The sequence below is a fragment of the Primulina eburnea genome, chromosome 4, assembly GCF_022965805.1.
Source record: "Primulina eburnea isolate SZY01 chromosome 4, ASM2296580v1, whole genome shotgun sequence".
Taxonomy (NCBI): Eukaryota; Viridiplantae; Streptophyta; class Magnoliopsida; order Lamiales; family Gesneriaceae; genus Primulina; species Primulina eburnea.
In genome coordinates, this window is record NC_133104.1 from 24,761,358 (window position 1) to 24,833,446 (window position 72,089).

At 37.7% G+C, this 72,089-nt stretch overlaps 2 protein-coding genes, 1 non-coding gene and 1 pseudogene across 4 annotated transcripts; 3 read left to right on the top strand and 1 right to left on the bottom strand.

Annotated features, from left to right (window-relative positions):
• Window positions 1–4,912: 4,912 nt before the first annotated feature.
• Window positions 4,913–5,021, top strand: LOC140831296 (small nucleolar RNA R71). Its single transcript, XR_012117865.1, has one exon. It is a non-coding gene; the product is annotated as a small nucleolar RNA R71 (small nucleolar RNA).
• A 9,640-nt stretch (window positions 5,022–14,661) lies between these two features.
• Window positions 14,662–18,331, top strand: LOC140830917 (uncharacterized). Its single transcript, XM_073194496.1, has 9 exons — window positions 14,662–14,872; window positions 15,109–15,190; window positions 15,324–15,403; window positions 15,907–16,009; window positions 16,123–16,279; window positions 16,815–16,943; window positions 17,059–17,145; window positions 17,449–17,493; window positions 17,933–18,331. Exons 1-9 carry the CDS (start codon window positions 14,758–14,760, stop codon window positions 18,131–18,133), a joined length of 999 nt encoding a protein of 332 aa, XP_073050597.1. The 5' UTR covers window positions 14,662–14,757; the 3' UTR covers window positions 18,134–18,331.
• Window positions 18,332–23,587: 5,256 nt separating this feature from the next.
• On the top strand, window positions 23,588–32,801 carry LOC140830141 (uncharacterized; annotated as a pseudogene).
• A 2,196-nt stretch (window positions 32,802–34,997) lies between these two features.
• On the bottom strand, window positions 34,998–39,080 carry LOC140830918 (deoxyhypusine synthase-like). Of its 2 annotated transcripts, none has more exons than XM_073194497.1 (7): window positions 38,816–39,080; window positions 38,560–38,727; window positions 37,821–38,039; window positions 36,828–36,914; window positions 35,994–36,102; window positions 35,684–35,919; window positions 34,998–35,527 (listed from the first exon to the last, which is right to left on the bottom strand). In XM_073194497.1, exons 1-7 carry the CDS (start codon window positions 38,993–38,995, stop codon window positions 35,435–35,437), a joined length of 1,092 nt encoding a protein of 363 aa, XP_073050598.1. In that variant the 5' UTR covers window positions 38,996–39,080; the 3' UTR covers window positions 34,998–35,434. The 2 variants fall into 2 exon arrangements, with proteins under 2 accessions (XP_073050598.1, XP_073050599.1); XM_073194498.1 differs by having other exon boundaries at window positions 38,560–38,723; window positions 38,816–39,036.
• Between the last annotated feature and the right edge of the window lie 33,009 nt (window positions 39,081–72,089).

Genomic DNA, 72,089 nt, shown 5'->3' on the forward strand with positions numbered 1-72,089 from the left:
TTTTTGAGAGAATTTCATCCATTTTGAAAAGAAATGATTTTTTTTTATTTTTGTATCAGCAATTGTGGGAAACTGATTTAACCGACTATGAGAGTCACGGAGTACCGTTATCCGCCATTTAACCGGGAAAATAAAAAGATTAAGGAAACCTGAAATAAAAACAAACAAAATTAAATGCAACATAAAAATTTAAGGATCAGAAAGGGAAATAAACTCTTCTTGAAAGATTTCATTTTCCAAAAATGGTTTAAGCCTTTGTCCATTCACTTTAAAAACATCACCATTTTTAGGATTTTCAATATCCACAGCTCCATAAGGATACACATGCTTTACAACATATGGGCATGTCCATCTTGATCGTAATTTTCCTGGGAATATGTGAAGTCGAGAATTATAAAGCAAAACTTTTTTACCAATCTCAAAAGATTTTCTAAGAATTGTTTTATCATGAAATAATTTGATTTTTGCTTTATAAATCCTTGAATTCTCATACGCAGCATTTCTGAGTTCATCAAGTTCATTAAGTTGCAATTTACGCAATTTGTTGGCATCATCCATGCTTGAATTTAAAGTTTTGATCGCCCAATAAGCTTTATGTTCCAATTCTACAGGCAAATGACAATGTTTTCCATAAACCAACCTATAGGGAGACATATTCAATGATGTTTTAAAAGCTGTTCGATATGCCCAAAGTGCATCATTAAGTCGCAGAGACCAATCTTTTCTATTTGAGTTAACAGTTTTTTCCAAAATTTGCTTTATCTCCCTATTAGCTAATTCAACTTGTCCATTTGTTTGAGGATGATAAGGAGTAGTTACTTTGTGAGTAATACCATATTTTTTCATTAATGAAGCAAATGGTTTATTAACAAAGTGAGTTCCCCCATCACTTATCATAGCTCGAGGAATTCCGAATCTACTAAAAATATTTTCTTTCAAAAATTTGATGACGATTTTATGATCATTTGTTCGACATGGAATTGCCTCTATCCATTTGGAAACATAATCAACTGCAACTAAAATATACAAGTATCCAAACGACGGTGGAAAAGGTCCCATAAAATCAATTCCCCAACAGTCAAAGATTTCAATTGCAATGATAGGATTCAAAGGCATCATGTTTCTTTTTGAAATTGCACCCAATTTTTGACAATTTTCACATATCTTGCAGATTTCGTGGGTGTCTTTAAACAAAGTGGGCCAATAAAATCCACACTGCAAAATTTTTGCAGCCGTTTTCTTTGAAGAAAAATGTCCTCCGCATGCTTCTGAATGACAAAATTTAATGACACTACTTACCTCATTGTCAGGTATGCAACGTCGAAAAATTTGATCTGGACAGTACTTGAACAGATACGGATCATCCCAATAAAAGTTTTTTACCTCATTCAAAAATTTTCTCTTATCTTGGGAACTCCATTGCGGTGGCATTTTTCCTGTCACAAGAAAATTTACTATGTTAGCAAACCAAGGTGTAGTAGTAACTGAAAATAGATGTTCATCAGGAAAATTATCGTTAATTGGTGTCATTTCAAAAGATGATCCTGTTACTAGTCTCGATAAATGATCGGCGACGACATTCTCGGTTCCTTTTTTATCTTTGATCACAATGTCAAATTCTTGAAGTAACAAAATCCATCGTATCAGTCGTGGCTTTGCATCCTGTTTCGTCAACAAATATCTAATAGCAGAATGATCAGTAAACACAATAGTCGTTGATCCAATCAAATAAGAACGAAATTTATCTAATGCAAATATTACAGCAAGTAGTTCTTTTTCAGTTGTGGAGTAATTCATTTGAGCATTGTTTAAAGTTCTACTTGCATAATATATCACATAAGGCTTACCGTTTCTTCTTTGACCCAGTACTGCACCGACTGCATAATCACTCGCGTCGCACATGATTTCAAATGGTAAAGACCAATCAGGAGGTTGCATGATAGGAGCTGATGTTAAATGTCGAATGATTTTATCAAAAGCATTTTGACATTCTTGAGTCCACTCAAATGCAGTGTCTTTTGTTAAGAGGTTACAAATGGGTTTAGAGATTAAACTAAAGTCCTTTATAAACCTCCTATAAAATCCAGCATGTCCCAAAAATGAGCGAATTTCTTTAATGGTTTTTGGAGGGGGTAAATTGGCAATGACATCAACTTTTGCTTTATCAACTTCTATTCCATGAGATGACACGACATGTCCCAAAACAATTCCAGAAGTAATCATGTAATGACATTTTTCCCAATTTAAAATAAGACCTTTTTCATCGCATCTTTTTAAAACTTTTTCCAAATTTTCAAGACAATTATCAAATGTATTCCCAAAGACAGTTAAATGATCCATGAAAATTTCCAAACAATTTTCAACCATGTCGCAAAAAATGCTTAGCATACATCTTTGAAATGTTGCTGGGGCATTGCATAATCCAAATGGCATCCTTCTAAATGCAAATGTTCCAAAAGGACATGTGAATGTAGTTTTATCTTGATCTTCGAGTGCAATGGGAATTTGATAATAGCCTGAATATCCGTCAAGAAAACAGTAGTAGGGATGACCAGCTACTCTTTCTAAAATTTGATCCAAAAATGGTAATGGAAAATGATCTTTTCTAGTGACATCATTTAATTTTCTATAGTCAATACACATCCGCCAACTAGATGGGACTCGACTTGTTAACAATTCACCTTTTTCATTTTTTATCACTGTGATGCCAGATTTTTTTGGAACTACTTGTGTTGGGCTTACCCACTTACTATCAGAAATAGGGTATATAATCCCAACATCAAGTAGTTTGAGAACTTCAGTTTTCACAACATCTTTCATGTGTGGATTTAATCTCCTTTGTGGTTGTTGAGATGTTTTTGCATTTTCTTCTAAGTGAATTTTGTGTGTGCAAATTAGTGGATTAATGCCCTTGAGATCTTTTAGTGTCCAACCAATTGCATTTTTTTATGTCTTTTAAGCATATCAACTAATTTACCTTCTTGATCACTTTCCAGTTTGGAAGAAATTACCACTGGATATGTTTCATCTTCTCCAAGAAATGCATACTTCAATTCTTCTGGCAAGGGTTTTAACTCCAATATTGGTGGTTCGTCTTTGTTCTCATATTTTGCATCAAATTCTTTCTCTGATCCTGTTAACGAGTGATACCTGATAAAATCATCAAGATCAATTTCAATATTTTCTTTAACAGTTTCAATTGAACAAATATCTAATTGATCACGAGTACTCCCTTCTTGAATGTTTTCTTCCACAAGAGTTTCAATAAGATTTTCATCTTCACTTTCATCTCCTTTGTCATGTGGTTGCTTACAAAGATTAAAAACATTGAGCTCCAAAGTCATGTTACCAAATGACAACTTCATTATTCCATTCCTGCAATTTATAAGAGCATTAGAAGTTGCTAAAAATAGACGACCCAAAATTACAGGAATTGCATTACAAGCTTCGATAGGTTGTGTATCTAAAACTATGAAATCGGCAGGATATACAAAGTTATCAACTTGGACCAACACGTCTTCTACCATACCTCTTGGCACTTTAACAGATCTATCGGCAAGTAAAAGTGTTACCGAAGTAGGTTTTAACTCGCCTAGATTGAGTTCTTGATAAACTGAATATGGAAGTAAATTCACACTAGCTCCAAGATCAAGCAAGGCTTTTTTAATCTTTCGTTCTCCAATAATACATGAAATAGTAGGACAACCAGGGTCTTTGTATTTCAAAGTATTATTATTTTGAATGATTGCACTTACTTGTTCGGCTAAAAATGCTTTCTTTTTCACATTCAATTTTATTTTCACAGTGCACAAGTCTTTCAAAAATTTAGCATATGATGGTACCTGTTTTATTGCATCTAATAAAGGAATATTAACTTTTACTTGTTTAAAAATATCATATATATCAGAATTCAAATTTGATTTTTTTTGTATTTTTCAATGCATGAGGGAATGGTGGTGACACTGTCTGTTGAACCTCCTCTTCGAAAGTTATGGGTTCCACTTCCTTACCCTTTGAAGTTGATTTATCATCATCTTCACAAGGTTCAAGAATGGATTTTTCCACAACCTTACCACTTCGAAGGGTAATAACAGATTTTACCTGATCCATCGGTTGAGTTCCAGAAATTCCAATTTGTGAATGATGATCCTTGGGATTAGGCAAAGGTTGTGAAGGAAATTTACCTTTCTCATGAACATTAAGTGCATATGCAAATTTAGCAAGAGTATCTTTCAAATCTGTCATGGTTTGAGCAGTTTGAGTATTGATAGACTCTTGCTTTGCAATGAAAGAATTCAATGTATCTTCCAAATTTCTTTTCGGTGGAGGAACATAAGGTGCATAATTTTGAAAATTTTGTTGATTTTGAAAATGTGGTTGCGGAAATTGTGCAGCATTATCATTCCTCCAACTAAAATTTGGATGGTTTCGCCAACCTGGATTGTAATTTTGAGAAAATGGTTCAAAATTTGGCCTTTTGAAATTGTTCAAAACATTGGCTTGTTCATGGAGACATTCTTTAAAAGAGGGCAAAGTGGGACAATCTTTTGTAAAATGATCACTTGTATCACAAATGTGACACGCAATTTCTTGAACATATTTTAATTGACCATTCTTTTTCAATTCAAGTGCTTCAACTTTTCTTGCCAAAGAAGTAAATCTAGCTTGAAGATCATGTTCATCTTTGAGAGTGTACATACCTCCACCAGATGTAGGAGATTGAATCTTGTTTGATGGTTCGATTGTACCTATAGTGTCCCAATTTTGAGCATTTTCAGCTAATGAATCGAGATACTCAATTGCCTCGTTTGGATCTTTATCTTCAAATGTTCCATTACACATAAATTCAACCATTTGCCTATCTTTAGGTGTTAAGCCTTCATAAAATTGAGAAACAACTCTCCAAATTTCAAAACCATGATGTGGACAAAGATTAAGCAATTCTTTGTATCTATCCCAACATTGATAAAAAGTTTCTCCTTGTTTTTGAGTGAAAGTGATGATTTGCCTTTTGAAAGAATTTGTTCTATGAGATGGAAAAAACTTTTTCAAAAATTGTTGTTGCAATTAATCCCAAGTTCGGATGGATCCCGATCTAAGATTTTGTAGCCAAGTTTTAGCTTTAGCTTTTAAAGAAAAAGGAAAAAGCTTAAGTCGAATGGTGTTCATGCTACAATTTAGATCATTATATGTGTTGCACACTTCTTCAAACTCTCGTAAATGCATGTATGGATTTTCAGAATCTAAGCCATGAAAGTTGGGTAAAAGTTGGATAATACCAGGCTTAAAATTGAAATGAGATGCATCAGGGGGAAAAACTAGACATGAAGGTGCACTAGTACGTGTAGGATTCATGTGATCTCTAAGAGTTCTTCGTCTATCATGATCATGTTGAGATTGAATTTCATCTTCATTTTCTTGGATGGGTTCTTCCGCCATGTTTTGTAAAAATAAAGGGTTATTTCGAATGAGTCGACCACTAAGTGTACGTGACCAAATGCTCATGCAAATGCAAATGCAAAAGAATAAAAACACACAAAAGCAATAAAAATTCAAATAAAGAAAAACTATAAAGGAAATTAAATAGACTTGAAATTAAATTATACTTCCCCGGCAACGGCGCCAAAAACTTGTTGCGACTTTGATTGTTGCACTCCCAAGAGCAGGTTGTCCACAAGTAATATAATTCGGTGAGTCCGAATATCGTATCCACAGGGAAGCAAAGGTAATTACAAGTCCACTATAATGTCTTTTTGTTTTTGTTTTTGTTTTTGTTTCTTTTTAATTTTAATTGAATCTTTAATGGGTAAATTTTAATTGTTCAAATTTTAATTTAAGTAGTTGAGATTAAAGGATCCACTCTTGGCATTTTAATAAAATTAACATTAATGAACAATATTGAAATCCACTTAATAAAATGGTTCCAATATATTAAATAATCATATTTATATTATGTTATATATTATTATCTTATAAGTATATAATATATACCAAAACTTATAAATGTGGTCAAGTATTTATTGTGCTATATATATATTTGTAAACACAAAATCAAGGTTCCCACTTTAAATGGTTGGTAAAACCAAACTAACATTTAAATGGTACCAAGAAAATATTATTATGATATATTTATATATAGTAAATCAAGGAATCCAAGTTAAATGGTTGGTAAAACCAAACTAACATTTAAATGGTTCCAAGAATTTAATATTATAATATATTTATATATAATAACTCAAGGCATCCACTTTAAATGGTTGGTAATACCAAACTAACATTTAAATGGTTTCAAGAATTTAGTGTAACATATAGCAACAATAAATCAAAACTCCCACTTATAAGTAGGGTATAAAAATACTTAAAGAAATAAATATAACATAAACAATAAATAATGATTAAATAATATAAAACATAGATTCTTACCTTATAATAACCTTATTATCATGCCAAGAGTTTCACCTTATCATCTCAACTTTAGGAAGTTAGCTATTCATTATTCAAAGTGTAAAACTTTGAATATGAAATTAATATGCTAATTATATTTAAATGAAGAAATAAAAGAAAAATATAGAGAGAAATATTATGAACTCAAAGATTTGTTCATAGAATGAGGGATATCTCAATACATTACAATACACCCCTATTTATAGCCAAATTTGGGGAGACAACCACAAATAAAATATTATTTTTTACACAAAAGTCTTCATTGGTGTTCCAAGAAATTAATATTATATTACACATCACTTTTGAAGGTCTTCTTCTTCGAATTTGCTTCTTCACATAAAATGAAACATGTGGATAATTGAGTTGTCTAGTTGTGGTATTTTTTTCAGAATATTTGACCAAGTAATTTGAGAGATATGGTCAAAATACTAGAGCATGGTAAAACTGCCACTCCTTTGGTAACTTTAATTGTTGCTTAATTTGATCACAATTGTGAAAGGATTTTTATCTCATGCTTGCCATCAATATTGTAGATATTAACATCAACTTTCTACAGGTCCAAGAATCATCTTAATCCCATTTGCAATGCCAAGTTTATTCTTCTTTTATCGAACCTGTAAAAATAGTAAAAACTTATAATTACACAACAACTTATATTTTATACAATTTATTATAAAACATATAATATTTAAACATTTAATAGAACAAAAACTATATATTTATATTATAAAACATTTAATTAATGTACAATTTTTATGTTTATCAAGAAGAAGTCCCGACTCTATCTCGGTCCATTCCCAATCTGGTAATAACAATATCGAACAGATATAGTATCAGTAAACAACTCAATTCAATACCTGTTCTGATCAATATTCGGATCAACACATAATCTGATCAATGTCAAGTCAAGACACAATCTAATCCATATCGACGATATCACGATATAATCGAAATCACTACTGAATCTGATCAATATCAATCAACTGATGTTTCAACGGTATAACAATACAGTCTCGATAACCCCGTCAGTCCAAACATCACCGATATAATACCAGAACTCATAATTAATGTCGATACCAGTCATAATCTCAATAACCATACATATCTGATATGAGTTCTCAGTCAAATCGATTCCAAAAATCATAACAATTACATAATCAGTCTGTTTCTTACTCTGACTTCGATTCTATGATGTTTAACATGACAAGAACATCATATATGAATTCTATTCAATTCTGACAACATCATAATTTCAAAGCATATCAAAACGTAGCAAAACTTACGTCAAGTTTTGGCCTACGTTGATAGGAACTCGGTACTGTACTCAGATTCAAAATCTGACGGACGGATTGAAATAAAAAGGCGTAAGGATTTTCGTGAATCTTCCTCGGCCCTTTCTTCAATTCTCAGGAGAATTAACGTTTGTATGCATATATATATATATATATATTTATATATATATATATATATATATATATATATATATATATATATATACACACGTCGCTCATACAACCCAAGTGGCAATCCGACATTTTGCATGACTCGCGCTCGGGCGGTAAGAAACTACCGCTCGAGCGCGGAAGTTTCTGTCCAGGACCACGCTTGTTATCCATTGGCGCTCGAGCGGTAATTCTTTACCGCTCGGGCGCCATACATTCTGCCCAAATCTCATTTTATCCCACGCTGGCGCTCGGGCGGTAACTTTCTACCGCTCGGGCGCCAGACTTTCTGTCCAACTTTCCCATTTATGGTGCATGGGCGCTCGGGCGGTTATTTTCTACCGCTCGGGCGCCAGATGTTCTGTCCAACATCTTAGCTTATAATATACCGACGCCCGCCTTCACCTCTCATGTCTTATTTGATTCCTGTGATATTTGTTAATCACAATTCTGGCAATTAATCAACGTAATTATACTCAAATCATTTCAGATTACGGTAATCAAATTCTCTGGCCTTACAACTTACGTAACTTATTATTTACAAGTGCATCCCAGGTGTGAAATCGTTGTAAATCTTAAACCTCGAATAACGTTAATCCATAAAACTCAATTATACAACATCGCCCTTCTACCTTAATAATAACACTTCTAGCATCAATTACCTGCTTAACTATCCTCTTCCCAATTACAATCCAGTTGAGGACTAGGACTCTGAACTTCCTCATTGGAACAAGTGTCGCATTCTTATGTATCCTTAATGCTTACTTAATTCTAGCATATAAACATAAAAAGTTAGCCCATGATAGCATTAGACTAACTTTAATAAATCAATTTTACTTATAACCCATAGAATTTTAGAATCCCTATATCAAGCTTTTAGATTTCTTACTTGATAAAAAAAAATCTTAATATTCAGCAATTGATAACTTATATTGAACAACTAATTCTCTTTGTTTTTATTTCACCCAAAATTTCCGTATGAACAAATATCCCATAAATTTGAAATTCAGACTTACCTAATCCAAATAGCTTTGAATAAAATAATTTCAATACACATATCCGTTTAGTCCCAAGTTTGTTAATGACTTCCAAAATTTCTCAAGACAAGGTGTCTACCTCACCTCTTACGTGCGTCTACCAATTAAACTAACCATCATCGTACCCAACTTCCCAAAATTTTAAAATTCTCACAAGGTATAATCTTAATTGTTAAGATCATGACTAAAACTTGTGACACATCAAACTCATGTTATCAAAAGTTTACTAACTCAATGTTTATTCTTATAACTTAACTAACCGATCAAATTTACCTTAAGTCGTCATCACTTTAAATTCTTAATTTGCCACAACATTATTTCACTAACGCTTAGATTTTCATGCCTAAGATTGGTTCATCCTACAATGTCCTTAGTTACCATTCATTATAACATTATAACTCAAATATCTAAATATTATATATTTTCTTCAAGCCTAATTAACCGAAAAGTCATATCCTTTAAATTGTTCAATTCTCACTTACTACTAAATAAGTTCTTAAATTTTTTAAAATTGTAAAATTAATTCTTACTTTCCTCGAACATCATCCAATTTTTCTCTAAATCTCGAAAATTCCACAATTAGCCATGAGCCCTCAGTATTCCCAATTTCATTTTATAGATTTCCCGTATCATAAGGTTCAATAGCCTTAAGTTTATTAAACCCAAAATTTAATTCCCATAACACGTCTTACATTTCTATAAATACTTAAAATCCCAAGCGTTCCTCAAGAGTTCGCGATTACATCCTTAAAATTTTGAAACTTACAATCTGGCCCTTACAGTTCCCCAAATTTATACTTTGGCCCTACGACTCTTCGAAATTTGCATCATTGTCCCCATAAAATTTTCCATCTTTACCTCATTAAACTTTTAAATTCTCGAACTCAACATTAAATCCCAAAATTTGGTAAATTCAAAAATATTCCCTTAGAATTTTTTTTTTTTTTGCACTAGTTCCTCAAATTATTGGTTATTACAATTAAATCCTTAAAATTCTTAATTCATACAATTCAATCCTTAGATCCAACTAGGTAGTGTATGCATCCTAAATAAAATCTACGTTTTATACTTCCAAAGATCGTCGTAGTCCCGAATCATTAATCCCTGCATGGAATCCTCAAAAATTTAATTCGACTAGCAACAACGAACCATCATTAATTTCTTACAAATTCTACAAGTCCAGAAAATAAATTCATAATTTCTTAAGTTTAACTTATGGCCCATAAGTACAACATCAGTACTACTAACCCAAAAATTAATATAGTCAAATCTTTTTCAACTTCTCCTAAAGCCCAATATTCGAATTCTTAGACATTTCCAATTCCGACGTAACCAACAAGCATAATTACACTATTTCTTTAATTTTAAATAAATACTGCATAACCAAAATCTGAACGTAAAAGATTTAATGAAAACCTGCTGTTAAAATATTTCATGCTTTAAATAAAATGCGTAAATGTAAAACTTACAGACCGAAGACGTGACTTCGTGAGCTTCTCTTGGTCAGTAGTAGTGTAACCCTTTACAAGAACATAGGCTCTGATACCAACTGTAAAGGCCTGAAAATCCTTACTTTGAAAATTTGCTGGAAATTTAAAATTTTCTTTTTAAAATAATTAAAATGCCTCATTCATAAATAAACCGATAAACAAAGTTTGATATTCAAAATGGCAGCGGAAGAAAATATTTGTTTGCAAAAATAACAATTTAAGAATATTCAACAACTGGTAAAATTTTTTGCATAAAAATGGCAAGCGCTGTAAATGAGGTCCTCGGGTGCCACTACTGCCGACCCAAGCTAGCTCACTGGTCACCGCCCTCGGCCCTGACGTCATCAGTACCTACAACAATCAAGTATAGTGAGCCTAAAGACTCAGCATGCATATATCGTAGATAACGAGTAAATACTATCGTAAATTTTGCACGAGGTAAAATATCATGTCATGAGGCATACTGAAAAATAACTTGTACTGAGCAATTATAATACGTGCATAACTAAACTGAAAAATCATAGTAAAAATGTTTGCTCCTTGAAGCCCTGCACTGAATTAAAAATGTAATGATTTTCTGTTGAGATTATGGTCTACGCAAGTGGCCTCTGCACTGAACTGAACTGTCCGATCACTGGCGACCAGGGTACCAAACTGAACTGATCGGTCACTGGCGACCGGGTGGTACCAAACTGAACTGATCGGTCACTGGCGACCGGGTAAAATAATACTCCCATGATAGTGAATTGAGCACAAGCAATATCGCATAAATCTCAAAAATAAACATTTTCTAATTTTATGCACGTAATATAATTAAATAGCATAATAAAAAATCCTGTGCTATTTTACCAACTGGATTGGATCGTTCCCAGGCTCGCTGCGACCTAAATATGCTATGAAAAATATGCAATGACTTTTACTTGACCAAGCTATGCAACTAAGTTCGAAAAAAGCGACAATTACGTCTAACGACTTCGTATTTAATCATGACTCCGAACCAACCCGAACCAACACTGAACCGTCATATAGTCATGATTAAAATACGCTTAAAATAATGAATTAATGCTCCTAAAATGGTGAGGGTCGAAATCTAGGTGGATGGAGGCCAAAACGTTAAACGCTCTTTCGAGAGTAAATTTGGCACATCGCACCGTAAATTCTCGTACGACCTCAAAAACGATCCGAATGACAAACGGTCAAAAGCATGACCTTCCCAACTCAATGGTGCACTGTCCAGTCCAAGGCCATAGGCTAAAAGCCAACCGAGAACTCGAACGAGCCACCGAACCGACGCAGCAAGCTGCGGTACAGAAATTCCAGCAGCTGCGCTTGGGTTGCTTGTGTCGTTTGCGTGGCTAACGGCCATTGGGGCTTGAACCACCGACCAAAACCTCTTACCAACATCCCAAGGAATGATTTGAACCATGGCTATGGGCTTTAGATTAGCCACAATTCAAAATATTCCAGCAACAATCGAAAAGATTCACCCGAGAGCACCTTTGCGCGCGTGAGGGGTGTTTTGCTTCGCTTGCTGTCTCGACTCGTTCCAGTGGCCATTTTATTGACCATGGCACGACCTAGACTTCATGGGGCATGGTGTGAACCGTGGCTAAGGGCTTTAGGCCAACCAAGATCCACACCATTTCACCATACTCGAACCAACACATGCTGTCAAAATCAAAGGGGCCGAGAAGGGGAGGGACTATTCTAGCGTTTGATTTAAAAACCGGCGCACCATGGACCAAGCCACCAAAAGGGAGACTTGGTCACGTCTTAGACATACTAGGGAAGTGATCTAATCATGGCTATGGGCCTTAGGGCAGCCAAGATCAGATTCGTTCCCCACATGACAGCAAACAGAATTTCGAAACACATTTCTGCACCTATGGGGAGGTTGCTGTCATTTCGGTTTTCCAGCAAGCATGGGGCTTTTTTGAATGGACCAACATGGTCCTAATGCATCCTATTACATGTCTATAAGTCGCCTTGGGAGCCTGGTGTCGAACCATCCGCCTGAAACATCAAAACAAGAAGACCCGTGAAGCTTGTCATGAGCAATAAAAATCTGCATGTTTGTTTTTCTGAAAATGCTTAGTGCATTTCGGTTTTTGCTCATAAAAGATGATCATGTAATGTTAAATAAATGATAATATGACTTGATTGAGGTTTGAAAGAAATCTAGACATGCCTTTGATTCGTTTGAAAGAAAAACGAAAGAATACGACGACTCGGCGCGGAGGAGGTGGAGCGCTTCTATTCTACCTTTCTTGCTCGATTTTTCTCTCCTCTTTCTAGCTATGGTGCTCACGTTTTTTCTCTCCAAAACACTCTGAATTTCGAGACTAAGGGAGGGGATATGATGGTTAGGGGAGTGAGGGAGAATGGGTGCAAAAATATAAGGAAAATCAAGACCAAGTCTCCCTCATTTTGAATTTTGAATTTTGGTTGATATCAAAGGATTTGTTGGGGTGTTTTGTTGGGTGCAATGGCCGAATCTCCCATGATATCTAGACTAGGATGTTGGTTATTAATTAATTAATTAATTAATTAAGGTTGCTCAATAATAAAAAAAATAGCATGCTAAAACAACAAAGAATGCGTCAAAAAGGTGAGTTGGCAAATGAATTGATTAACAATCTAAGGGGTCCGAAATTTATCAATTAAAAAGGAAGGGAAAAATGTTGTCTAGTTGATAAATTTTAAACCTTTAAAGCCTTACCTATTCTTTAAATAATTTAGTGAATTAATCCCTCAATTATGGAACTTAAATGAATTTATTTTCTACTCCCCTCAAGTTGCTTAAATAATTCCCTAAACCTCCTTTTTAACTTAAATTAACTTACTTGCTAGCTAAAATAAATTCTGGAAATATTTTCTGAATCTTAAATTTTATCTCTAAACTCCAACTCCCGTCCGGCCTCGCTGAATTAACTGAACTGATAAAAATCAAACTGTTGCATGAAATGATTAACTCAAGGAAAATCATTTAAATACTCATGAAATAAAATTATTTAAAATACTAGAATTATGCATGGCTTATACATAGTCTAAGTTACAGGTTCTACATAATGAATCTTGAACAACACGTAAGAACACTTGTTGAACACATGATTTGAATACATAGAAATCATAATATATTTTTTTTTATCAAATCAATAATGATTCAAGAAAAGATTCGTACCTTTGAAATTTGAGAAACCCTCAATTTGTCTTTAGAGAGGAGAAAATCGCCGTCTTTTGTGTGAGAAAGAGAGATATATGTGTGAGAATGATGTTTGTTCAATGAAAAGTCTACAAAAATCTCTAGGGTAAGTAGGAGACAAATTTTGAGTTTCTACAATTGTACCTATAGTTTTATGGTTTGTACATAAAGAATTATATTAGAATCATTGGAAATCTATGGAAATATTAGATACCTATAGATTTTTGTAGATTTTTAAAAAGTCAAGTTTGAATAACAAGTGACTTTTTATGACTCTACAAAAATCTAATTTGAATACCACTAAATTTTTATAGAGTTTGTAAAAGTCCATGTTCAATACCCCTAAACTTTTAAACTCTACAAAACTCCACAAAAGTAATTAAATTTCCATGATTGAATACACCCCCTTTATGTGTATTTTGGAGCTTATAAATAGTGTGTCAATTTTCTTAACCTCTATAATTTTTTTAACAAACAGACTCAAGATCTCACTCAATCATTCTCTTGTATTTCATATTGCTAGCTTTTTATTTGACATCCGTTAAGTTTTAGCAATAAAGTGAAGGTACGTTTTCAGTTCGTCAGCGTAGTTACTTCGTGTAGAGTTGTTACATGGTTTTGTCGTTGTATACTGGGAAACAGTTGTCCGTTCTGATCCTCAAAGCACCGTCGGAGGGAACAAATCTATTTTAAATGTCTCAGTTTGATTTACTGATTTACTACTGTTTTACATACACATTGTACTTTTAGTAACATATTGCTTTTGTTAAGTGTTTTATCAGTAACTATATGATACTGTTTTCGTCTACTGTTATATAATTGTAGTTCAGATTTTAGCATTTTGGCTGGCAAAAGGATATGCAATCAGTTGGTGATGTGATCGTTCCACCATCGTGGTTTGTTACGCACTGTAGATTCTAGCTGTTGGATTCCTTCTTCTTCTTCTTCTGCGTGTGTGGTGGTATCTGGTTTGGGCTCTTCTTCTGGGCTCTCTATTCCAAGTTGCTCTTGGGCTTGGGCTTTATATATGACCCCTTTTCAAGCCCACTCTTAAAGAAGCCGGTCCACCTTTTTAGTGTGCAGGATAATGAGGATGGCTCAGTCTCCCTTTCTCCAGAGCTTCAGATTACGGAGATGCAAAAATGGCAATGAAGCAGTTTCTGCAACTTCCCATATCACGAATTTGTACATTGAGTAACAAAATTGGATACACCCTCTTCTCTATCAAATTCATTCCACTCTCTCCTCAGCTATCGGGTACCTTCTTCTCTGATCAACATTTTCTTGTAAAAACTTGACAACGTTAGCTCATTCGAGTTATCGTGTAGAAATTGGAAGAATATGTAATAAAGGGCCAGTCGTAATATGTGTAACTGCAGTTTTCCGAATCTTGAATTGTTCTTCGATAACGTTTGCGTTGTATCTTCTTGTGTCAGAACTTATTTTAGACTATTTGGTCATTGATTTTTATTATTTACCCTTTTTGTTGTCAGCGAGATGGGTCAGGGCCTGCGCGCTACAGCCTGACAGAAGTTTTACTGCATTAAGTTTGGTGAAAACTGAAGTGAAGAAAAAGTAATTACAACTTCGTTCTGCTTACTCTGCTCTTTTTCGGATATTGAATGTGTAAATTGATAGTTGATGCTACCAAGAAACTGTTTTTGTTTAATTTAAGTAATGTTATTCACATCTTCATCACATTTTATAGGAAAAGGAGACTGGACGAGATATGTCTTGAAAGATTTGAGCAGTATAGTCGAACGTTCATTCAGTCTTGGATCACTCAAGGTATGCTTCTCTTGAAGATGTTGGAGTTACAAAAACATTGTTAATTTTCTTTGACTATTTAAAAAACTGAGATTTATGTATTTAGTCCTTCGAAATATAAAGTCTCGCAGAGAGGTTGAAGTTCTTGCAATAGCAATGACTTACTTCTTGTGCAAAATCATACAGAGTCGGAAGAAAAGATACGAAAATAAGTATTCTTAGACATAGTAAGTGATTTAAAGAGAAAATTTAAGAAGTATTCTTATTTTTTTCATTAGAAACACTTAAATTGTGTCAAATCTTTGGTTGATCTTATAATGGGTTCGTATTCTGATTTTCAATATCTAGCAAGCCATTGCATCCTGAGAAGCTTGTACAGATGCTATTTCTGTCTGAAAATGTTTGTTCTAAATCTTGCTCTAGAGTTGGTATCAATTGCTTTTAGCTCTGAGTTGTGGAAGTTGAGCGTCCCAAAAGAAAAAAAACCTATGTTCTTGTGTTATATTTTTCTTTTCATTTCACAGGCAAGGTAACCGTTGATGGTAGAGTGGTAAACAAATGTGGGACTCCCATCTCTGTTAATTCTATCGTGGAGATCAAGGCTGAAGTTCCTAAATATGTGTGTAGGTGATAATTCTCTCATAACAACCTATAGCTTGACATTTATTTATGCATTGTTTATGTTAGACATATTTGTAAGGTCGTTGAAACTTCTATCTTTCTATCTATTTGTACCCTAGAGCTGGGCACAAGTTGGAGGCTGCCATTGAACAACTAGAGATCGATGTTACTGGAAAAGTGATTCTTGATTCAGGACTTTCTACTGGTGGGTTTACCGATTGCTTGCTTCAATATGGTGCTTCATTTGTTTATGGTGTTGATGTGGGTTATGGACAGGTAATAATTCAGACTAAAGATTTTTAACCAAAGGCTCTTGAATTTCTCCTTTTGCATATTCTATGAAGATGCATTCTTTGAAGTACTTGTTCTATTTTTTATTTGGTTATAAATGCAAAGCATGTGGAAAATATTTCAAGGGGCTATTTCATTTTTTTTGCCTATTGTACCAATAATCAAATTAATATGGAAGTGCTTATTCTATTTTTTTTATTTGATTACGTGAAGATGGGAAGAAGTTAGGGAATGTTCCGCGTCACTTAGTTTATCCCTTAACACATTAGGGATCAATGATCTGTTATCCGGATGATATTCGTTCAATCTATGTCGGTGGTTTATGGTTTCCTGACTGGCTGAATTTGAAGATTTGTGATAGAACCTAAAAATTAAATATAAAATTGGCATTTCAAGCTGCCTTCACTCCAGAGAATCAGGGGAAGAAGACATGTATTTTTAATATAATCTTTAGGTGCTCTAGTTTTGTCATCGTGCATGGTTTGCGCTGATTAAATAACGGATCGCTATTTTTGTTTAGGTGGCTGACAAAATACGCAGAGATGGACGTGTGAGTGTTATAGAACGGACCAATTTGCGATATCTTACTGAACTGCCGCAGAAGGTTGATTTGGTTACTTTGGACCTTTCCTTCATTTCTTCACTGACGGTACGATTTCCTTGAATGCTGTTATATTTATTTCTTGCATTGTTTTCCACCTGAGTTGTTTTACACAATGTATGCTTCTTTTTGCATAAAAAAAAATTTCTTGTTGAATTTGCAGGTCATGCCTGCTGTTGTCAGCTTAATGAAAGATGACGGCACGATAGTTTCACTAATAAAACCTCAATTTGAGGCACACCGATCACAAGTATGTGCAAACTTCATGTTTCTAACCATGTTTATGCTTTTCATGCTTATGGTTTATATCACAAGAGTAGAGTGAAGGCACAATATAATATTTATTTGTCTGGTATTGCATAAAAATGTTTTGAGTCTTATTCTTGGCAAAATTGGTCACTTTTGATCAATGGGCTAAGTTAATTGGATGCTCCAAGTGATGCTCTGTGTATAATATTGAAAGAACGTATCTTTAGAATTTTTTATCCACGTTCACACCAATTGAAGTTTCCGCGTGTTTGATTGAAGTCTAAATTTTTTTACTGTCTTTCAGGTGGGAGGTGGTGGAATTGTGAGAGATCCCTTAGTCCATAAAGAGGTAGTCTTTGTGTAACTTAATATTTGGAATTTAGCAAGCTGGATTTGTGCAAATGCTTTTTTCCCCATTTTGATTTCATTTTCTTACCCTTTAGCAGCATAAGCCTTTGATCCCATTGGTCCCTTTTAATTTAAACCTTGATGTTGACTGAGATGTGAACTTTCCTACATTATTCTAGTCGTACATGCAAATTTGTGTCAAGAATCCACACACACTTCCGGACCTTTCTGGTTGGTTTCCATGCATTTTCTTTTGTTCATCAAATCTTGGAGGCTTTTGGTTCATCGATTATCCTATTTGTGGACGAGTCTTATTATATGGCGGAAGTCGAAAATACTATCAAATAGAAATGATGTTGCCATCAAGGCCATAGGCTAGAGGTAACGGTTGTGTTTTATTTTCTTGTAAACAACCACCAACTCTATTTTCCAACACTTAGGTTCTTGCAAAGATCATAAATGGTGTACAAAAGCTGGGATTCGAATGCAGAGGATGGATAGAGTCTCCCTTAAAGGGTGCTGACGGAAACAAAGAGTTTCTTGCTTGCTTCGATCGAAAACCTATGAAATATGATGCATTTGTATCGCTCGGTGACGCAGATATTTACAAATTGTACCGACCCATGAAACAAGAAACGTGATTTGAGCTGGGATCTTCAACTTCTGACGGAAAAATATAACAGACTTGGTATAAATTGTAGCATACACCAGTGGAACTTCTTCTTTGTACTTGTGATCAAACCGCATACGTGCGTGCTAATATTTTTGTTATGAAATCTTTTTAATAGATATAATTAAGATATAGATATTTCACAAAATGAAATATCTCATTTTCATTATATATGGCATTTGAAATGTTTAATTGTGTTTTATGTAACTTGTTGATCTTATACACGTACGTGTATATATATATATATATATATATATATATATATATATATATATTAATATTAAACGCAGTTTAAGTGTCAACTTTAAACTTCGAACTCTACATTCCCGAAAAAGATAAGAATATCATTACAATTTTTCTTACAAGTGGTCTTTAAAGATAAGAAAATTAATAGAAGTCACAAAATGAACATGAAAACTGATAAAATAAGGGTAAAGTTGTGGACAGTCCTCAAACCAAACTATGTTTGGTCCTAGCTCCCTGGAGAAAGAAAAGCAAATTTAAAACCCAAAATTACCCTTATCTCTATTTAAATGTTAATTGATCCCACGCTTTCGAAAATGGTATCAGAGCGAATGGTTAATTTATTTCAAACACAAATTTATTATTACTAGTAACTAATTGTATGAGAAGGAGAATTTTGAAAAAATTATGAATCCGAACTTCTGTTCGAGAAAAATAATTTACAAGGAATATTCCAATATTTTGGAATATAAACAAGTGCATCTAAATATTGTTAGATCTCAGAAGCCAGAAGGGAATCATCAATACCCTCAGGTAAAACCTCAGGTAAACTTATGATTCAAACAAATAAGTTTCTGGAGATAGTTCCAGATTCCTCTAAGCTCTCTTCAGATCTTAGAGAAATTCAGAAGACAGTACAAAATTATGGCAACATGCTATATTTGTACCACAACGAGTTGAAAAAATAATTGAAACCCATGAAGAAATTCTTGGAATATTAAAGGATATTCAAACAAGAATTCAGAAACTGGAACAGCAACCCAGTTCCAGTAGACGAACTTCAGGAGGTTGGTTACCACCATCCTTTGGTACTGAACCTTTGTTACATCAACAAGGGAAGGCCAGAGTGGTGTCAAAACCTTTGACTGAAGAAGAAAAGATGATCAATCTAATCAAGTCTGTCTCAGAAAAGAAATTTATCTGATGACAACTTTAGAAAGGATTGGTTTAGAGGATCTACAAGAGCTTGCGGAATCTTTCGCAAATCTCAAAGTAGTAGATCTAAAGATGAACACAGCAGTAGGTGAAACACCACCTGCTATAACCTGGTCATCTTCTTAAGAACCACCTAGGGAAATTATGGGATCTCAGAATGTGAACATGAGAGAATCTCAATCTGATTTCCAAACTGGTGGAGGATCACACCCAGCGGGAACAAGGGCAAGGAGAAATCAAATTCCTTTGCACCAAACACCTTATATGAAAACTATTTTGGAGCCTATATATCCTTACGGGGTTATGCTTAACCTTGATGTATTAGTCTTCAAAAACAGAGAAGATCTCATAGATGATTGGACATCTGCTATGAGAATTGCAGCAGGAACACTCGATCTCAACAAAAAAGGATTCATTAAACTTTTGGAAATGAGTCTTATGGGATCAGTGAAAATTGCTTGGGACATGACTTCATTAGACATGAAGGAATCAGTCCTAACTGGTGAATCTCTTAGTGAGATTGCTGGAAAAATGGCTACCCTATTTAAAGCACACTTCATAGGAGTAGACTATTTCAACAGTCAAGATACAGAGAAGAAGAAGAAATATACTCAAGCTCTGTATAGTCTGGAATTACATGATATATGTTTAGTGGATGAATATATTATGTTATTCACTAAATATAGATGGAGTTCAGGAGTCGAAGAAGATATAGCTATGCAGCTTTTCTTCGCAAAAATGCCAAGCCCTTGGAGAGAAATGCTCATTAGGGAATATATACCTGGAAATCCAGATACATTGGCACGAAAAGCCTCTTTCCTCAAAGGAAAATTGGCAGAATGGTGCCATATGGCAGCATTACAAAAGAATTACAAACGCTTAAGGGGTATCAACAAAAGAACTCCTTTGTGTTGTAAAGAAAATGATCTTCCAACAATTATTGGAAGTAAACCACAGAAGCATAAGAGGAAAAGTTTAGGACTAATCCTTATGCACGAAGTGGAAGAAGTTCTTGGAAACCAAGAACTGTATGGTCTAGACAGAAAGCCAGATCTTATAAATCTGGACAAAGAAGCGGATCATCGAGAAGTAGGATATCATCCCAAGCATCGAGTACATCTCGAAACACCGGAAGAACACCTACGAAGAAAACTTTCAGAAGAGCTCATACTAGGGCTAATGAAAGTTTTAAGGACTGTAATTGCTGAACATGTGGAGCAAGATGTCATATCTCGACCAACTGTCCAGAAAATGAAAAAAGAGGTATTAAACGCTTTGATCCTTCCCCGGATATTGAACAAGCAGTTTATTACCAAGATCTTATTCAAGTATACCGATTTGAGGACATTGCCTCAGATGAAAGTATATATGAAGAAGAAGAAGTCTTGAGTTAGGAAGAATCTGATGAAACAGAATCGGAATCTGACTGAAGACGAGGTGTTTCGACACGAAACACATGAAGATCTGTCTGGGTTTTTCAGCCAGACAACAATATCTCATAACATGGTTCAAAGAATCATGAGAGAAAATCCGAGTCTACAGAGATATCAAGGTTTCTCTGTAGGACAGGTAGAAAAGTTCTTAGGAAATCTTGGCCTAAGAAACAGAAAGCATCATCTAATCTATAAAGTTTCTAGAATGGAAATGGCAATCCCGATGGAACTTACAGGAAATAGAATGGAGATGCAGTTAATTCCTTCCTAAGAAATTAAGGAGTAATTACAAAAACTCAAGATAGAAGTAGCAAGGACTATGTCCTGGATTTATATCGGAGCAATCCAAATTATGATAAAGGCTACTTTCAAAGAAGGGATAGATTCACCAATTGATATTGCTATATGCGATAAAAGAATGGGGAATATACAAGATTCAGTACTGGGAACAATCTCAGGAAACTTCTGTGCAGGAAAAATTGTAGGAGTAATCTATCCAAGGATAGCCTACAACCTGGCAGATCGGGCTTTCAGCCGAGCCTTGACATTGCATCAGAACTTCAAGGAAAAAAGGTTGATGAAAGAAGGTAATAGGCCATATTCTATTACCTATCAAATTTCATATGCTCTATCTAATACACATCATTCTGAATTGTTTATTAGAAATGAGTTTATAGAGATCCCTGAGATATTCGGAAAAGTTGCTCAGGCAATTTATCCAGAAAGAGTCGAGTTTCCCTTAATACAGGAAACAGATATCCAGATTCAAGACAAACCGATTCTACAAAGAAATCAAAGTCTTAGATTGGAATCAAGAAGATTATCTTTTCAAGGAGATAGAATTACAAGCTATAGATGGGATAAAAAGCCTATCATAGAAACCCAACAGGAGTTGAAAAGTTTTTCTACAATAGGAAAAATTAGATGCCCAGAAGGGTGGAAGGAGGTAGAAATAGTATTTGACATTACAAAGCAAAGGAATCAATTTCCTTGTAATTCAATATATTATTTGGAACAACCTACGATAGGAACTTACCAAGGATAGATTAATATCGGAGAATTGGAAGTCCATATTCAAGGAATTCCAGGGAAAGAATCAGATCGACTGATTCTTGGATTAGAGTTTCTCGAGGAACACAAACCTTGGAAATGTCTAGAGCATGGAATGGAGTTTATGTCAGAGGATAAAATGTGGAAAATCCAATGACCACAAGTCCATTATCTATAAACATTCCGATAGGAATGTTATATGAACAATATAAGGCAGAATATTTTGCTGCTTATATTGATTCAGGGGCTGGAATCTGCACAACAAAAAGAGGAATTTTTCCAAATAATTTGGAAGAAGAGTTACCAAAGATTGCTGGCAGAGATATTTCCAGAAGAATCTTAATCTTATGTAAAGGGATTAAGATGACTGAAATTATGATTGGTGGTGCGGGACAAACACCTTGGTATAAGGTAAAGACACCACCAATTTATTTTCATGATACATGAGCTGATATATTGTTAGGAAATAATTTCCTACAAATGTTCAAGTCCTATACTCAAGAAAATGAGACTAGAAGATTAGTGTTCACAACACCCTGTGATCACAAAATCATAGTCCAGAGACTACGAGAGGCATTTTACAAAAAATTGCCGATCCAGTTTCGCAGCAAGCGTGTTGATCAGGACAACTTCTGAACCCAAAAATGAAGGATTCTAGACGGTTTGGAGAAACAATGCTCCAGTTAAGAGCAGATCAAGTACTCCAACCAGAAGATATAGAATGCCTTAAGATAACTCTACAAACAAATGAAGTAGAGTTCGAATCTAAGGTATCATTGGAAGATGTCAAGAAGAGGATCAAAGAAAATTACAATGAAAATCCCTTGGCATGGTGGAACAGAAATCAACTCAGGGCTTGCCTTAAGATCAAAGAAGGCAAATAGTATGAATTTGTCCGTTGCAAACCCATCCCAATGAACATAATTGATCAAAGGGATATGCAGATTATAATCAAGGAACATTTGGACCTTGGTTTGATCAAAGCAGGTATGTCACCATATAGCAGTCCAGGTTTTCTGGTAAGGAATCATGGTAAGATAAAACGAGGTAAACCCAGATTGGTTATTAATTATTAAGAAATTAATAAAATTCTGGAGTTTGATGGGTATTTTATACCAAGTAGAGAACATCTAATTAGTTGCATACGCAATGCAAAGATATTTTCTAAATTTGATTGTAAGTCCGGATTTTATCAGATTCGGATGGAGGAAGGAAGCAAGAAATTCACAGCTTTCTCCACACCTCAAGGACATTATATTTGGGAGGTATTACCAATGGGATTGGCTAATTCACCACAGATATTTCAAAGGAAAAGGGATAATCTTTTTAAAGATAATTTTAAGTTTATGTTTGTTTACATCGACGATGTTTTAATAGCATCTAAAGATATGAATGAACATGTTAAGCATTTGGAGATTTTCTCTAATTTTTGCAAAAAAGAAGGACTGGTTTTATCTGAAAAGAAAGCAGTCATTGCTACAAGAAAGATTGAATTCCTAGGAATTGAAATCGATGATTCAGGAATAATTCTACAAGACCACATAGTCGAAAAGGTGCAGAATTTTCCAGAAAACCTCAAAGACAAAAAACAACTGCAAAGTTTTCTAGGAGTTGTTAATTTTGCTGGGATGTTTATAAAGAACCTAGCAAAACACAGAAAGGTGTTTAGTCCATTATTGAAAAAAGATGCAAGATTCATATGGACAAAAGAACACACAGAAGGACTTATCCATCTAAAGGAAGTTTGTAAAAATCTTACAAAGATGGCAATTCCTCAAGATGAAGATGATCTGGTATTATACACAGATGCCAGTGATAATTGGTGGACAGCAGTTCTTACTAAGCTCACACCAGATGGAGAACAACCATGTAGATATTGCAGTGGGTTATTCTCAGATGTAGAAGCCATTAGATGCATATCAACGAGAAGGAATTTTATGCAGTAAAAAGGGCTTTTGAAAAATGACCATTATTTCTACTTGCAAAGAAATTCACTTTAAAAGTTGATAACACACAAGTTAAAGCTTTTTTAAGGAATAGAATTGAGTCTAAACCTGAGAAGGCTAGATTATTACGATGGCAAGCACTATGTCAGAATTATATTTTTGATATTGTGATAATCAAATCTCATGAAAACATTCTTGCAGATTTTTTGACAAGAGATGGACATCATTGACATTGATGCTATTATCAAGATGCGGAGACATTTGAGGGAACACCTTGAAATGCTTCAAAACGAGTTCAACAGGTTGGTCTTAAACGCAGAAGTTGCGGGAAGACTACAACAAGCAGATAAGAGAGTTGTCTCTGATCGCATTACAGGATGCTTACAGGCATATACTCAGTTATGGTCTGTAACACAAAGGCCTATCCTCCAGGGCATTGAGAAGCCATTGGTTTCCCAAATGGAGAGTTTTTGAGTACATGACTCTATACCTGTAGTGTGGGATTCAAATACCCCTTGCACAAGTGTTAAGTCGGGATCATCACCAGATGAGTCGGCTGAAACAAAAATTGAGACTCCTGATCCTTATCTTGAGTCTTCAAGTCAACCCTTCACCTCGGGGATTGAAGAGGGAGAGATCAACCTTAGGCCTCGTATTGACAAAGGCAAATAAATCTAAGGTTGGTACTAACGAAGCAACAATTTCTCCATTTCAGGTCTATCAGCAGAATTGGGAGAAACTGAAAACAAGAATTGGAATCAACCCCGCTACTAACAGGGTTGATGTTTCAGGAAAATATCCAAGGGTATGGATGAAACAAAATTCATATCCAAAGGAGGTTAAAGCATGGTATGAATTCGGGGCTCTTGCCTCAGTTTATACTACATCACCCAGCTTTCCGGAAATCTCAGGTCTACCAAAGTGGATCCAGGAAGCTTGTTCACGAAACTTGGGCGAATAATGATTATTTGTCCAGAGGAGATGTTTTGGAACTATACTTTTTCAGTGCAGCCCCAGAAATAGCAGGGAAAGGTTCTCACGAAGCCTTTCATTTCATCAAGTTAAGGAGGCCAGATTCAAATATTCAAAAATTTATCAAAGATCCTCCAACAGAATAAACACCCCTGGTTGCTTCAATCATTGAAGATGACATTCCTACCAGAAGAGCTTGGGGGCTATGGGTCTGTCTCACTGAGATGGACAAAGTCAAGTTTCCGTTCAAATTTTATAATCATTCAGTGAACGGATCATTCCATGACATGAAAAACAACAAGTTTTGCAGAAGATTTATTTGAGAAAAAGAGAAATCTTTTGTGGAATAGCAAGCTGCCGGCAAGTAAAGAAACTCGTCGGAAATTCTGTAACATGGCACATGTAGGAAGATGGTCTGAAAACATCTGTCCAGAATGCCCAAACCAGAAGGAACCGGAATTCGGTAAAGGATTCAAGCCGAGATCTGATCGGAAACACTTTACCGATACAAGCACAAGTGGGGATGGACCACATTCACGTTTTCCTCGAGGACACCGAAAGCCAAAGATTCCTCGACAAAATTAAAAGGAACATGTGACCAAACCCATTATCAAAAGAAGGACCACCATGTGAGTGGAAGGACAATGACCACCAATAATAGGTGGAAGATGACACGAAAACCACTAATAATGAGTGGTAAAAGACAAAAGAACATTAGATACTATATATTAAAAAGAATCCAATAAATAAAAGCCAAACAACTGGTCCCGAAATTTTCATCTATAAATAAGGATAAATTGGAACCAGTTAAACACACCGAAATCAAAACTTAAAGATGTACCGAGTGATGCAAACATGGACGGTCAAGCTCAAAGGAAAGCATGGGATCCGATGCAGTTGCCGGAAGGACCAGTCACGAGGGGACGACTAAAGAAGTTCAAGGAGGCACTACAGGGAGTCATGAGCAAGCATGAAGGGATCGTGATGCATGGGAGTGCGTGTGGAGGCCAAAGGAACATGATTCAAGCATTGTGTGCATCGGCCGAGTCTGCACGGACCCCGACACGGACCTGCACACGGGGTCCGTGCCCTTTACACTCCGAGATGAACAACTACAGAGCCTACACGGACCTGAAGACGGACCCAGGCACGGGGTCCGTGCCCTACTATATTGGCGAAGACAGTGTCTACACGGACCCGTACGCGGATGTGAGCACGGGGTCCGTGTCCTTTGCTTCCAGCTGAGGTTTATACCCGAGTGTACACGGACCCGGACCCGGACACGGAGGCACACACGGGGTCCGTGTCCTAGAGTTTTGGCCGAGAAAAATTACCTTATTTAGAGTGTTATTTTTTTAGGAAACTAGATCCTTGTTATCTTTTTGATATAAGACATATATTGGACAAAAATTTACACACAATACATATATTATTTTTGAGTTTATCAAACTTGTGAGATTTTTCTCTCAACTTTTCAAGGCTTTAGCTTTGTTAAATCAAATCAAACTTATCAAAGTTTATAAATTTGTGGCGTTTGTCGATCGTGCTTGTGCGGATTGTCGTAGGCGTCGTTCTTCGAAGGTTCGTATCAAATTTCGATTGTTATCCTCGTGTTTATTTGTTGCTAAGCTCTTATAGTTTAGAGGTGAATAACACATCAATTACTTGATTCAAAATATCGAGAAAACACACGAGTCTTATTATCGTAATTAAACAGAGGGTGCGATTGCGTTTTAATCGTGTTTGCTATTTATTCGTATCAAGATTCACATAATTTGGTATCAGAGCTTTAGGTTTATTGAAATCAAGTAAGTTATCTTGTTAAATTTCATATCTGTGTTATTTCTTCAATCGTTTTCAGATCTGTTTCGTTCTATCGTTATTCAATTTTCGTGAAACAGTGTTTCTCGAAAATTTGGTCAATTTTCTTCTTTTTTTTTGGGATTTTCGAGTTGTACTCAGCCTAAAAAAAAGTACAAAATTTCAAAAAATTGCCTACACAATTGTTTTGGTATATTGTTCTATTCCCTTTAGAGAGTCATATTCAATTGTCTCTCACAGTCAAAAAAAATATATATATTCCCTATATTCGAATTTCGTGTCTACACAGTCCAAGTGAGTCGGTCGCATTTGTTCACAAGTTTGAACCTTGATTGTTTGATATACCCAGAATACAAAGCTTGAGCACTTCCAAGAGAGCTTTCAAAATTTGAGTGATACACTTGAGTGCGAGTGACTTTTCTTTGGAGTGAACGGTAAGTATTTGTTGTGAGCAAACAAAATTGTGAGAAAAGACGAGTGAATTTCTTTGGAGTGACCGTGAGCATTTGGGTGAGGATTATTTTATTTCTACTAACCTTTTCTTGCAGGTACAAATTTGACATTAAATGGAGAGGGAGGTAGGAGGTAGTTCGAATTCGGGGTTGCCTAAGGCCCAAATAGATGCGTTGTTTGGGGATTTTAGTAGAGTGATGACAACCCAAATGGAGTTGTTGCATGAGAGGTTGGATAAACTTGAGGTTAGTGTTAGTGGGGGTAAATCTAAGCCTAAGGATTTGGGTAGAGATGATGAGGAGTATGATTTTGGAGGAGGCGATGAGAGTCAAAATGAGAATTGGGGTAGGAATGGAAGAGGTAGAGGATTTGGTAGAGGAAAAAGGGAAGCCATGCGGGGTAGATATGAGGAAACTAGGGAAGATGGTCACATGGGTAGCATTAAGATGAAAATTCCATCATTCCATGGGAAATCTGACCCGGAGGCATACCTAGAGTGGGAAAAGAGGGTAGAGTTCGTATTTGAATGTCACCACTACTCCGAACAAAAGAAGGTGAGGTTGGCGGTGGTTGAATTCTTAGACTATGCTCTCATTTGGTGGGATCAATTAGTGACCACTAGAAGAAGGTATAATGAGAGACCCATTGAGTCTTGGGATGAGATGAAGAAGGTCATGAGGAAGATGTTTGTGCCTATATAGGGAGATGTTTAAGAGGCTACAAACTTTGAGGCAAGGGTCAAAGAGTGTTGAGGACTACTATAAGGAGATGGAGGTAGTCATGATTAGGGCCAATATTGAGGAGGATAGTGAGGCGACCATGGCTCGTTTTCTTTGTGGCTTGAACAGGGAGATTCAAGATCAAGTGGAGCTTAGGCACTACTTGGACCTTGACGAGTTGGTGCAAATGGCCATAAAGGTGGAACAACAACTCAAAAGGCATGGAGTTGGCCGCACCAACCAAACTGGAGGTACGTCTTCTTCTTGGCGACCAAATGTACCAAAGCGTGATGATAGCAAAGTGGTGACCAAGCCTAAGATTGAGACAAAGCAAGAGGCACCTAGACACGGAGTGCAAGGTAAAACTGAAATTCCTTCTACTCGTTCTAGAGATACTAAATGTTTTAGATGTCAAGGGTTGGGTCATATTTCTAGTGAGTGTCCTAATAAGAGGGTAATGTTTTTGAATGATGATGGTGAGTATGAGTCACAAAGTGAGGGAGATGGCGAGGGTAGTGATGATGATATGCCTGCGCTGGAGGATCTCGATGAGGGATATGGAGTTATAGGAGAAGCGCTAGTGACTAGGCGAATCATGAGTGCCCAAGTCAAGGATGAGGAGGCTAGCCAAAGGGAGAATTTGTTCCACACTAGGTGTTTTGTGAATGGTAGGGTTTGCAATGTAATCATAGATGGGGGGAGTTGCACTAATGTGGCTAGTGTTGAAATGGTGGAAAAATTGGGATTGCCTACAATAAAACATTATCAACCATATAGGCTTCAATGGTTGAATGATTGTGCGGAGGTGAAAGTAAATAGGCAAGTTCTAGTGTCCTTTTCTATTGGGAAGTATGAGGATGAGGTTTTGTGTGACGTGGTGCCCAGGCATGCTTGCCATATTTTGCTGGGTAGGCCATGGTAATTTGATAGGCACGTTACTCATGATGGGTTCAAAAATCGATACTCATTTGTTTTAAAGAAAGAATCCATTGTATTGCTTCCTTTGTCCCCAAAGCAAGTATTGGAGGACCAATTGAAAAAGAAAAAGAGAGATGAGGCCGAAAAAAAGAGTGAATTAAAAAGTGAGATGGCCTTTGAAAACAAAAATGAAGTGGCTGAAAAAAAGAGTGATCAAAAGAGTGAGATAGCCATAAAAACAAAAAAAGAGAGGAAAGAAAATGAGGGAAAAGAAAAAGAGAGGAAAGAGGCCAAAAAGAAATCATACATGGCCCAAAAAGGTGAGTTGAAACAATTGTTGCACACACATGAACCACTTGTGTTAATTCTTTACAAGGAGATCCTCCTTAACACAAGTGATATAGCCGGATCCCTTCCGAGCGTTATTGTTTCACTATTGCAGGGATTTGACGATGTATTTCCGGAGGAGCTACCTCAAGGCTTACCACCATTGAGGGGGATTGAACACCAAATTGATTTGGTGCCCGGGAGTGTCTTGCCGAACCGTCCAGCTTATAGGAGCAATCCGGAGGAGACTAAGGAGCTGCAACGACAGGTCAGTGAGCTATTAGATAAAGGGTTTGTGCGTGAGTCCATGTCACCTTGTGCGGTGCCCGTTTTATTAGTTCCTAAGAAAGATGGCTCATGGCGTATGTGTGTTGACTGTAGATCAATCAATAACATAACCATTAAGTATAGGCACCCCATACATAGACTAGATGATATGTTAGATGAATTGCATGGTTCTTGTATTTTTAGCAAGATTGACTTGAAGAGTGGTTACCATCAAATTAGGATGAGAGAAGATGATGAGTGGAAAACTGCGTTTAAAACCAAATACGGGTTGTATGAGTGGATGGTTATGCCTTTTGGCTTGACTAATGCACCTAGCACCTTTATGAGGTTAATGAATCATATTTTGCGTGCACACATAGGAAAATTTGTTGTGGTCTATTTTGATGATATCCTAGTGTATAGCAAAAACTTGGATGAGCATGTTAACCACTTGAGGCTTGTTCTAATCACATTAAGGGCTGAAAATTTATATGCTAACTTGAAAAAGTGTGATTTTTGTACTAGCAAACTTGTCTTCCTTGGTTTCGTGGTAAGTTCACGGGGTATTCAAGTTGATGAGGACAAAGTAAGTGCTATTCGAGATTGGCCAACGCCTACTACTGTTGGTCAAGTTCGAAGTTTTCATGGTCTTGCAAGCTTCTATAGGAGGTTTGTAAAGGATTTTAGCACACTAGCGGCACCTATGACAATGGTAATCAAGAAGAACGTTCCTTTCCATTGGGGCGAGGAGTAAGAGAAGTCCTTTAATCTCATTAAGCAAAAATTGATTAATGCACCTTTACTTGTGTTACCTGATTTTGCTAATACTTTTGAAATTGAATGTGATGCATCAGGTGTAGGTATCGGTGGAGTGCTAATGCAAGGAGGACGACCGGTGGCTTACTTCAGTGAAAAGCTCAATCGGGCAGCGCTTAACTATCCCATGTATGATAAGGAGTTCTACGCACTTGTGAGGACCCTAGAGACGTGGCAGCACTACTTGAGGCCTAAGGAAATTGTGATCCATACGGACCATGAATCTCTAAAGCACCTTAAGGGTCAACAAAAGCTGAACAAGCGGCATGCCAAGTGGGTGGCGTTCATAGAGACGTTCCCCTACATCATCAACTACAAACAAGGTAAGGAAAACATAGTGACCGACGTACTATCACGGAGGTATGTGCTTTTCTCTACTTTGGAATCTAAAATCTTGGGGTTTGAGCTTGTTAAAGAATTGTATGTGCTAGATGATGATTTTAAAGAGATGTTTGAAACTTGTATGCATGGTCCACATGATAAATTCTACTTGCATAAGGGTTTCTTGTTTAGAGAAGATAGGTTGTGCATCCCTAAGTCATCTATTCGTGAACTACTTGTTAGGGAGGCACATGGGGGTGGTTTAATGGGACATTTTGGTGTGGCTAAAACTTTGAGTGCATTGCATGAACATTTCTACTGGCCACACATGAAACGTGACGTTGAGCGTGTTTGTGAGAAGTGTATAACTTGTAGACAAGCTAAGTCTAGGACACAACCACATGGATTATATACACCACTTCCCGTCCCTAGTGAACCTTGGGTTGATATCTCTATGGACTTTGTTTTGGGGTTACCTAGGACAAAGAAGGGGAGGGACTATATATTTGTTGTTGTGGATAGGTTTTCTAAAATGGCACACTTTATTGCTTGTCACAAGACGGATGATGCATCTAACATTGCGGATTGTTCTTTAGAGAAATCGTTAGGTTGCATGGCATGCCTAGAACGATAGTTTCTGACCGTGATGTTAAATTCTTAAGTTACTTTTGGAAAACACTGTGGGCTAAACTTGGCACTAAATTATTGTTCTCTACAACCTATCATCCTCAAACTGATGGTCAAACTGAGGTAGTTAATAGGACGTTAGGAACTTTATTACGTGCTATCCTTAAAAAGAACTTAAAGAATTGGGAAAATTGCTTGCCATTTGTTGAGTTTGCATATAATCGTTGCGTGCATTCTATTACCAATTATTCGCCATTTGAAATTGTATATGGTTTTAATCCTTTAACTCCGTTAGATTTGATGTCTTTACCTGTGAGTGAAAGGTTAAACATGGATGGCAAAAAGAAGGCTGAATTTGTTAGGAGTTTGCATGAGAAGGTCAAAGCCAATGTTGAAAAGAGAAACGAACAATATGCTAAGCAAGCCAACAAAGGAAAGAAGAAGGTGGTGTTTGAGAAAGGTGATTGGGTTTGGTTGCACTTGAGGAAGGAAAGGTTCCCTGAAAAGCGTCGTTCAATGCTATTACCTAGGGGCGATGGACCATTCCAAGTACTTGAGAGGATCAATGATAATGCCTACAAACTCGACTTGCCAAGTGAGTATAATGTTAGTTCTACTTTTAATGTTAGTGACTTGTCGTTGTTTGATGTAGGTGACGAACTAGATTTGAGGACAAATCCTCTTCAAGAAGGGGAGGATGATGCAAACATGGACGGTCAAGCTCAAAGGAAAGCATGGGATCCGATGCAGTTGCCGGAAGGACCAGTCACGAGGGGACGACTAAAGAAGTTCAAGGAGGCACTACAGGGAGTCATGAGCAAGCATGAAGGGATCGTGATGCATGGGAGTGCGTGTGGAGGCCAAAGGAACATGATTCAAGCATTGTGTGCATCGGTCGAGTCTGCACGGACCCCGACACGGACCTGCACACGGGGTCCGTGCCCGTTACACTCCGAGATGAACAACTACAGAGCTTACACGGACCTAAAGACGGACCCAGGCACGGGGTCCGTGCCCTACTATATTGGCGAAGACAGTGTCTACACGGACCCGTACGCGGATGTGAGCACGGGGTCCGTGTCCTTTGCTTCCAGCTGAGGTTTATACCCGAGTGTACACGGACCCGGACACGGAGGCACACACGGGGTCCGTGTCCTAGAGTTTTGGCCGAGAAAAATTACCTTATTTAGAGTTTTATTTTGTTAGGAAACTAGATCCTTGTTATCTTTTTGATATAAGACATATATTGGACAAAAATTTACACACAATACATATCTTATTTTTGAGTTTATCAAACTTGTGAGATTTTTCTCTCAACTTTTCAAGGCTTTAGCTTTGTTAAATCAAATCAAACTTATCAAAGTTTATAACTTTGTGGCGTTTGTCGATCGTGCTTGTGCGGATTGTCGTAGGCGTCGTTCTTCGAAGGTTCGTATCAAATTTCGATTGTTATCCTCGTGTTTATTTGTTGCTAAGCTTTTATAGTTTAGAGGTGAATAACACATCAATTACTTGATTCAAAAGATCGGGAAAACACACGAGTCTTATTATCGTAATTAAATAGAGGGTGAGATTGCGTTTTAATCGTGTTTGCTATTTATTCGTATCAAGATTCACATCACCGAGTATATCTGAAAGTCTTGAAAAGAAGGATCAATTACAAGAGAAAACAAGCGGATGCTCTTAAATGGCTAGTCCAACGTTTCCAGGAAAAAGGAGACGAAATTATCGCAGATATCTTGTATACTCATCGTCAATGGTATCTCAGGGAGATAAAAGTGAAATCGTAACCGGTCCGCTTTCAAGTGGTATCCGAGCTATGGTTACGGTTTTTGTGTAATATTTGCATAATATTATGTTGAGATCGATTTCTAACCGCTTGAGAAATTTTTGTGCATCAAGCCCACCACTTAACAAGGTAAATCCCCTCAAGTTTTGCACTAGAAAAACTTGAGGATTTTACAAAGAGAATGATTTTTGCTCTCCAAAATGAAGAACAAAAACTTAAAAAATTGAGAGAAAAAGAACAAGCAAGTTTCGGCCAAGTGAGTGTGCAAGGGAGAGTGGGAGACTTATCTTGCCAAGAAGAGCTTAGTTGCTTGCAACTAAGTTGGAGCCATCATCAACTTCTTGAAGTTGATAGGTAAAAATTCTAAAACATCCTAAGCATGGTTTTAGTTTTTGTAAATATTACACAAAATTCTATGGTGGCCGAAAATTCTTGATGAAATTTAAATATTTTTGACTTCCGTTGCGCTTCCGGCCACCGTAACCGGTCCGCTTTCAAGTGGCTCGTGCAAGGGAGAGTGGGAGACTTGCTTGTTCTTTTTCTCTCAATTTTTCAAGTTTTTGTTCTTCATTTTGGAGAGCAAAAATCATTCTCTGATACCACTTGAAAGCGGACCGGTTACGGTGGCCGGAAGCGCAACGGAATTCGTGTCATCGCCGCTATCTCTGCATTAGTCTTGGGAGACATAGACTTGGATAGGGACACGCCATGACACATTGGTAGATGTCCTCTCTTGGACTCATCCATCGAGAACCGCTTCACGATGGTATCAATGTATGTGGACTGGGTGAGACCAAGCAATCTTCTTGATCTATCTCTATAGATCTGTATTCCCAATACAAAAGATGCTTCACCCAAGTCCTGCATTGAGAACTTACTTGCTAACCATATCTTTGTTGATTGCAACATTCCTACATCATTCCCAATGAGTAGAATGTCATCAACATAAAGAACAAGGAATGTCACAGCACTCCCACTGACCTTCTTATACACACAGGGTTCCTCAGGATTCTTAGTAAAACCAAACTCTTTGATTGTACTATCGAATCTGAGGTTCCAACTCCTCGATGCCTGCTTAAGACCATAAATAGATCCATCGGAACTCTATATGCTAGCGTTTCGCTTTGACTTGTTTACCGGGTCATAAGGACTAATGGTGTACAACCATAAACTAGGACTTTTCCACTCGATAAGTGAGAACCACTTGGAAAGTCCTTTATAGAGGGTTGTTCAGTGCACTCTACCAGGAGCACCTATCTGCATGCTCGGACATCACAATGTCCCCTACCAATGAAACATGGTACTCACATCGCAGATACTAGTCTCTAACTCGAGCGGCCTTTATCCTTCTTAGTGGCGGCTGAATCGACTAGGAACGGTTTAGAATATACAGTATTCCAAATATGAGTTTCATGATACTCATCATATGAGCATCTCATATTCTTTCTACTATTTGTATATTCAAGGACTTTATCTATGCAACTAGCATGGGTATAAAGATAAAGATGCGCCAAATTAATAAATTGAAATATTATTAAAATAAAGATCGTTTATACAAAGAGTTTCATTGTGAACAGTCGGTCAACACTTGGCTCGACGTGCACCTACTCTAACAAAAAGAAGATGAGAAGTTAATTTCTAGATTAATAATCTAGAAAAAGACAGGTCATGAAGGGACCACTCAACCACTATATGGTCCCCAAGCAAGCTGTAAAGGCTTATGAAGATTTGAAGTCCGAATTTAAATTCCGAAGGAGCCTTCTATAAATCAAGAAGAGGAAGCTGAAGGGATCGATCAACCTCTTCATTTTTCTTCAAATCATTTGTAAATTTTCTTTCAAGTTTATGTCTGTAGTGAGTTCAGCTACTGTGAGTAGCTAAACAAGTTTCTCCTCCTCTACAGGAGGTTACTATGTATTAATAAATGTTTGGTGTTTGAATAAAAGAGATCTTTGCTCTCAGCCCCTCTCATGTATTATTTTCAAAATTTTATCTTATACTGTACACCCTAAGGTAGGAAACGAATTAGGGTTGTGCTAAGTGCTGCTGAAGGAATCTGCTTCGGTAACCATCGGTTGCGATCGCGTGGTTGAACTGTGAGGAGCAGTTCGTAAAATACGGTGGATATAACCCGGTGGCATTCCAGTCAAAAAGGTATAAAATTTAATTTATTTTACGGAAACATGATGAACCGATATTTAAAAGAAAATCAATTATTTTAATATAAAGGTGAGGGGTAATTTGGGAAATTAATACCTACAAGAGAGTGGGGAAAAAGTTTTGGGTCAAAGGGGGAGTGATTGCCAATTCTCCCATAAAATAATTTAGCAGCGGGATACACTTATGTCAAACACAAAACGGAAAATTCCTTTGAAAAAAATATATTACAACCCCAAATTACAGTAACTTGCGAATGTCAACTACTAACAACCTGGATTTGTCTATTTTGGCAATGTTTTAATAAGGGCCTTCTGGTTCTGTCAATATCTAATGTAACTTACTTTTATATGATTTTGGAGCACAATTGTAGTAGGGCATTTGACTTTTCTTACGATGATGCTCACCAACATGATCACGCAAATTACCACAAAAACATTGAAAAGTCTCGAGGCTTTTGAAATCCAGTGCGAAGTACTAGTCTACCAACCGGTCTGTGGATCTTTTCAGCCTTCCAGCAAATGTTTCTGCCACAAGGAGAGGGAAGGCAATGGTTGCATCGCAGTGCACCTGCAAATCCAGCTAGGATTATAGTTTGCTACAAATAATGTCTACCAACATAATTCAACCAGCACAAAGCCAATGCTAACTGTTGAGTCCACTAAGAGAATCAAGTGACCAAGGAATGGAATTTAAAAGAATTAATTCAAAAGGGAATTATTAAACCTTTACTGTCTTGGCAGACCCTCGAATTTTGCCCCAGGACACGGCTTCGTCTGGACGGGCACCTGAATCACTTCCATCATATTCTTGTGCAGTGTTGATGAATACGGCGAAGTCAGCGCCATTGCGCATCATGTTCGCATTGCAAATATGATGCTTAGGCAACCCTCCTCCAAGAATTATAATCCCAGTTTTCCTAAGACCAGCGTGGACAGCCTCACCATTCATGGCCCTAATATCTGTTTAATAAAATAAGCCACTCCCTTAACCTAGAACATAGATTGGAACAAGATGATTAAGAGAATTTAATTACCTTGCACAATGTCTATCACTAGACCAGGCTCACTCTTAAATGAGTGGAAGTATAACATATCACCCAAGGAACCGTCGGTTAAGCCCGGGCAGAAAACTGGAATGTTGTTCTGCAGCAAGAGAAAATGGTAGAGATTCTACAGAATTCGCATACTTAACACTGTTACAAATATAAAGAAGTCAACAAAGCCATGATAGATAATACAATAACTGAAGAATTTCCCCAAATACAGATCCGTCTATTTAACTAGTCGAGGTATACTGCTTAGTTACTGCTATATTCACATATATTAGGAGTGAGTTATAAACACAATCAATCATCCCTCCGTCAACTTCCAAGAAAAACCCATATCCGGATCTGCTACAAACCAAAACTCAACAAACCCGACTTGGTAGTCCTCTCTCAACCTTCATATTTAAGGAATAAAATTTGACTTTCTAGTTATTTACATTTTAACATCTGTCAAAATTATCACCTTTTGGTTGAGATTTTTTCCTTCCCCAAACCAAAAATATCATATTATTTTATGCTATATAATATAACAATATATTTTAAATTCATTAAAATACCCACATTGTATTAAAACATCAGGTTCTAGATAAAAACGGAGTTTACCGGTAAATTTTGTTTTTCCTACCAAACATACACTAAATATCTTTGGTAACCTAAACTCAAAATTGTGATATATTGTTGTCCTGACATATCCTTAAAGTAAATATCATTTTGTAAAAAGATTTTTCATTTTTGCCAACCAGACATCATTGATGAACGTCCATAAAAAAAATTAGACGAAGTAAAAAATATAAATACTAAAACACTTGCATGAACATCTACCTTGTATGCCCAATACAAGTACGAGCTCTCGTCATTGATTTCTTTCCCAAGCCGAGCAATCACTTTTGATGGGGTCCAAAGTACATTCTGGAAAAATACATGGAAAATGGTTATAAATCCAAAAATTAAGACTTGTTTGGGTTCTATAACATGAGGAAAATTTAATATAAAAAGAGGCTGAAGCAATGCTAGGAAAGGAGAAAAGTGTGGTGGCTTCTGCTAGAAAATGCAATTTTTTCCATACAAAATCACATAATGTGGGATTGAGCTAGTAGATCTACAGCAAGGAGAAATATCGTGGTAGCATGTAAATATAGAAGAATTGTTAACATAAGGAGCTAAGGGAGTGTTAGCAAAATTTTATGCTTCAAAATAAGTGGTTAAATTTATATTTATAGATTGTGAAAATGTGAAAAAGTAATAAGTGAGTAGTGTTTGAAAATAAAAGTAAAAAACTGAAATTTTTTTAAGATAGGTTGTTTGATAAATAAGTTATTCTAAAACTATCTTTTTAATAAAATACCTTTATTGAAAATTTTGCAAAAGAAATGATTGACGGTATAATGTACATGTTTTGCATTAGACAAACATATTTGGGTAAGAAGGTCTAGAAAATTTCCATTTTTTCCAAAATATCAGAATCACTTTTGAAGAATCAGAATCAGTATGAAGCCAGCTTGCCAGCTTTTGGATTTGATTAAAATAAGTAGAAACTGAATTTCGGCTTAAAAAACACAAAAAACTTATTTTTATAAATGCATTGTGAAAAATCACTTTGTTTTAGAGGTTGCAAACACTTCCTCAATCCAATAAATTTTGAATATTTGAATTCATTTCAAATAAAAGCGTGATAAATTTCAATCTAGCGGTAAGCTTCAGTATAAAATGTTTTATTCATATAGACCATATCAAGGAATCTGATTATCCAAGAAGGTTAACATAGTTACTAAATTATCTTTTGGCAAGACGAAAGGACAATGTCCTAAAGAATACCTGCAAATTTTGTTCATGTAACATCTGATCGAAAATTGGAACGATCCAATCCTCAAATTTACAGTAGTTGTCATTAGGAACCAACAAATTACCAATGCGATTCAAGCCCTTTGAGCGAAGAACAGCTCCAGGAAGATCAAAGTCACCTTTGTATGTGGGAGAAAGGCACTTCACAAGGTCCTCCTCTATGCCACCAGCCGTAGTCACCACCACATCAACCTACAGACGCATTGAATAAATTTACACCAGAATTCAGCACTCGCTAACTGAACTTTGAGCGAAACCGCATTTTAAGAAATTCTGGTGATATTACATTATATGAAAATTGTTCACACTTGCCACAGTATTTGATAAAAACATTTGTGGTTTTTCAATGTTCGAGTGTGAAAAACCACTCAAAGTGATTGGCACAACCATCACAAAGTTCTGCCCCACCAACCTTGTGGTGGTAACCCAACTTTAAAAATCAATCAGGTCCAGTTGCCAGTCATTCCTATCCAAACTTAAGTATCACAGATCTAACAAACTTTGAAGAGACATAAAGAGTTCGCTTATTAAAATTTCATAACTTAAGTTCCAGCTTCTGAATTTCCAATTAAAAGGGACAAAAGTGAAGCATTACAGTTAGAAAAATAAAGGGGGAACTATAGATTGGTAAAGCTGACAGGCTCCCCTCACATAAGTCATTCTACAAAGATTCATGAAATCCTTCAAGAGAGCTAGTGTTAAAGTCACTCACCATGCGATGCTGAAGAAGATATCGAATTATGTCTCGAACGCCAGACGAGATGAGATTTGACGTAAAACCAAGAAACACCTTACACTTCACAGATTCTCTGAAAGCTGTGTTTTTTTCCTCTTCGCTGCAATCCTCAGCCGGACTTTCATCCGAGAGCCTCCAATCTAACTTCAACCACAACAAAAAAAATAACAATAACCAATCTGAAGCATAATTCAACATCATTCTAGAGATAAACGAGAGAAAATCGACAAACCATTTCATTGACAATTTGAATGGCGTCACCAAGATTAGATGCTTGAAAGCCCGTGGAAGACATGGATTTGAGCAACGCGTGATAGTCGACGCCATTATCGAAATCGTAGCCCTCGATTCTGGGGGATGCGCCACCCAGAGAAACCGAGCTTTTGAACGCCGCCTCGCGCGCAGATTCCATAAGAGTCTCCTCCACAGCTTCACCACCGAAACAGAAATCAGAGAACGCAGCTTTGTATGTATAGTATTTATTCCTATCTTGATAGATTATATCAGCATAAATAGATATAGGGTAAATTGTGAAAAAAAAAAACTCAAACTTAAATTTGAATTTATTTTCTATAATAAAAAACTTTGGTTCTATAGGAGTATTTGAAAAAGACAAAATACCTTTATTGATCAATATATGTGATAAATTCAAATGATTGGAATTTTTTGGGTCGAAAATAATATCAGAGTCATATTAAAAATTATTTTGGCATACAGATTTATGAGAATTTTTTTAAATTACATGAATCCAAAACATGTTCAAGATTAATTTTTTGCAGGAGTTATTTCAAAATTTTGGAATATTTGAAACAGCAAGATCTAACCAAGGTTAGATATCAAAAACAAAGAGGAATTTATCAGAGTTCTGAGGTAAATTTATGATTAAAAATAATAGATTTTTAGAAATAGTACCAGATTCATCTAGATCTCAGGAGATTTGAGAGAAATCCAAAAGACAGTACAAAATTATGACAGTATGCTATAATATATACCTCAAAAGGTGGAGAAGATCCTTGAAAACCAAGAAAAAATTCTCGAAATATTAAAAAAGATTCAAACTAGAATTCAAAACCTAGAACAAAACTCAGGTTCTTGAAAAAAAACTTCAAAAGGAATGTTACCAACATCCTTTGGTACTGAACCTCTGTTACATTAATGAGGGAAGGCTAAAGTAATGTTAAAACATTTAATTGAAGAAGAGAAAATGATCAATCTAATTAAATTTGTCTCAGAAAAAAAATTAATTTAATGACAACTTTAGAAATGATTGGTCCCGAGGATCTCCAAGACCTTGCAGAATCATTTGCAAACGTCAAGGTCGTAGATCTGAATATGAACACAACAGGAGGTGAACCACCCTTCATAACCTGGTCATCTTCTCAGGAATCACCAAGGAAAAGTGTAGGATTTAGGACCTCAACATATAAATATGAGAGAATCCCAACCCGATTTCTATACTTGTGGAGAGTCACACCTAGTAGAGACAATGTCAAGGAAGAGTCAAATTCTTTTGCACCAAACACCCTATGAGAAATCTGTTTTAGAACGTATACATCCTCATGGGGTAATGCTTAACCTAGATGTATCAGATTTCAAAAACAGAAAAGATCTCATAGATGATTGGAAATCTGTTATGAGAATAGCAGCAGGTACACTCGATCTCAATAGAGAAGGATTCATTAAACTTCTAGAAATGAGTCTTATGATATCAGTAAAAATTACTTGGGACATGACTTCGGTAGAAACCAAAGAATAAGTCCTAGTCGGAGAATCTCATAGCCAGATAGCCGGAAGAATGACTACCCTTTTTAAAGAACAATTTATAGGGATGGACTATTTTAAAAGTCAAGATACATAGAAGAAAAAAAAATACACTCAAGCTCTGTATAGTCTTGAATTACATGATATATGTTTAGTGGATGAATATATTATGTTGTTCACTAAGTATAGATAAAATTCAGGGGTCGAAGAAGATATAACAATGCAACTTTTCTTCGCAACAATGCCAAGTCTCTGGAGAGAAATGCTAATAAGGGAATATGTTCCTAGCAATCCAGATACATTGGCAGGAAAAGCCTCTTTCCTCAAAGAAAAATTTACAGAATGGTGTCATCTGGCAGCATTACAAAAGAACTACAAACGATTAAGGGTTATTAACAAACGTACTCCTTTTTTATATAAAGAAAATGATCTTCCAACAATTATTGGAAGTAAACCACAAAGGCAGAAGAGGAAAATTTTTAGAACTCATCCTTATGATAGAAGTGGAAAAAGTTCTTGGAAACGAAGAACGGTTTGGTCCAGACAAAAGGCCAGATCTTATAAATCTGGGCAAAGAAGTAGACCATCAAAAAGTAGGATATCATCTCAAGTATCGAGTACCTCTCGAAGCACAGGAAGAACACCTACAAAGAAAACTTTCAGAAGAGCTCACACTAGAGCTAGTGAAAGTTTTAAGGATTGGAATTGCTGGACATGTGGAGCATTATGTCATATCTCGACCAACTGTCTAGAAAATGAAAAAAGAGGAATAAAATGCTTCGATCCAACCACATATATTGAAGAAGCAGTTTATTATAAGGATCTTCTTCAAGTATACCGATTTGATGATTTTGTCTCAGATGAAAGTATATATGAAGAAGAAAAAGTCTTAAGTCAGGAAGGATCTGATTGATCGGAATCAAAATCTGACTAAAGACGAGGTATTTCTATAAGAAACACATGAGGATTTGTCTTGTTTCTTTAGCCAGACAACAATATCACATAACATGGTCCAAATGATCATTAGAGAAAACTCCAGTCTTCAGAGATATCAAAAATCTCTTCAGGACAGGTAGAAAAATTCTTAGAAAAATCTTGGCCTAAAAAATAGAAAGCATCATCTAATCTATAAAGTTTCTAGAATGGAAATGACAATCCCAATGTGAAGAACCTAAAGGGGGGGTGAATAGGTTCTTTTAGGCCCTTTAGCGTTTTTAAAACGAGTTTGCAAAAATTGCAAGCGGAAGACTTGAGGGACAATCACAAATAAAGTGAATGCGTAAAGTAAGTGCGTAAAATAAATGCGTAGTAAAGTAAATGCGTAAAGTAAAGAGGGATAGAGATGTTTATGGAAGTTCGACGAAGAATCGTCTACGTCTCCCCTTCTCGATGAGGATCGAGGTATCACTATATCGACTTGGCTTTAGGAGCTCCAAGCTAGCTTTTACAACCACGCCTCGATGCGTCTACTTGGCCTTGAGGGCTCCAAGGATAGCCACGAACTTTACAACCCACTCGAGAGTATTACTTTCACTCTTTTTCTACAACTCTTTTGATATTACAACTCTTTTAATCAACGCACACAAGAGATAGTAGAAAGCTTTGTAAGAGACAAGAGAGTGGAGTGGGATCGAATGATTGAAAATGCATCCTCAAAGGCCTATTTATACTAGACTTGGACGCCAAGGTTCGGATCTTCTGTTTATGCTTCGGAACGTCCGATCTGATTGAAATCAATTTGCGTAAATCTGGGATGACTTCGGATCGTCCGTTCATGACTTCGTAGGGTCCGAACATATGCTTCGGAGGGACCGATCATACTTCGTTGCTTCCGAACAGTTCTTTCAGACAGTGATGAACAACTTCGGAAGGTCCGAACTCAAGTTCGTACCGTCCGAACTTTCCCGCGTTTCCTGAGATTTGAAATCTTCAACACTTCGTAACGTCCGATCATGTCTTCGTAGCGTCCGAAATCTTACTCGATCAATCAGTCATATCAATTTGTCTCCGCATTGAAGTGATTTGATTGCTTGTGTTCGGAACGTCCGATCACGTCTTCGGAACGTCCGAACGCTCTCCTCGCAGCTTCCGAACAGCTTCTATTTTGCTTCTGAATTGCACAATTTCGGACCGTCCGAACAACATTTCGGATCTTCCGAACGTAAACTGTTCTTAATTTCCTGCATGCCTCAATATAAAACATTAGTACATTTTTAATCCAAGTTTTGGTATCATCAAAACAAAAACTTTGGGATATGTTACAGCATTAAAAACATTAATCTCATCCTCGAGATTTGTATGCGTTTAAGGCGTAACAATCTCCCCCTTTTTGATGATCACAAAACTTGGTTAAAAATTGAGATAACAATAATCATCATAATTTAAATTATTATTAAATAACTCCCCCTTAATCAAATAACAAGTCTAAGAGGTTGAATTAAGGCGAATTTATTTAATAACCATTTAATAGCAATTTTAACCAAATAAATTCTCCCCCTTTTTGTGATAAGCAAAAAGACATAAGTATAAAGAGAGACAAATAAACAGGTAAAATATCCACTAATAAATGCAAGTCTTTTATACAATGATGCATAAAGATAAAATAAACAAAAATAACAAAAAACATAATCTAAGAATCCGCATCCCGCGACTCTCTATGTCTCCTCATCTCAGCCTCGATGGAATCCAGACGCGAAGAAGTCTCGGTATGATGGCGCTCTAAGGTAGACTCTAAAAGAGAAAAACGAGTGTCGAAACGAGTCTCCAATCGCTCGAGATACTCGAAAATCCGATCGTAGGGTCCAGAGGGAGCAGGCGGAGTGAAGCCATGAGGAAGGTCATCCATGGTCATCAAAGGAGTGCTAATAGGGTCGGGAACACGCTGATGGGATGAAGAGGGAATATCAACCGAAGGAGTAGGAGTGGTACCCGTAGTAGGGGGACCAGCGGGAAATCCTCTCGTCTGAACGTGAGGAGGAAGGAGACCGAAGGGAACATGAAAGTGTTCGGTCGGACGATAGGACGCAAAGATGCGATCCTTGTCGATGACCCAAGAGGATAAGACGGGATTCCAAGAGAGTCCCATCTTAACAACAGTATCATGGTCGATAGTCTCGCGAGGAGAAATAGATAAGGATTCTTCATCTGTAAAGTCAATGCCCAGATGGGCTAGAATCCGGTTAATGAACCGGCCAAATGGAAAAGAGACGCGAGTAGAAGAAGCCGCGTACTCCATGGCGTACATAAGAAAACGGGGAAGGTTAAAAGGACGCTGGGAGACTAAATAATAGAGAATGTACAGATCGAGATATTTGCAAGTGGAGAGGTCTCCACTGCGAGGAACAATAGAAGAAGTGATGAGCTTCAGAACAAGTTGAAGCTGAGGAGAAAGGTCCTTCGCATGAGGACGGTCATCGGCAGGAGTAGGCGGACGACCGAAGATGGTGGTCAAGGCAGTGACTCGATCAAAAGTGGGGTCATTCTCAGTCCAAGACTGAGAAAAGAACTCACTCGGTCCGTCTCGAGGAAGATCGAACCAAGTGGAGAGGTCGGCGGTAGAAAAAGAAATGAACCGACCCTGAACAATGGTAACAACACGAGTGTCATCACCACCAAGAACTAAGGAAAAGTTCGCATAGAACTGATGTATGAGAGAGGGGTAGATGATATCGGGTACGGAAGGTAGAAAGAAGTTTCCCCAACGTTGAGACTCAATAAGAGTAATCAACGTAAAGAAATTTGCACGAAGATAATCGGTGTGAAGGGTACGACCAGGCAGAATGTTACGGGTTTCGAATTCAGGTGGGGTAGGACGAGGGTTGGGTGGTTGGGTAAGATCATGGTGAAAGGCACCGTGACGAGGGCGAACATTTCGGCCAGCTACGTTACGGCGCGGAGGCATAGTGAGTAGTGAGTGTTTTGTGTGGGGAAAGAAAGAAGATGTGAATTGGCAAATAAATCAGAGGATCCGAACGCCTATTTATAGGCCATGTTCGGACGGTCCGAACATGCGTTCGGAAGGTCCGGAATGTGAACGGAACGGTTTGCTGGCAGGAGGTTCGGACGATCCGATTAATACTCGGACGATCCGATCCTAGAACGGAGGCTACAAAGCGTAAACGGAGGGTCCGAAGTCTGACAATCAGGCATGGGAAGGCGCGAACATTAAATGACATCGGAAGGAGTTCGGACGATCCGATGTTTGTTCGGATGGTCCGAAGAGGGAATCGGAGGTTCTGGAACCTATGGTCAGGTTCGGACGATCCGAACACGTTCGGTGGATCCGAGGTGAAACGGAGCATCCGAATAGGAGCGGTGATTCCGAAGTAGCCAAGATGAGGAACACCTAAAATTTAAAATATTTAGCACATAAATGAATGTTGAGCCATAATTATGGATAAATACAATTAATTTGTATTATCCGACATTATAATGCTCACATTAATAATACTCCCCCTCAATTTAACAAATATGTACGAGAGTATTCGACTAGTGTTTACAACTCAATCATGCCAAGTTCACCACGCAAACGAGTAAAAGTAGATTCATCTAGTGGTTTTGTAAAAATATCAGCAATTTGATTCTTGGTGTCAACATAGTGAAGTTCAACATCATTTTGCTCAATGTGATCACGAATGAAATGATGTCGAATGTCAATATGTTTAGTACGAGAATGTTGAACTGGATTCTTTGTTAGACATATGGTGCTTGTATTATCACAAAAGATTGGAATTTTTGAAAAAGTAACACCATAGTCGAGTAATTGATACTTCATCCAAAGAATTTGTGCACAACAACTACCGGCAGCCATATACTCGGCCTCGGTCGTTGAAAGTGCAACACAGTTTTGCTTTTTAGAAAACCATGACACCAAGCAATTTCCCAAAAAGAAACAAGTTCCACTAGTGCTCTTTCTATCCACCTTATATCCTCCAAAGTCGGCATCACAGTAAGCTTTTAAATCGAAAAATGAGTTCTTAGAATACCATAATCCGAGATTTGGAGTATTTGAAAGATATTTGAAAATGCGTTTTAAGGCGAATAAGTGTGATTCCTTTGGACATGATTGAAATCGTGCACACAAGCAAACACTAAACATAATGTCAGGTCTACTAGCAGTCGCATAGAGTAGGGAGCCAATCATGCTACGAAATAACTTTTGGTCAACAGGTTTACCTCCCTCATCTTTGTCGAGTCTGACTGTCGTGCTCATAGGTGTGGATGAGGCTTTGGAAGACTCCATCCCAAACTTTTTTAGCATCTCCTTGATGTACTTTCCTTGGTTGACAAAGAAACCATCCTTGCATTGCTTGATTTGGAGACCAAGGAAGTAGTTGAGCTCGCCCATCATGCTCATCTCAAAGTGATCCTGCATAAGCTTAGAAAAATCTCTACACAAGTGTTCATTAGTAGCACCAAAAATAATATCATCTACATATATTTGTACTATCAGCAAATCATTATTTTTAGTCAAGGTAAATAAGGTAATATCAACTTTACCTCTACAAAAACCATTAGACAGCAAAAAGGTAGATAATTTCTCATACCAAGCTCTAGGAGCTTGTTTCAAACCATACAAAGCCTTATCAAGTTTATACACATAATCAGATAAGTGCACATCTTCAAAACCAATAGGTTGCTCAACATACACTTCTTCTTTCAAATCACCATTAAGAAAAGCACTTTTAACATCCATTTGAAACAATTTAAAGTCTCTAGAGCAAGCAAAAGCAAGTAGCATGCGAATGGATTCTAGTCTAGCAACAGGGGCATAAGTCTCATCATAATAAATTCCCTCTTCTTGACTATATCCTTTAGCTACTAGCCTAGCTTTATTTCTAGTGATTGTACCATGCTCATCTAACTTGTTCCTAAATACCCATTTAGTTCCTATGACAGGTCTATCAGTGGGTCTAGGTACAAGATTCCAAACTTTATTCCTTCTAAATTCATTTAGTTCATCTTGCATAGCAATAATCCAAGAATCATCAAGTAAAGCTTCTTCTATGTTCTTAGGCTCTATGTGAGAAAGAAAAGCAAGATAATTGCACATATTAGAAGAGCGAGTAGATACTCCCTTCGATGGGCTACCAATGATGAGGTCCATGGGATGATCCTTGTGTGTAGTCCACTCCTTCGGAAGAGGTGCGTCCTCTTGATCTTTAGGAACATCATCTAGGCTTGTGGACTCCAACTTTTCGCCAAGGATATCTATATCATCATCATCAGAAACAACAGTTCTAGGCAAGCAAGGGTTAGTTTCATCAAATATGACATGAATAGATTCTTCAACTAGTAAAGTACGTTTATTAAAGACTCTATATGCTTTGCTAGAAGTAGAGTAACCAAGAAAGATACCTTTGTCCGATTTAGCATCGAACTTACCCAGGTTGTCCTTACCATTGTTGTGGATGAAGCATTTTGATCCAAAAGCGCGGAAGTAAGAAATGTTAGGCTTTCTCCCTCTCCATAGTTCGTATGGAGTTTTCTTGAGAATTGGCCTTATTGATACGCGATTGATGATGTAACAAGCAGAACTCATTGCTTCAGCCCAAAAATATTTTGGTAGAGAATGCTCACATAGCATGGTCCTTGCAATCTCTACTAGGGTCCTATTCTTCCTCTCAACGACACCGTTTTGTTGAGGAGTTCTAGGACAAGAAAAGTTGTGACCAATGCCTTTGCTTTGACAAAAAATTGAAAAATTTTCATTTTGAAATTCCGTTCCGTGGTCACTACGGATTTGTTTGATCAAAAGATTTTTCTCATTTTCAACCTTTTTGACAAAAATTTTGAAATGATCAAAGGCATCATTTTTGTGGGCTAAAAACAATGTCCAAGTAAAACGTGAAAAATCATCTACAATGACAAAAGCATAAGATTTTCCTCCTAGACTAGTTGTCCTCGAGGGACCACATAAATCTAGGTGAAGTAATTCAAGGGGCATAGAAGTGGATACAAAATTTTTATTTTTAAAAGATTCCTTTGTGTGTTTACCAAGTTGACAAGCATCACAAAAAGAATCTAATTTTAAATTCAGCTTTGGCATTCCGGAAACTAGGTCAAGTTTTAAAAGTTTTTCTATGGTGCTCATCCCAACATGACCAAGTCGTCTATGCCAAAGAATGTTGTCATCAACATTTAATGTTACAAGGCTTTTTATTTTTGAAAAAGATGAAATCTTTAAATCGACCTTGTAAACATTTTCACTTCTATAACCTTTGAAACTAATGGTTTTGTCAGTTGTGAGTGATACAGTGCAATCGTGTGGTGTGAATTTGACTTCATAACCCCTATCGCACAATTGACTAATGCTTAGGAGGTTATGTTTAAGCCCTTTCACAAGAAGTACATCATCAATAATAGTAGAGTTAGATATACCTATTGAGCCGATGCCTTCTATGATCCCTTTGCTGTTGTCTCCGAAGGTCACCGATCCTTTTTCTTTTGGTCGAATGGATTGTAGCAGCTTCTTTTCTCCCGTCATGTGTCGAGAGCATCCACTGTCAAGATACCAAGTGCTCGATGACTTGTCTCCCCTTTGTCCCTACAAGGTTGAGATACAGTTTGATAGTTGGTACCCGTTTCTTTGGGTCCTTTGGGGTTAGTAGTAGTTGGGGATTTGGGGATCCATTTCCAATAACTATTTTTGTTGTGTTGGTGTCTAAGTTTCTTGCATTTAGGTCTTATGTGGCCTATCTTACAACAGTAAGTGCATGTTGGTGGTGTTCTTGGTTTTGCCTTTGCGATAAGACTAGCGAAGTTGACTGATTTCTTTTCATATCCTAGACCTCCTTTGTCGAAGTTACACCTTTGCATGCTCAAGAGGTTTTCTAGTTTACCGCTACTCACATTGAACTTGTTGAAGGCTTTCTCTAAGTCTCTTAGATTTGTCTTGAGCTTAGTGTTGTCATGCATCCTAGCTTCTAGTTCAGTTTTAAGTTGCTTATTCTCATTTCTAAGTGACTTAGCCTTATTGTACATACTAGTGTAAGCGGAGAGTAATTCATCGTAAGAGGGTACCTCGTCGTCATCCGAGTCGGTCAGATGATCTTCCTTCGCCATGAAGCATAGGGTAGACTCCTCTTCGTTGTCGCTGTCGCTCCACGTGGCTAGAAGGGCCTTTTTCTTGTCTTTGCCGGCCTTCTTCTTGGAGGGACACTCGTTTGCATAGTGACCCTTTTGTTGACAGTTGTAGCAGGTCACTTCCTTCTCAAACTTTTTGTCTTTCTTGTTGAAGTTGGAACTCCGCATGAATCTTTTGAACTTTCTAGTGAGGAGTGCCATTTCTTCATCGTCGCTATCTTCAAGTTGACTGGTCAAGGCGATCCCTTTCGCCTTTACTTTATCGTCATCTTTCTTTGTCTCCTTCCGGGTAGATACTTCAAGTTCATGGGTCTTTAGGGTCCCATGAAGTTGATCAAGGTCGTAGGATGCCGCATCTCCCTTGTTGGATTCAATGATAGCCGTGCGCTTTGCATCCCATTCCGCCGGTAATGCTCGAAGGGCTCTCCTCCACACTTGTTTAGTTGGGTAGTTCTCACCAAGTTGGGCAAGCTCATTGATGATTTGGGTGAGCCGCCGGAACATGGTGTCGATATCCTCCTTGGGTTCCATCTCAAAGGTCTCGTACTTGAGTTGGAGAAGGTCTATCTTCGTTTCTTTGACTTGATTGGTTCCCTCGTGGCAAATCTCCAATTTGTCCCAAATCTCTTTGGCGGAGGTGCAAGCCGAGATTCGGTTGTATTCATTCATATCTAGAGAACAATGAAGAATATTCATAGCTTTAGCATTTTGAGAGATAAGTTTCATATCGTCCTTGGTGAAGTCATCCATTCCCTTAGGAATTTCCTTATTATCCACCGTTTTCATGGGGATATAGGGACCTTTCACCGTTATTTTCCAAAGGTCGTAATCGACGGATTGGATGTATAGAGATATTCTATTTTTCCAATATCCGTAATTTGTACCATTGAAAAGAGGGGGACGATTTGTGGATTGTCCTTGGGCATACTCGCTTGCTAGATTGGCCATTTTAAAAGATTTTGAAAAACCTTGCTCTGATACCACTTGAAGAACCTAAAGGGGGGGTGAATAGGTTCTTTTAGGCCCTTTAGCGTTTTTAAAACGAGTTTGCAAAAATTGCAAGCGGAAGACTTGAGGGACAATCACAAATAAAGTGAATGCGTAAAGTAAGTGCGTAAAATAAATGCGTAGTAAAGTAAATGCGTAAAGTAAAGAGGGATAGAGATGTTTATGGAAGTTCGACGAAGAATCGTCTACGTCTCCCCTTCTCGATGAGGATCGAGGTATCACTATATCGACTTGGCTTTAGGAGCTCCAAGCTAGCTTTTACAACCACGCCTCGATGCGTCTACTTGGCCTTGAGGGCTCCAAGGATAGCCACGAACTTTACAACCCACTCGAGAGTATTACTTTCACTCTTTTTCTACAACTCTTTTGATATTACAACTCTTTTAATCAACGCACACAAGAGATAGTAGAAAGCTTTGTAAGAGACAAGAGAGTGGAGTGGGATCGAATGATTGAAAATGCATCCTCAAAGGCCTATTTATACTAGACTTGGACGCCAAGGTTCGGATCTTCTGTTTATGCTTCGGAACGTCCGATCTGATTGAAATCAATTTGCGTAAATCTGGGATGACTTCGGATCGTCCGTTCATGACTTCGTAGGGTCCGAACATATGCTTCGGAGGGACCGATCATACTTCGTTGCTTCCGAACAGTTCTTTCAGACAGTGATGAACAACTTCGGAAGGTCCGAACTCAAGTTCGTACCGTCCGAACTTTCCCGCGTTTCCTGAGATTTGAAATCTTCAACACTTCGTAACGTCCGATCATGTCTTCGTAGCGTCCGAAATCTTACTCGATCAATCAGTCATATCAATTTGTCTCCGCATTGAAGTGATTTGATTGCTTGTGTTCGGAACGTCCGATCACGTCTTCGGAACGTCCGAACGCTCTCCTCGCAGCTTCCGAACAGCTTCTATTTTGCTTCTGAATTGCACAATTTCGGACCGTCCGAACAACATTTCGGATCTTCCGAACGTAAACTGTTCTTAATTTCCTGCATGCCTCAATATAAAACATTAGTACATTTTTAATCCAAGTTTTGGTATCATCAAAACAAAAACTTTGGGATATGTTACAGCATTAAAAACATTAATCTCATCCTCGAGATTTGTATGCGTTTAAGGCGTAACACAATGGAACTTACAGGAAATAGAATGAAGATGTAGTTAATTTCTTATGAAGAAATTAAGGAGGAATTACAAAAACTCAAGATAGAAGTAACACGAACCATGTCATGGGTCCATATTGGAGCAATCCAAATCATGATAAAAGCTACTTTTAAAGAAGGAATAGATTCACATATTGATATCTCCATATGTGATAACAGAATGAGTAACCTTCAAGATTCGATACTAGGAATAATCTCAGGAAATCTATATGCAGGTAAAATTGTAGGATTAATCTATCCTAGAATTGTCTACAATCTGGCAAATCGAGATTTCAGCCGAGCTTTGACATTGCAACAGAACTTCAAAGAAAAAAAGGCTGATGAAAGAAGGTGATAGACTGTATTCTATTACCTATTAAATCTCATATGCTCTATCTAATACACATCATTCAGAATTGTTTATTAGAAATGAGTTTATTGAAATACCTGAGACATTTGGAAAAGTTGCTCACGCAATTTACCCTGAAAGAGTTGAGTTTCCCTTATTACAGGGAACAAATATCCAAATACAAGATAAAACGATTCTACAAAGGAATCAAAGTCTTAAAATGGAATCAAGAAGACTACGAGTTATCCCCTCCGATGCCGAATGATCTACGTGCTTTGACTCCATGATTGGGTTAGTGTTCCGTGTACCAACATAGAAGATCGAAAAGAATCCATTGGATGGATACCCCGACATTGAGAAGGAAGGACGCTTTCAGAGGCGAAAGGCCATGGGGAGATACCGTCTATGATCCATGGATCTCCAATCGGGAAACCATAACCAAGCTCGTCTGTAGAACCCGTAAATTAGACTACGTATAAGACATGTATAATTCTAGTATTTTAAAATGATTTTATTGCATGAGTATTTAAATGCTTTTCTTTTAAGTTAATTATTTTAGGCAGTAGTTTAATTTTTATCTATTTAGTTAATTCAGTGAGGCCGGACTGGAGTTAGATTTTTGAGATAAAATTCAAGATTTAAGAAATCATTCCCAGAGTTTATTTTAGCTAGCTAATAAGTTGATTTAAGTTAAAAGGAGGTTTAAGGAGTTATTTAAGCAACTTGAGGTAAGTAGGAAATAAGTTCATTTAGGTTCCATAATTAAGGGGTTAATTCACTAAATTATTTAAAGGATAGGTAAGGCTCTAAAGATTTAAAATACACTAACTAAATAATAATTCCCCTCCATTTATTAGATTATTTACGGCCACCCCTTAGTGATTAAACAATTCTTTGCCAACTCACCTTTGACCCTTTCCTTGTCATTTCTTAGCATGATAATCCTTTCATTTATTAATCACCCTTAATTATTAATATTAGACCATTATCCTAGCCTTGTTTAGCATGTAGAATCGGTCATTGCACATCCTATATCCCTCCAAGAATATTTGATATCAAACCATTTCAAATTCAAAAGGGAACAAGACTTGGTCATGCCATTTGAATCCCTTTGTTATTGGAACTCCTCTCACTCTCCAAACCATCATTCCCCCATCCTCATCACCGAATTCAGAGCCATTTTTGGGAGAAAAATCGAGAGGTGCTAGGGGAAAAACAAGAGAGAATAATCGAGTAGAAAGAAGATCAAGAAGATCACTCCCTCTCCTCCGCACCGCGTCGTCGTTTCGTTCGTTTTTCTTTCAAAACGAACCAAGCCATGTATATGTTTTTATTTTCTCTTCAATCAAGCCATATTAGTATTTTGAAACAACATACCCATGATTTTATTCAAGCAAAAACCGAAATTTACAGCAAGTTTATGGTACAAAAATTTCTGCACAGTTTTTCCTACATTACATGCTTCACGAGTTGCATTGTTTCGATGGTTTCAGGGTATGGTTCGATTCCAAGCTTCCAAGGCTGCTCCTAGGCATGTAATAGGACATGTTAGAACATGTTTGTCCATTGGTTCGAGTCCCACACAAGCCGAAATCTAGAGAGGACAGCAACACCCCATTAAGTGTCATCTTGTGCTCGATTTTTTTAATTGTTGCCATAGAGGAAGTTTCTGATCTTGGCTGCCCTAGGTGCCCATAGCCATGGTTAGAACACTTCCCTATCATGTCGAAGACGTGACCAAGTTTTCCTTTTGAGGCTTGGTCCATGGTGAATCGGTTTTCAAATCAAAAGAAACAAGAACAGATTTTCGGCCCCTTCCCCTACTGCATGTGTTGTTCGGTTTTTGGTGGAATGGCGTGGATCTTGGTTGGCCTCTGGCCCTTAGCCACGGTTCAAACCATACCCTAGGATGTTGGTAAGAGGCTCTGGTCGGTGGTTCAAGCCCCAATGGCTGGTAGTCTCGAAAACAACACAAGGAAGCGAAGGCACGGTTGCTGGAATTTCTGGACAACAACTTACTTCTTCGGTTCAGTGGCTCGTTCGAGTTCTTGGTTGGCTTTTAGCCTATGGCCTTGGACTGGACAGTGCCTCATCAAGTCAGGAAGGTCATTTTTTTGGCCGTTTGTGATTCGGATAATTTTAGAGGTCGTATGAAAATTTACGGTGCGATGTGCCAAATTGACTCTCGAAAGAACGTTTCATGTTTTGGCCTCCATTCACCAAAATTTCGACCCTTTCCATTTTAGGAGCCTTATTTCATCATTTTAAGTGTATTTTAATCATGAATAAATGATGGTTCGGTGTTGGTTCGAGTTGGCACGGATTCATGATTAAATACGAAGTCGTTGGGCATAATTGTCTCATTTTTGGACTCAATTACAAAGTTTGGTCAAGAAAATAATTTGCATATTTTTCATGACTAATTTATGTCGCAGCGAGCCTGGGAACGATCCAATCCATGTGGTAAAATAATACAGGGTATTTCATTATGACATTTAATTATATTACGTACATAAAAATATAAAATATTCATTTTTGAGATTTATGCGATATTGCTTGTGGTCATTTCACTATCATGGAATCATTGTATCATCCGGTCGTCAGTTATTGGTCCGTTCAGTTCAGTTCCACCCAGTATACTGTGGCATTAGTCTGATCAAACGTTCATTACTTCACCCGGTCGTCAGTTACTGGTCAGTTCAGGGGCCACTTGCGTAGAACATAATCTCAACAGAAAAATTATTACGTGTTATTTCATTACAGGGCTCCAAGGAGCAAACATTTGTACTATTATTCTCAGTTCATTTATACACGTATTATAATTGTTCATGATAAGTTATTTTCACGTTATGCCTCATGACATGATATTTTTACTCCCATGAAATTAATCATATTATTTACTCGTTATTTGCAATATATGCATGCTGAGTCTTTAGACTCACTAGACTTGATTGTTGTAGGTACTGATGATGTTGGGGCCGAGTGCGGGGACCAGTGAGCTAGCTTGGGTCGGCAGTAGTTTAGCATTTACCATTTTTATGCTTAAACATTTTATCAGTTGTTGGATTACGTTAAACTTGTTATTTTGCGAACATTAATTTCTTCCGCTGCTATTTTGAAACATTAAACTTGATTTATCAGTTTATTTTATGAATGAGGCATTTTAGTTATTTTAAAAATAAAATTTTAAATTTTCCGCAAATTTTCAAACACGAATTTTCGGGCCATTATAGCTGGTATCAGAGCAATGATTTGGTAAAGGGTTGTACTACTACTGACCACGAGAAGCTCACGAAGTCACGTCTTTGGTCTGTAAGTTTTACATTTACGCATTTTATTCAAAGCATGAACTATTTAACATCATGTTTTCATGAAATATTTTACGTCTAGATTTATTTTATTATTCAGTATTTAAATTTAAATAAATTATGAAATTATGCATGTTGGTTACGTATGGGTTATATATGGAACAGTATGCCCCCTAAACGCATTCTCGAGCGCACTAGAAATGATGAGCCTCGCCAAGAGGACAGGGATGAGCAGAGGCAGGAGAGAGATTTACCACCTCCACCTCCACCTCCACCGAACATGAATGCCCAGATGCTAACTGGGATGACTCAGTTCTTCACACAGTTTGCGGGGAACAATGTTGTGGCGACCAGGCCGACAGGGCCCGAGGCTGTCTATGAGCGCTACATGAAGATGAGGCCGAAGGAGTTTTCAGGGACGTCTGATCCCATGATTGCCGAGGGCTGGATGAAGTCCCTCGAGGTTATCTTCGAGTTCATGGAGCTTGGAGATGCGGACCGAGTTCGTTGTGCCACCTATTTATTCGGAGGAGATGCCCGCTTATGGTGGGAAGGAGCGTCAGTAGCCCTGAACTTGGCTACGCTGAGCTGGACACACTTCACGGAGGTATTCTTCTCCAAATATTTTACTGAGGAAGTGCGCATCAGGTTGACCACTGAGTTCATGAGCCTGAGACAGGGAGATCTGACTGTTACGGAGTTCATCCGTAAGTTCGAGAGGGGTTGTAATTTTGTGCCCCTGATCGCAAATGATGCTAAAGCCAAGTTAATGCATTTCCTGGTGGGTCTACGGCCGATCTTGCGCCGTGATGTTAGGGTGTCTGACCCTACTACTTATGTGGTCGTTGTCTCCAAAGCTCTAGCCGCAGAGCAGGATCAGCATGATATCGAGAGAGACCGTCAGGGCAAGCGCCCAGTCCAGGTACCACATCGCCCTCCTCCTCAGCAGCATTAGCAGCAAAACAAGAGGCATTTTCACGGGCCGCCTAGAAACAGAGGTCAACAGCAGCAGCGGAGACGCCCAGTCCCAAGGACCCTCGAGCATCCAATCTGTCCCAAGTGCTCACACCGCCATCCTGGAGCATGTATGTATGGCTCAGAGAAGTGTTATAAGTGTGTTAGTCCAGATCACTTACTTCTGCAGTGCCCTCAGAGGAATCTGCCTACCCAAGGCAGAGTTTTTGCCCTGCATGCGACAGAGACAAACCTGGAGACCATGCTTATGCCAGGTACGGTTCCGATCTCAAAAGCACCGTACCGACTAGCACCGACAGAGATGGCAGAGCTTAAGAAGCAGATTCAAGAACTTCTTGACAAGGAGTTCATTCGCCCGAGTTTTTCACCATGGAGCGCGCCAGTCTTGTTTGTAAAGAAGAAGGATGGCACGATGAGACTTTGCATTGATTACGGGGAATTGAACAGGGTTACAGTGAAGAACAAATACCCACTCCCGAGGATGGAGGATTTGTTTGACCAGTTGCAGGGAGCTTCGATATTCTCCAAGATAGATCTGCGTTCCGATTATCAACAGTTGAGGGTGAAAGATGCCGATGTTTCAAGACTGCTTTTAGGACTCGTTATGGCCACTATGAGTTCCTTGTGATGCCGTTCGGTTTGACGAATGCGCCAGTGATCTTCATGGATCTCTTGAATCGCGTATTTCAGCTGTATCTTGACCAGTTTGTGATAGTATTCATAGACGACATTCTCGCCTACTCCAAGAATCAGGAGGACCACAGCAGACATCTAACCACAGTGTTGCAGACCTTACAGAAGCACAAGTTATTCGCAAAGTTCAGTAAGTGCGAATTCTGGTTAGAGAAGGTGGCGTTCTTAGGCCACATTGTTTCTAGCAGTGGTATTGAGGTATACCCAGCAAAAGTTGCAGCAGTCAAAGATTGGTTGTGCCGCAGAATGCATCAGAGATCCGCAGTTTTCTCGGACTAGCAGGATATTACCGGAAGTTCATTAAGGGATTCTCTTCTATCGCAGTTCCACTCACAGCATTGACCAAGAAGAATGTGAAATTTGTGTGGAGCGATGATTGTCAGAAGAGCTTCGATACTTTGAAGCAAGCTCTTATCTCAGCGCTAGTTTTGGCCATGTCGTCAGGGCCCGGCGAGTTTGTTCTGTATACCGATGCTTCGAAGCTCGGTTTAGGCGCAATCTTGATGCAGCATGGGAAGGTGATAACATATGCTTCTCGACAGTTGAAAATCCATGAGAAGAACTACCCTACCCATGATCTAGAGTTGGCCGCCGTAGTTTTTGCCTTGAAGATTTGGAGGCATTATTTGTATGGAGAGAAGTGCCAGATCTTTACCGACCACAAGAGCCTCAAGTACTTCTTTACGCAGAAGGAGCTGAACATGCGTCAGAGGCGTTGGTTGGAGCTTTTGAAGGATTATGAATATGACATTAGCTACGACCCGGGTAAAGCTAATGTAGTTGCGGATGCATTGAGCAGAAAAGTCGCAGTGATGGCTCATTTGACAGTTTCGATACCTCTTCAGACTGAGATGCAGAGGTTTGGTCTAGATACTTATCCTCGAGGTAGAGTTCCCCATCTATCTACCTTGACTATTCAGTCCTCTCTTCTAGACCGTATTCGCAGTGGTCAGTCAGCAGATGAGCAATTAGCAAAGTGGAAGAAGAGAGATGAGGCCAAGGACAGTGTCTTGTATTCAGTGAGCGAAGGTATAGCGAGATACCGAGACAGGATGTGGGTTCCCAGCAGTGTTTCTATTCGAGCAGATATCTTATTAGAGGCCCATATGTCGCCATACTCTATTCATCCAGGGAGTACGAAGATGTACAAAGATCTGCAGTTATTGTATTGGTGGCCGAGAATGAAGAAGGACATCAGACGTTTTGTATCCGAGTGTCTGACTTGTCAGTTAGTGAAGGCGGAGCATCAGAGACCAGCAGGTTTGCTCAAGCCTCTTCCCATTCCTGAGTGGAAGTGGGAGAATGTTACCATGGACTTTGTGACCGGATTGCCGAAGTCAGTCAGAGGATCAAATGCCATCTGGGTGATTGTAGATCGTCTTACCAAATCAGCGCACTTCTTGCCCATTAAGACGACTTTCACCATGATTCAGTATGCACTGTTGTATATTCGGGAGATAGTCCGACTTCATGGTATTCCAGTTTCTATCGTATCTGACACAGACCCTAGATTCACTTCCGCATTCTGGAAGAGTTTGCATTCGGCAGTAGGTACGAAGTTGCTGTTTAGCACAGCTTTCCATCCGCAGACAGATGGGCAGTCAGAGCGAGTTATTCAGATCTTGGAGGATCTTCTCCGTGCTTATGTGATTGATTTCTAAGGGAGTTGGGAGTCGAACTTGCCATTGGTAGAGTTCACCTATAACAACAGCTTCCAGTCGTCTATTGGTATGGCTCCGTTTGAAGCACTGTATGGCCGCAAGTGTAGATCTCCTGTTCATGGGATGAAGTAAGAGAGAGAGCAGAGTTGGGTCCGGAGATTATTCAGCAGGCTGCCGATGTAGTAGTCAAGATCCGTGATAAGATGAGGACTGCTCAGAGTCGACAAAAGAGTTATGCAGATCAGAGGAGGAGAAACCTAGAGTTTACCGTTGGCGACCATGTCTTTGTGAAGGTAGCACCTATGAAGGGTGTCATGCGATTTGGGAAAAAAGGGAAGCTCAATCCGAGATTCATTTGACCATTTGAGATCCTCGACAGAGTTGGGACGTTAGCTTATCATGTGGCTCTTCCACCGAATCTGGCCGGAGTACACAATGTGTTCCATGTCTCCATGCTAAGGAAGTACATGGCGAATCCTTTGCATGTCTTGAACTTCGAGCCGTTGTAGCTTACTCCGAACCTGTCTTATGAAGAGAGACCAGTGCAAATCCTAGACAGACAGGAGAAGAAGCTTCGGAACAAGCTAGTTAAGCGAGTGAAAGTCAAATGGCTCAACCATTCAGAGGAGGAAGCTATGTGGGAGTCTGAGCCAGAGATGAGGAGTCGGTACCCCGAGTTATTCGGTAAGTTTTAATTTCGAGGACGAAATTTCTTTTAAGGGGGGGAGAGTTGTAGAACCCGTAAATTAGACTACGTATAAGCCATGCATAATTCTAGTATTTTAAAATGATTTTATTGCATGAGTATTTAAATGCTTTTCTTTAAAGTTAATTATTTTAGGTAGTAGTTTAATTTTTATCTTTTTAGTTAATTCAGTGAGGCCGGACTGGAGTTGGAGTTTTGACATAAAATTTAAGATTTAAGAAATCATTCCCAGAGTTTATTTTAGCTAGCTAATAAGTTGATTTAAGTTAAAAGGAGGTTTAAGGAATTATTTAAACAACTTGAGGTAATTAGGAAATAAGTTCATTTAGGTTCCATAATTAAGGGGTTAATTCACTAAATTATTTAAAGAATAGGTAAGGCTCTAGAGATTTAAAATACACTAACTAAATAATAATTCCCCTCCATTTATTAGATTATTTACGGCCACCCCTTAGTGATTAAACAATTCTTTGCCAACTCACCTTTGACCCTTTCCTTGTCATTTCTTAGCATGATAATCCTTTCATTTATTAATCACCCTTAATTATTAATATTAGACCATTATCCTAGCCTTGTTTAGCATGCAGAATCGGTCATTGCACATCCTATATCCCTCCAAGAATATTTGATATCAAACCATTTCAAATTCAAAAGGGAACAAGACTTGGTCATGCCATTTGAATCCCTTTGTTATTGGAACTCCTCTCACTCTCCTAACCATCATTCCCCCTTCCTCATCACCGAATTCTGAGCCATTTTTGAGAGAAAAATCGAGAGGTGCTAGGGGAAAAACAAGAGAGAATAATCGAGTAGAAGGAAGATCAAGAAGATCACTCCGTTTCCTCCGCGCCGCGTCGTCGTTTCGTTCATTTTTCTTTCAAAACGAACCAAGGCATGTATATATTTTTATTTCTCTTCAATCAAGCCATATTAGTATTTTGAAACAACATACCCATGATTTTATTCAAGCAAAAACCGAAATTTACAGCAAGTTTATGGTACAAAAATTTCTGCACAGTTTTTCCTACATTACATGCTTCACGGGTTGCATTGTTTCGATGGTTTTAGGGTATGGTTCGATTCCAGGCTTCCAAGGCTACTCCTAGGCATGTACTAGGACATGTTAGGAACACGTTTGTCTATTGGTTCGAGTCCCACACAAGCCGAAATCCAGAGAGGACAGCAACACCCCATTAAGTGTCATCTTGTGCTCGATTTTTTTAGTTGCTGTCCATAGAGGAAGTTTCTGATCTTGGCTGCCCTAGGGTCCCATAGCCATGGTTAGAACACTTCCCTATCATGTCTAAGATGAGACCAAGTCACCCTTTTGAGGCTTGTTCCATGGTGAATCGGTTTTCAAATCAAAAGAAACAAGAACAGATTTTCGGTCCCTTCCCCTACTGCATGTGTTGTTCGGTTTTTTATGGAATGGTGTGAATCTTGGTTGGCATCTGGCCCATAGCAACTGTTCAAACTATACCCTAGGATGTTGGTAAGAGGCTCTGGTTGGTTGTTCAAGCCCCAATGGCCGGTAGTCTCGAAAACGACACAAGGAAGCGAAGGCACGGTTGCTGGAATTTCTGGACAGCAACTTGCTGCTTCGGTTCAGTGGTTCGTTCGAGTTCTTGGTTGGCTTTTAGCCTATGACATTGAAATGAACAGTGCCTCATCAAGTTAGGAAGGTCATGTTTTTGGCCGTTCGTGATTCGGATCAATTTAGAGGTCGTACGAGAATTTACGGTGCGATGTGCCAAATTGACTCTCGAAAGAACGTTTCATGTTTTGGCCTCCATTCACAAAAATTTCGGCCATTTCCATTTTAGGAGCATTATTTCATCATTTTAAGTGTATTTTAATCATGACTAAATGATGGTTCGGTGTTGGTTCGAGCTGGCACGGAGTCATGATTAAATATGAAGTCGTTGGACGTAATTCTCTCATTTTTGGACTCAATTACAAAGTTTGGTCAAGAAAATCATTTGCATATTTTTCCTGATAAATTTATGTCGCAGCGAGCCTGAAAACGATCCAATCCATGTGGTAAAATAATACAGGGTATTTCATTATGTCATTTAATTATATTACGTGCATAAAAATATAAAATATTCATTTTTGAGATTTATGCGATATTGCTTGTGGCCATTTCACTATCATGGGATCATTGTATCATCCGATCGTCAGTTACCGGTCAGTTCAGTTCAGTTCCACCCAGTATACTGTGGCATTACTCTGATCAAACGTTCATTACTTTACCCGGTCGTCAGTTACTGGTCAGTTCAGTGCAGGGGCCACTTGCGTAGAACATAATCTCAACAGAAAAATTATTACATGTTATTTCATTACAAGGCTCCAAGGAGCAAACATTTTTACTATTATTCTCAGTTCATTAATGCACGTATTATAATTGTTCGTGATAAGTTATTTTCACGTTATGCCTCATGACATGATATTTTTACTCCCATGAAATTTTATCATATTATTTACTCGTTATTTACAATATATGCATGCTGAGTCTTTAGACTCACTAGACTTGATTGTTGTAGGTACTGATGATGTCAGGGCCAAGCGCGGGGACCAGTGAGCTAGCTTGGGTCGGCAGTAGTGGAACCCGAGGACCTCATTTTAGCATTTACCATTTTTATGCTTAAACATTTTATCAGTTGTTGGATTAATTTAAACTTGTTATTTTGCGAACATTAATTTCTTCCGCTGCTATTTTGAAACATTAAAATTGATTTATCAGTTTATTTTATGAATGAGGCATTTTAATTATTTTAAAAAGAAAATTTTAAATTTTTCGTAAATTTTCAAACACGAATTTTCGGGCTATTATATCGTCTATCATAGAAAATTATTATGAGATGAGAATAGTAAGAGAAGTTTTTCGTGTATCGGTAGTTCCAAGCGCTATGAAGTTCTAATCATGCTACTTCAGCTATATGCTTAACTAGGGATGTAAATGAGCCGAGCCGAACAGTATCAGGCTCGAGCTCGGCTCATTCAACTATTTTGTCGGCTCATGCTCGGCTCGAGATCGTTACGAGCTTTTGGTTTCAAGCTCGGGTTCGGCTAGTTCGAAAGTTATGAAGCTCGGGCTTGGTTCGAGCTCGGCTCGAACATTTAGCGACGGCTTTTTGAAACACCGTCGCTGATTAAATCAGCGACGGTTTTTAAGCAACACATCGTCGCTGATTAAATCGGTGACGGTTTTTAAGCGACAAACCGTCGCTGATTAAATCAGCGATGGTTTTTTAGTGACAGACCGTCGCTAAATGTTCAGTATAGTTCCGTTTCCTTTGTTAATTTGCGCGGTTCATCTTATTACTTCAGCATGAAATTATTTTTCTTATTTTTGTACTTCGTCAACATTGATATACCGAAGTAAAATATAATAAAAAAATATAGTGAAACCCGTGTTTTTAAACATCCGAAGTAAAATATATTATTTTACTTCGCTTGTGTTATTACTGAAGTTATTGGTAATGTATTACTTCGTAATTTATTATTGCCGAAGTAAAGCCTGCCGAAATAAAATCCGATTTTTCTACTAGTGATTATTGCCATAACATTCACATTTTTAATATAACTAGGTAAAGATACGTGCGACGCACGTGAAAATACATTTCTATTATCAATAATTGTTCTTAAAGAAATGAGATCAGAAGAGATTAATTTACAAAAAATTATATATTAATGATTTCATGCTATATTAGTCGATAGAAATGAGTAATGCTATGTGCAACCAAATATGTACAATAATTCTTACAATTCAAAAGTATCAATAGAAATTTCATTTATCAAAATCTCATGATAAATTAAATATAAAATCTCATTAGATAATAACAAAATCTCACGATATAATTGTTGTAAATATCGCAGTACTATATATTAGTTGTACTTTTAGCATTATCCGTAGGAAATTCAATGTAATATAATTTATACTATATGTATTATAAAATGATTGCAAAAGATATTTGTTTAAAAAAATTTATGTGTTATAAATCTAAGGTTATTCTTGATTGGAAGGATTTCAAATCCATGGATTTCAATACATTCAAATGTATTTTTGTTATTTAGAGATGTAACATCATAAACTTCAAATCCACTCATTTCATGTTTATATAGTAGTATTTCATGTTAGTTATGATATTGTTCAAGTCCACCAAATAATAATGTTATTTGAAATTTATTCTACTTTATATAAATAATAATATGTAAATAAGTAATGTGTAGATTCAAGATTTGATAAATATTATAATTTTGTATAAATTACACATTGGAGAAAATATAATATAGAATTGATATCACAATAGGTATTAAAATTAAATTTGAGAGAAGAAAAAAGTATAACACATAACGTTGACCACTTATTTTATCACGTGTTATTGATTTATGAAAAATAAAATATAATATACATAATATATTCTAAACCTTAAATTAAATTATTGTGTCAAAATTTTTCTTCTTTTATATTTTCAATTTATATTGCTTTCACGATTTTTTTTGTCATCAATTTTTTATTCTCTTTGAAAAACAATATTCTCGCCAACTTCATTAGCAAATCTTATGAGAAGAAATGTATATTCTTCTCTATTTGATGCCTCTACAAATCTCCACACAATTAAGTGTTTTGTAGAAAAAAAAATTTGTTTCATCAAGCAAATAAAATCAAAGAATTTTGTTATTTCAGTATTCTACAAATTATATTTATTTTTTGTAAATATTTTAACTTAATCTACAAGCAAATAAAATCAATGAATTTTGGTTATTCTATCTTTTAGACAACTGACAAAATATGATTTAATTAATATTTTATTATATTTATCAAAAAGTGTTCAACTCTTCAATGATATAACATATTTATGCAATATGTTATTTAAATACAAAAATTGAAAATTAAGATAACATATATTTTTTTTATATTTCATACTATATTATTGGAAGTATTAAATTTGTATATATTAATTTTTTTCTGAGAAACTTCTTGCATATATAACTCATTCAAAAGATTATAGATTTACAAAATAAAACAAATCATATTCAATTTAATATTTTGTGAAAAATATATGTTCACTTCATCTACAAGCAAATAAAAACAAATAACTTTGACCTTAATTCACACTTTTATAATATGTATAGATTTTTAATTTTTAATTTATTATTATTTATCATACATAATTATTTTAATATCATAACTCATTAATTATCTCAAATTCGAGCTCACGATCTACCTAAACGAGCCGAGCTCGAACCCGAGCTCGTGAACCACTTAAACGAGCCGAGCTGGAGCTGGAGCTCACGAGCCAGCTAAACGAGCCGAGCTCAATTTTGAGCTCACGAACCTATTATCAAACATGTTCACGAGCTAACGAGCCGAACATCATTAATCTCAAGCTCGGCTCAACACAATTGTCGAGCCCAAAATAAGGCTCGGGCTCGGCTTGTTAAGCTTAACGAACGAGCCCGAACGAGCTTTTTAACGAGCCGAGATCCGAAAAACTCGCGAACAGCTCGGCTCATTTACATCCCTATGCTTAACACATCCTCATCATATAATAAATATTTCAAGAATTTTTGAATTAAAACGTAACGCATCCTAAAGAAAAGAAGAGTCAAGTTCTCATTCTTTATAAAGGCTAAACTGTTCGAATCAGATTAAGGGCTCTTTTTCCAGTATTCCGCTCCACAGTGAATGAACAAGAATGGTAGAAGCGACTCTTTTTTATTTCATTTTCAATTATTCTTCTATCAACTATTTTAGCCACTTTGCTAGAGGTAAAGCTTTTCAAATGGTATTTCATTATTTAGTGTTCGATTGGGAGTTAAACATTCACCATGATCTCCTTTTATATATAGGAGAGTTTCGTTATTCCTTTTGGGTTGTACCTCTATTGATCAAAGTTCCTTGGCGACATTAGATTGGTCGTGTACAACAACCTTAACCGCACAATTCTAGGCCTACCTCCATCTCTAGAGGAGCCGTATGAGGCTGAAGCTCCACACACAATTTTGAAGCCGAGCCTTTCCAGCAATGGGGCTTAGGGACCGATATGATGATTGGTTTAGGTAGGGTAGTCGGCCTATTATGGGCACCTGTAGGGATTAGTGTGTGAGACCGGGATCCACAAACTGACGCATGGGACTCGCCCCTACTTGGGAATAGAGAGGGGAAGCATAGCATGCCACAAGAGCGAGGCAAGGGTTGGAATCCTTCTGCTAGAGGATGCCTCTGGAGCCGGGCCTTTAGAGATGAGGTAGCTTTGCCAAGTAAATTTCGGGCCACCAAATCCGGCAACTGATGAAAAGGCCTTATGGAATGAAGGGAAGCGTGTACGTTGTCAAACTCCCTACCTTCCAAAGGTGCCTATAAGACGGACCAGACGTAGTAGAGTAACGACTCGGGAGCAGACTCCCCAACCGGCAGGGGGACATGAAACGAACATCTCAAGGTGCATCACGACCTACAGGCAACACCAGTGGAGTGCCTGAAACATCGTCAGGGAAAACTCTAGGTAAATCTCTGACAACTTTGACCTCTTCTAGCCTCTGACTGACTGGCTCGGTCACTGTCACAATACTGGACAAGAATGCCTGACATCCTCTCCTCATGAGCTTCCTCACACAGATACAAGAAATGATGTGGGCATCTGTTGGTGTCTAGCTACCTCAAATACAAATGTCTTTCTGCTAGGTTGTCGGACAGATACTAACCTCCAAGGAAAATCTATGACAGCGTCGTTCGAATAAAGTCAGTCCATACCCAAAATGATGTCGAACTCCGGCAAAGATAGCACGATCAAATCTGCCTGCACCACGTTCTTCTGTAACTGAAGCTCCAAACTCTTCTCTATCTGTGAGGTAAACATCTGATCCCCAAATAGAATCAATACTCTGAATCTTGAACCCATAGCCACTGGTATGATTCCTAGTCGCTTGACTAAAGATTCGGATATAAACGAATGTGTAGCTCAAGAATTTAGCAGCATATGCATGGTTACACCTGAAATATATATTCTTTTTGAGACAAAACATGCCATCAAATATGCTCACGTTGAAACTTACGAAATTTCCTACCAGCAATTAACTCAAAATCCTCAAAATTTTGAAAATTACAATTTGGCCCTTAAGGTTTTCGAAAATTACATTTTGGCCGTACAATTATCCGAACTTCGCATATTTGACTGCATGAAATTTTCGAATTTATCCCCAAATAATTTCCTAAAATTTTCGAAATTTAACAATTTGATCCCCCAAAAATTTGACAACACCCTTAAATTTTCAATTTTTGGCAATTAAGTCCTTCAAATTCCTAACTCATTTAATTCAATTTTTAAGTCTAACTAGGTAGGGCATGTAACCTAATTTATTCTAGGTTCTCAATTTCAAAGTAATCAACAACCGACATAATAATCCATGCATTCGAAGCAGTAAATAAATGAACTTTTAAACGTAAAGGTTACTGGTGATCAACGTAGAGTCTGGCTCGGCTTGTGCCTCCTCAGTATGCATCACGTAGGCCCCGCCAGTATTAAGGCCCTGATTCCTTGTGCATTCAGCTGCTTTATGGCCCTCTTCGTTGCATATGAAGCACCTGAAAGTCCACCACATACACTTGTCATAGTGAAGTTTGTTGCACTGATTGCACGGCGGTCCTCGCTCATGGGGCCTGAGGTGGCCTCTGCTGTCCCGACCTCTTGAACTGACCCTGGGATTCTACTGCTCCTGCTGCCTCGGTGGCCCTCAATACAGCTTCTTTTGAGACTATGTGCTATCCTGAGTCTGATGCATCTTGTAACGTATGTACTTTTAAACTATTTTAAAATTTGCGAAAAAATAAAAATTTTCTTACATACAAGATAAACTTTCAAATTTGCATTAAAATAACTTGTTTGTCTAAAAACATTTGCAATAAAAATAACCACAACCAAGTTTTTCCAAAAGTAATTATCATTTAAACATCATATACCACTTCATGAAAATCAGGGTATTCGAAACAACATGCATAAAAAATATTCATAAAAACATGGGCGGTCCTCGGGTTTAGCCTCCCGCACAGCCCAAGCCAGCTCATTGGTCCCCACCCCTCGTCTCCTCAAAGTCATCCTCACCTGCATCGATCAAGTCTATTAAGTCTAAAGACTCAACATGTATAAGCTGGAAATAATAATTAATACATAATTAAACCATATGCATCTTTAAAATAGAGTGTACATAATTGAAACTTGAACGTAATAGCATAAAAATATTTGAAACATGAACATAGTAGCATAAACGTAGACGTATCATCATCATAAAAGTTTTCTTAAACATACTTGCATCATACATACTTGAGCATACATAAGATCATTTTGCGTAGAGATATTTTTCAAAGCAAGTGACCCATACATAAATGTGCCTAATCAGACTAAACCACAGTATTGAGCTGGCAGGGAAAGTCCACTATCACATACATGAGATCCCCGTTCATGTTTTAACGGGTGGATTGGTCCCTGGTCATGCTTTACCGCTTTCCAGCCCTGATCTAAACCCGGTCATGCGATATCGAGGTGGAGAGTTCCTCAGCCACGTTCACCGACTTCCAAACCCATTCATAATTTGGTCACAAGACATTTAGCATATCTCAAAAACTTAAAATATTTTCTTTTGCACGTCGAACATACTTACTTGGCGTTGAGGGATTCAATGGATCTCGCTTGGGGCCACTGCTGCACATAATAACATGAGTTCAAACACTTATCTTACATAACTTAGACGTATAGTCATGCTCACACCCAAAAGTGACAAAACGTTCTAAACCTCTCGGGACTTGACTTCGTTTAATCATCGTACTAAATCATAACATCAAACCCCAAAACAATCAACAATTTTTTTTTATAAAGGACATGGACCCCGTGTAATGGTCCATGTAGGTGCTGGAAAATTGAATTTTGAAGGAAAAAGTTCACGGAGTCTACAGGTCTGAGTAGGTGCTGGAATCACGAACCAACGAAGAAACACTACACGTAAGGCTTATTCCACCTAACTCGATCAAACGGACCATGAACCAATGCCTCGAGACCCATCCTAGGATGCTATAACACTTATTAAAACTCAAACAAACTCCCCAAAAAACTACGCATCACAAACAACGCAACTCAATCTGTTAACACGACCTTTGACACCAAAACAATTCCTACGACCTCTAATTCAACCAAGTGCCTAACGACACGAAAAAAAACACCAAAAATCATCTCAACATCATTCTTGATATACCTAAAATTCAGCAGCAATCACCCGTCGATCCCCAACGAAGCCTGCAACAATAAAACTTCAAGAAAAACATCAAGAACGCATTTTCAGAAAAACGCAGTTTGAGCAGTCCCACAAAAACGATCATAACTCACTCATTTCTTATCCAAATATTTAGAATTTACTGTCAAATCGAAGGCATCAAAAAGTTCTACGTTTTATTTGGTGAAAGGTTTTCCAGAAAATCGGCCGAAAAAAGTCACACTAATTAAAATTATAGCAAATTTTGAGTTTTCAGATATAAAATCGTTTCAAAACCTATCCAACAAATTTTTGCTCAAACTTTTTATAACATACATGGTTTTTTACGCATAATAAACATAAAAACAAATACTATGACGAGATCGATGCATAAACGAAAGAATATACATGCCTTTTGATATTTAAAGTTACTGAAACGACGACACCAAAGCGAGGAAGATGCGATAGTTGATCCGGAACGATTTGTGGCTCGATTATCTTGAAGAAAAGTAACAAAAACTTGCTGGAAATCTGAAGGAAAGGGGCGACTGCTCTTGCTAGAAGAACCCTAGGTTTTCTTGCTCTCAAAAAAATAATTTCTGAAATGTGATTGTGTGTGTGAATTGCTGATCGGTTTTGGTGTGTGAAAAGTGTGTGTGTCTGCGTGAGCTTAGGTAGTAATTAGGGAATAAAAAAATTTGCTTAATTAATAATTAACAAGCTAATTAAAATACTAACTCAATTAACAAGTTAATCATAATAGTAAACTAATACCAATTTTACTAGAATGCACTAAATTAAATAAAATGCATAATTGCTAAATTTTAAAAGTTTTAAACTCTTAAATCACTAAATAAACAAATTAGCCTTTTAAAATGCTAAAAACTAGATAAATAATTTAAATGCCCCAAACCCAACTTAAAATAAAATACCACATTTAAAAAAAATACCAAAATCGTCTCCGGTCTTTTTTCTCGATCATGCATCGAATAATCGCCTGAAACATGAAACTCAAGAAAATATTTTAATGTGCATCGTGTAAACATAAATAATTTAAAATAATGTAATTTCATAAATCATGCCTCTCAAAATAATTTTAAACTAAAATAAATAATTTAAAAATTAAATAAATGCATGGATTTTACGTGTACTGATTTTGGGCTCAACAATTCCTCCCCCACTTAAATAAATTCATCCTCGAAATTAAATCTTACCCAAAAACTCCGGATAGCGGCTTCTCATATCTGCTTCTGTCTCCCAAGTGGCCTCCTCCTCTGCTTGATTCAGCCAACGGACTTTGACCAACTTGCTCACCTTGTTCCGAAGTCTCCGCTCTTGCCTGTCTAGGATTTGGAGAAATCTTTCCTCATATGACAGATCTGGACCAAGCTGCAACGGCTCATAGCTCAAAACATGCGAAGGATTCGCTAGGTACTTCCTCAGCATCGAGACATGGAACACATTATATACACCGGTCAGATTCGACGGTAGGGCTACACGATAAGTTAGTGTCCCAACTGTGTCAAGAATTTCGAACGGCCCAATAAATCTCGGACTAAGCTTGCCTCTCTTCCCAAATCTCATAACACCCTTCATAGGTGCTATCTTTACGAAGACGTGGTCTCATACGGCAAACTCGAGATCCCTTCTTCTCTTGTCATCATAAATCTTTTGACGACTCTGGGCGGTCTTCATCCTGTCTCGAATCTTGACCACCACATCTGTAGTATGCTGAACGATCTCTGGACAGAGTTCTGATCTCTCACCGACTTCATCCCAATGAATCTGCGATCTGTACTTCCTTCCATACAATGCCTCGTAGGGAGCCATACCTATAGATGATTGGAAACTGTTTTTGTGGTAAACTCCACTAGAGGTAGCTTAGATTCCCAAGTCCCATGGAAATCGATCATACAGGCTCGCAATAAATCATTCAAAATTTGAATCACTCGCTCAGATTGGCCATCTGTCTGAGGGTGGAAAGCTGTGCTGAATAGCAACTTCGTCCCCATGGCTGCATGCAAACTCTTCCAAAAAGACGATGTAAATCTCGGGTCTTTGTCGGACACAATAGAAACCGGGATTCCGTGCAATCGGACTATCTCCCTGATATAAAGCTATGCATACTGCGTCATGGAGAAAGTCGTCTTCACTAACAAGAAGAGAGCCGACTTGGTAAGTCGATCCACTATAAACCAAATACCATTGGATCCTCTGACTGACCTCGGCAAACCAACAAAGAAATCAATGATGATATTCTCCCATTTATATTCGGGGATAGGGAGTGGCCTGAGCATTCCTGCTGGCCTTTGATGCTCTGCCTTCACTTGTTGACAAGTGAGGTCTTCCGACACAAATCGGCGGATGTCACGCTTCATACCTTGCCACCAATACAGGATCTGCAAATCCTTGTACATCTTAGTACCTCCTAGGTGGATGGAATATGGAGATGTATGTGCCTCTGTCAGAATATCCTCTCTGATCGAATAAACACTAGGCACCGACATTCTCCCTTTGTACCTCACAATACCATCACACAATGCGTAGAGTACATTGCCCTTGGCTTCATCCTTCATTCGCCATTTCTGTAACTGCTCATCTGAAGACTGACCTCGACGGATTCGGTCAAACAATGAAGACTGGAATCTCAGATTAGACAACTTAGGAGCTCTGCCCTTAGGATAAACCTCTAACCCAAATCTCTGAATCTCTGATTGAAGAGAACTCTGTACTAACAACGGTGCTACGACTGTAACTTTTCTGCTCAAAGCGTCTGCCACAACATTAGCTTTCCCCGGATGGTAGCTACTCTCTCAATCGTAGTCTTTCACCAACTCCAACCACTATCTTTGTGTCATATTAAGCTCTTTCTACGTGAAGAAATACTTGAGACTCTTGTGATCAGTGAATATCTTTCATTTCTCGCCGTACAAATCATGTCTCCATATCTTCAACGCAAAGACAACGGCAGATAACTCAAGATCATGAGTCGGATAATTCTTTTCATGCACTTTCAACTGTCTAGAGGCATAAGCTATAACCCGACCATGCTGCATCAAAACTGAGCCTAGACCGAGCTTAGATGCATCGATGTCTAGTACAAAATTGCCTTGCACTGCCGGCCTGGCTAACACGGGCGCTGTGATAAGAGCTTGCTTCAAAGTATCAAATTTCTTCTGACACTCATCGCTCCAACTGAATTTAGCATTCTTCTTAGTCAATTAAGTGAGTGGCATGGCTATCGATGAAAATCCTTGAATAAATTTCTTGTAGTAGCCTGCTAGGCCTAGGACACTGCGGATCTTTGACGCATTCTTCGGCTCAACCCATTCCTTAACCGCTGCTACATTAGCTGGATTCACCTCAGTGACACTGCTAGAAATTACATGACCCAAAAACGCTACCTTCCCCAACCAAAATTCACACTTACTGAATTTTTCAAACAACTTGCGACTCTGCAAGACCTGCAAAATTGTACCCAAATGTTGACGGTGCTCCTCATGGCTCTTCGAGTATATAAGAATGTTGTCAATGAACACTATGACGAACTGATCTAGGTAGGGCTGGAATACTCTATTCATGAGGTCCATAAATATCGCCGGAGCATTCATCAGTCCAAACGGCATCACTAAAAATTTGTAATGTCCGTATCTGGTCCTGAAGGCTGTCTTATGAACATGTGCATCTTTTACCTTCAACTGATGATACCCTGATCGCGGATCTATCTTAGAGAACACTGTAGCTCCCTGTAACTGATCGAACAAATCCTCTATCCTTGGTAATGGGTATTTATTCTTGATCGTTACCTTGTTCAATTCTCGGTAATCGATACACAACTTTATGCTCTCATCTTTCTTTTTCACAAAGAGCACTGGTGCGCCCCATGGTGAGCAATTAGGGCGAATAAATTCCTTGTTAAGAAGCTCCTCAATTTGCTGTTTGAGCTCTAACATCTCAGTTGGAGCTAAATGGTACATTTCCTTCGAGATTGGCACAGTGCCTGGCATAAGATCAATGGAAAACTCCACCTCTCTCTTTGGTGGAAGGCCTATGACGTCATCTGGAAAGACGTCAGGAAAATCTCTGACTACTGGCACATCAGTTAATGACGGAGTGGGTACGTCAGGTGCAAAAATAATGCTGGCCAAGAAAGCTAACAACCCTTGTGCATAAGTCTCCGCGCCTGCATGCAAGAGATCATGCGAGGGAAACTCCTCCATCTAGCTGGCTCAAAGAGAAACTGCTCCATACCCAAAGGTCTTAATAACATTGACCTATTCTAGAAATCAATAAGAACTCTGTTCTTCGTCAGCCAGTCCATTCCCAAAATGATATCAAATTCTGGCATCGGCAACACGATCAGATTGGCATATACTAGGTGGCCCTGCAGTTCAAGATCGATGTCTCTTACCACGCTAGTAGCTAATAACTCCCCCTGATGGGACTGTCACTAAATAGCTCACTCGAGTCCAATAGATTTGACGTCCAGATGATTAACGAACGTCTCCGAAATAAAAAGTGGTTGGCCCCTGAATCTATCAAGGCCTTCGTGGCAACTCTTTTT

Bases quoted from the DNA above. Each gene is read 5' to 3' on its own strand.
- LOC140830918 (XM_073194497.1), bottom strand. From the start codon at position 38,995: ATGGAATCTGCGCGCGAGGCGGCGTTCAAAAGCTCGGTTTCTCTGGGT. The intron at 35,920-35,993 runs GTAATTAAATTC...TTTATTAAACAG, and splicing joins AGTGATAGACATTGTGCAAG to ATATTAGGGCCATGAATGGT. The intron at 35,528-35,683 runs GTTTAATAATTC...CTGGATTTGCAG, and splicing joins GGTCTGCCAAGACAGTAAAG to GTGCACTGCGATGCAACCAT.
- LOC140830917 (XM_073194496.1), top strand. From the start codon at position 14,758: ATGGCAATGAAGCAGTTTCTGCAACTTCCCATATCACGAATTTGTACA. The intron at 14,873-15,108 runs GTACCTTCTTCT...TTTTGTTGTCAG, and splicing joins ACTCTCTCCTCAGCTATCGG to CGAGATGGGTCAGGGCCTGC. The intron at 15,404-15,906 runs GTATGCTTCTCT...TTCATTTCACAG, and splicing joins TCAGTCTTGGATCACTCAAG to GCAAGGTAACCGTTGATGGT.